The sequence below is a fragment of the Mesoplodon densirostris genome, chromosome 4, assembly GCF_025265405.1.
Source record: "Mesoplodon densirostris isolate mMesDen1 chromosome 4, mMesDen1 primary haplotype, whole genome shotgun sequence".
In the NCBI taxonomy this organism is placed as follows: Eukaryota; Metazoa; Chordata; class Mammalia; order Artiodactyla; family Ziphiidae; genus Mesoplodon; species Mesoplodon densirostris.
Window position 1 is genome coordinate 148,517,305 of NC_082664.1, and position 65,297 is coordinate 148,582,601.

At 49.8% G+C, this 65,297-nt stretch overlaps 1 protein-coding gene and 1 non-coding gene across 6 annotated transcripts; one reads left to right on the plus strand and one right to left on the minus strand.

Annotated features, from left to right (window-relative positions):
* Positions 1 to 17,805: 17,805 nt before the first annotated feature.
* AP3B2 (adaptor related protein complex 3 subunit beta 2) lies at positions 17,806 to 49,587 on the minus strand. 5 transcript variants are annotated; one of them, XM_060095341.1, is made up of 27 exons: positions 49,475 to 49,587; positions 40,709 to 40,784; positions 40,497 to 40,571; positions 40,105 to 40,200; positions 34,518 to 34,678; positions 34,185 to 34,251; positions 33,902 to 34,084; positions 33,510 to 33,793; positions 33,198 to 33,252; positions 32,804 to 32,875; positions 31,320 to 31,382; positions 30,837 to 30,969; positions 30,450 to 30,559; positions 29,653 to 29,829; positions 26,249 to 26,435; positions 24,635 to 24,753; positions 24,477 to 24,533; positions 24,048 to 24,156; positions 23,548 to 23,671; positions 22,987 to 23,170; positions 22,785 to 22,845; positions 22,346 to 22,452; positions 21,919 to 22,147; positions 21,420 to 21,504; positions 20,842 to 20,939; positions 18,057 to 18,195; positions 17,806 to 17,956 (listed from the first exon to the last, which is right to left on the minus strand). In XM_060095341.1, the coding sequence occupies exons 1-27, from the start codon at positions 49,585 to 49,587 to the stop codon at positions 17,806 to 17,808; spliced, it is 3,315 nt and encodes a 1,104-aa protein (XP_059951324.1). The 5 variants fall into 5 exon arrangements, with proteins under 5 accessions (XP_059951324.1, XP_059951325.1, XP_059951326.1 ...); XM_060095342.1 differs by lacking the exon at positions 24,477 to 24,533; XM_060095343.1 differs by lacking the exon at positions 24,477 to 24,533 and having other exon boundaries at positions 34,185 to 34,263.
* A 13,946-nt stretch (positions 49,588 to 63,533) lies between these two features.
* Positions 63,534 to 63,635, plus strand: LOC132489521 (U6 spliceosomal RNA). Its single transcript, XR_009531929.1, has one exon. It is a non-coding gene; the product is annotated as a U6 spliceosomal RNA (small nuclear RNA).
* Positions 63,636 to 65,297: the final 1,662 nt, after the last annotated feature.

Here is a 65,297-nt window from a genome sequence, read left to right on the forward strand (position 1 = left end):
GCTCTAAAGCCTAGAGCCCATGCTCCTCAGCAAGAGAAGCCACCGCAGTGAGAAGCCCGCACACCGCAACGAACAGTCCCCACTTGCCACAACTACAAAAAGCCCATGCGCAGCTACAAAGACCCAACACAGCCAAAAATAAAAAAAGACCCAAGGACCGTGGGCCTGAGGAATGTGTCTGGGAACAATAAGACCATTACTATGGCACAGCTCCACACAGAGCGGTAGGTGTTGAATAGGAGGAATAACTAAGGAGGAAGGTAGGAAAAGCAGACTGAAATATTCATCCAAGGGAGACCTGAACTAGTGGTAGCAATGGGAATGGAGAACGGATAAAAGGATACACAGGGGTTAAGGGAGACAAGAGTTAGATCACATCAAGGCTTTATCGTTACAGAAACTGGGGAGAGGTTTCCGAGCAAAAGCTACAAGTACGTATTTACCTAGCATCCATCTGTACTGGGGCCTTCAGGGTTAAAAAAAAATTAAAACAAAAAAACACCCAAACACAGTTCTTTCCCCCAAGAGGACACTAGACGCTAGTCAGAAGAAAACTGACTAGTTATCGGGTGGAAGGGATAGAATCAGATTAGCCCCAGAAGATGACAAAAAGAAAGAAATTGGTAGTTTTGAGATCTTCTAGGTTTAATATGCCTCAGACAGACACATTCATTCAGTAAGCTAATCAGAACTATGGTTCTTGAGAACAGTCAGGGCAAAAAGAGCTCAACCTAAAACTTGACCTGGTGCTATAGGAACACACAGGCCCTCTGTAAAAGAGAACAAAAATGAGCCAACAGAATGAGCCACGAGGAATGTGGCATCCACGGGGAGGAGGAGGAAGCCTGTGAGTGCCAGGACAAGAAAAGACCAGAGAAAAGAAGAAAAACTAGGAAGCCACAGAGTCTTATGAACCAAGTGGAAATTTTAAGTAAAATGAAAGATAATGAGAGATCAATATAACAAAGAGCAAGTTGCATGAATTCCAGAAATAACACTAGTCTGGAAATAAAGAGACCTGGGTTCCAGTTTTGGCTCTATCATCCTCTCACTGTATAAATAACCATTTTTCGTTCTAAGCTTAATTCTCCTCATCCGTGAACATACTGAGACACTATAATCCGGGCTTGGTGTCAACTCCAAGTTATACCTGGGAGGCAGACAGGTCTCCAACACCTCCTGAGCTTCAAAACAATTCCAAAATTACAGCTTAAAAAAGTCTCAGGAGAAAGGGCAGACTCAGGAGACAGATGGTGTCAGAGCCAGGAGCACAAAGCCAGAATGCAGAGAGCACAGGTGTTAAGTAGTAAGAGATTAAGTGTTCTGTCAAAACACACAAAGAAACCCAACCTGCCCTTCAAGGTAACTGCTCTCCTTCAACAAGAGGAGAGCTACTCCCACACCTTTATCAAAGAAAACTTCAGGCCACCCTGTTAGGATGGTATGTTTGTCAGCATATTATGCTGGCCAAGAATAAAGAAACCAGTCACACCATTGTAGTCAAGTTACTCCCAGAATCAGCAGCTACACGCAACTGTGACCCATTTTTAGCACACAAATCAATCTTTAGACCTGCCCTCTGGGAATTCTCCAATTACCTCAAGGAAAGTCATCACAAAATGCCTTAAAAATCAAAAGGGTACTCTAACCATACAGGAATATTGAGAAGTGAAGTAGAATTCAAAGGCTATCCATGCCTAAGTGTTCTTCTGCACGGCTGAAAGCAAAGCTCAACCCTATTTAATCAGGAATATTCCCCCCACCTGTGTTACTTAAAAACACATTATATATTGAGTAGACAAAATAGTTCCTAACATGAGTCTTTTTAAATCCCAGTAACAAAACTCTGAAAATTTTGTCTACAATGCAAATTTAACACTCTCAAATTTGGATACTGACTTCTTATGCAAAGTCAGGTAATTTCCCTATGAAAAATATGAAATATTATACATATTATGTATTCTTTAGTTCAATCTTTTCAGCCAGCTTACTGTAACTGAAAAATGCCTTGTCTTGGGGGGGAGGTCCTATCTTGAACATAAAAACTTTCAACATCTGGAATCTGTGTGCTTACAGAAGATGACAAGCTGTCATACACAGGTATAACTAAAATCAGGCTCCAACAATGGCAGGAAAGAAAAAGGGCATTTTCAAAGCTGCAGTATGTGGGGCAAAGGAGACGGGGTCAGCAGTATCCAAATACTGAAAGGGTGCAAGCAATGCGTCTTGGTTTTAACTCAAACAACAGGGAGAAGCAAAAATTCTTTATGTAACTTCCTCCACTCCAACCTCTTAAGTCCAACCCTCTTCCTATCCCTCATCCCCTACCCCCAGGCTTTCTGGAAAGTTCTCCCCAGAGTCAGTACAGCTTAGATCCTGCCTAGGAAAAGCAGATTTGCAGAACAGGATGGGATTAGTAGAGCTCTTCCATATGAGAGAAAATAATTTGCTATTTGATCCCATGATTCTTTTACTGCCTCCACCACTAGCTACTGAAGACAGCAGCCTAAACACTAATATCTGGGTTTGGTATGCATTTCTATCCCAAACTTCAAGCCAGAAGTACTACCCACTAATTAATCTGCCCTTTAAACAAACACCTAACAATTATAGGGAACATTTAGCTGAAAACAATGAATGAAAAACTTTGCACAGATATTACCTAGCATATAAACACTAAAATACCAGCAGAGAGCTACTTTAGTCATCTCAAGATTCCCCTTCACCAAATTCACAAACACTGTACTCGCAGCTGAGACCCTGGCCTGTAAAGGTAACTAAAGCAGCAGCTGGGGACAAGTAACATTTTAAAGTTTCCCTCTTTCCAAAAACTTCCCAGACCACAGGTAAAAAAAAAAGTTTTCTGGTGTGTATTTGAGTCTGCATTCTCACTGAAATATTCCTTTGACAACATCTCAGAATATGCTCTTCACTTCCTTATGCTTTAAATCCTTTGGAAATATGATACAGAAATAAAGGTACATATCCCTTTACATCTGCTAGCATGGATTATACACTGCTAAGATTCTAAGTGTTGCCCAGAATGAAACCCCAGCTCCTTAGTCCTGGTGCAGGGCTCTTTTATGCCCTGGGAGCTTATCCCAGATTTTACCACATACTGCTAAAACCCTTATTAATTCTGCCTGGAAATCTAAAAGACAGAATTATGGAAATTTTAGCTAAGAGAAGAAAGGTGAGATTTAATAAGCCCCATTCTACTTTCACAGGTCTTACAAAACCATAATTTCAAATATGCCTAGTCTCCGAAGGAAAATGTTGCTGAAATTTAACTGTCCTGAAAGAGGACAGTCTTTTGTGCAGAGGTTTGGGAGGGTCACCCCCACAGTGGGAGGAGCCTGACTTCTCCAGACCTCTGGCTCTCTCAGAATCAGCTAACTGCTCTGACACACATTATGGAATGATAGACACAGCACATTCCTCCTGACATCAACACTGCTGTGCTAACGCTCAGAAGACCCACACTGACTTCCACAGCAAACAGAGATTCCCTCCAATGCAGTTAAGGCTCACTTTGCCTATGAATGTGACCAGCCCATAGACCATTGCATTTCTATACAAGGCACACCACCAATAATCCCTTGACCCCTCTGACATACGGGAATACACATAATACCATAGGTTCAGCTATGGCACCAGAAAGACCTAGGTTCACACACTGGCTTCATCACTTGATAGCCTCCTGACTTGATTTCTAAGCCTGTTTCATCAACTGCAAAATAGGGAGGAAATCTAAAAGGGATGTTTTAAGACAAAGACCCCAAACTAGCCCTCAGGTTGAATCCAATCTTCAGAGACTTTGATCCATCCAGTGTTTTCAATTTTTTAATTGCTACATGTAAAAATAGAGATTGGCAGCTGAACTAGGAAAGAAGTCAAAGATCCATGAACTCTGGGCCCACACTTTTGCATGGCCAAGAACCAGCTACTGGCTCTCCTTTAAGCAAATTCTGTAGTTCAGTAGGCACTGCTCTTCTTTACTTTCTTTCCATTTACTCATTTATGTTACCTCAGGCCCCTGTAGGGATTTGGGTTTGTAACCCATTTTAAGGATTAAAAACAAAATAAATAGCTTGGTGACCCCTGAAAAAACTTACAAAGACAGCTATTATCATTAGCCTCTTAACAAGTTGGGTGTTGAGAGTGGAGTCGCACTACTTTTATCACCTTCCTCCACTTACTGACTCACAGACACTGGTACTGGTACCACAGGAAAGAAAGACAAGACCACAGAAACATTCATGCACCAAGTGCCTAAGGCTCAATCCAAACTGCTCATGTTTCCATGGTCACTCGCCACACGCATTCGCTCTCCAACCTCCTGCCAGCTGTAGAGGCCGGCACAGTTCCCTTTCCCCACAGGGGAGCCTGGGCCAGCGGGATGTTTGTAAGACAACGCTCGGGAGGCAGGATGGCAAATATTTCTATACTATAAAGACTGACTTTACAGGGTAGTCAACTTCCTAATCCTAGTTCTATAAACCGAGCACGTACTGCCAGACCACTCCTCAAGTTTAAATTACATCACTGTGGCAAAAGCCAAACTCTGCAGCAACGGGCTCTGGGAATACAGTACAGCTCAAAGCGAGCTCAACAAGCGCAACGAGGACGCTCCAAGACCCGCAGTCAGCCCTGAACTCTACTCTCCTGAGGGGCTCCGACAGCCCTGAGCTCCACGGAGCTCCAGAAGCAGAACTTCCGTCCACTTCCCTTCTACCTACAATAAAAACCAATCAACCAATCAGGAAAACCACCACCAGCCTGAGGTTTCCAAGGTTTCCTTCCGCCTGTTGCGATTTATTTTTGTTTTTAACCCAGCCTGTGTCCCTAAGCTCAAACAGAACCTGAGCCTAAGGGTGCAAACTATTCTCAGGAGACACACACATCCAGCTGGCACACGTCAGCACCGTCACCTGAGGGGCAGACCAGAGGCAGGCGGTACACCTGTGGATACCAGCAAACGCCCTCGCCCCTCGCCCAGCAGTTTACTCAGGTGCCAGCGAGAGAGCAAGGCAGCAGATCGGTAGCCAGGGAGACCAAAGGAGGCAGTTGCCAACGAAATGCAGCGCTAAGCAGAGCCGGGCCTGCGGGGTGGGGTGGGGTGGGGGAGGGGGTCACAGCCGGCACCCCCGGCTCTGAGCGCTGTCGTGGAGTCTTCGTGCTTCCCACTTGCTTCGCGAGCGCAATCCCAGCGCAGGACCGCTTGCACTGTGCAAAATGCCACCAAAAAATAACCCGTGCATGCGAGGACGTGCTCCAGAGCGCAAGTGTCCGCTCGGGCTTTCTCAGTCCTGTGGGCGGCGCTGGGCCACTTACAAGGACCCTGGCCTGCCCCGGGTCCTCTGGGAATGACGCAAAAAACTCAGGGTCGACTCTACTACAGACAACACCCACGCGAAGAAAAAAACGGGGAATGACGCCAAGTGGGACAACCAAAGGTGAGTAACCTTTTCTTGGTCTGAATACCCCCCACTCCCCGCCCCGGGGGCTCAGGGCAGACACAGGCCTTTCTAACCGGCGGGCTGACCAAGCAAAGCAACCAGGCTGTGCCCCCAGCCACTGCTCCGCCAAACCCGAGACCAGCGCTGGGCCCGCGCCAACCCCCCACCCGAGTCTGGGAACCTGGGCCGGTCTTGGGCTGAGAGAATGACAAAGCCAAGGCCACACGCACGCTTCTCCGCTATCAGAGAACTCGGGGTGGGGAAAACCGAAGCTGGCGCGGCTTAGGTCGGCTCCACGCCTGGGGCACCGGCCTGCAGGACCCCCGCCCATGCCCCCAGAACCCACCTCTGAGCCGCGGGGCTCCCCAGCGCGAAGCCGCTTTGCACGTGCCGGCCACCCTCCAGAGCCCGACCCTACCTAGCCAACCCCGCCCCAGAACTCCAGCTCCTGCGCCTAACAAACGTGTGAAGCCACGTGACCTCACGGGCCAAAGAAGCGCGCGCGGCCGGCACGAGGGGCCTAATCCCTCCGCCTTAAAGGAGACGCGCCCACTGCCGTCGTGGCGTTCTCCCTTGACCCGAGGCCCTGCGCAAGGGTCTACGCCGCCAGCAGCCCCGCCCCTCCCCGCCGCCCTCCCCCGCTGCCCACTGGGTACGAACGAGATTCGCGGGGGACGCTGCGAGGCGCATGAGCTCCCAGCGCCGGTGGCTTAGGCTCTCACGTGCGACGGCTGCGGGAGAAGGAAATGTTCCGGACGCGGAGGCGCCCTTCCGTCCGGTCTGCTCCTGTCTGGACAGACACTCGAGGCCAACGGGCGTCTGCAACGCAGCTCGGAGGGCCCACCGGCCGCCCCCGGAGGGCCGCGGCGCCTTTAAGCCCAAAGGCCCTGAGTCACGAGGAGGCTCCCTACCCCCCCTTCGCCACACACCCCTCCACGAGGCCCCACGCTCGCGGGCACGTGACCCGCGCCCCGCCCGGGGCTTGCGCGCACGGGTGGGGGCGGGAGAGGACGGTACCGCGGCCCGGCCGAGGTTGCGCGCGGACCGCGGCCCCGCCCAGCCCCGCCCGGGCGGGCGGCGAGCAGCTCTTACCAGCGGGAACGCCATGGGGCTGGCGTGGCCCAGCGGGACGGACGGACCGGCCGGCAGGCGGCTGACCGGCGGGGCGAGGGACGCGCAGACACGTGGGCACTATTTTTGCTGCAAGCCGCGCACAGCGTTGCACCCGGGGCCGCTTATAAAGCCCCGCGGAGCCGCCCCTTCCCCCCCCGCCGGCCTTATGCGAAGCACCTGTGTCGGCCCCGCCCGGGGCCCCGCCCTTCCAGCAGGCCGGGCGGAGGGCTCCACCGCCCACCCGGAGCCAGGCTCCCGAAAGGAGGCGGGCTCGGCGGCTGCAGCCATTGCGGGCCACGGCTTACACACACACCCCTACAGGAGGCCAGGGGCCCAAGTGAAGCATGCCACTCACCTAGTTAACCTGGTCAAGTCATTTACCTCTTTGGGGCCTCAGTTTAACCCTTATGAAATAGGACGCGATTCATAAGCCCCTGCGACGGGGCGGCCATGTGCTTTGTCAGTAAAGCCGTCTTTACAGCGTCCACGCTCCTTTTCTTCCAAGGACCACTCCAGGGCAAGAACCAACCCTACGCGCCCATGTCCGAGCCTTCACTCCCAGCCTCCAGCAGGCACGCTCACTCTAGATTGGCTGCTCCGTGTTCTCAACGGGGGGGGGGGGGGAGTGGGGTGCGCGGGCGTCTGGGGATTCCGGAAAGTTCCAAAGACACCAGGGGTCCTCTTTGCACCACAGTTACCTAGGGAAACCGCTTCCGACGCTCTTTCCAGCCTGCAATAGGAAACTTCTCGGAGAGGGGACAAGAGACAGCGGGGGTCACAGGGCGAGAGAGACCACCGTGGGTTGGGCTGTTGTCAGGAAAGGCGTCCTAGGGTAGCCGGAGCGGGAGCGGACCGGAAGCCCCAGTCAGACACAGAGGCGGAGGTGGTGTTCCAGGCAGAGAGATCAAGCAAAGACTGAGAAAGAGGACTGAACGGAGTGGCTCAGTCTGCCCAGGATGGAGGATAATGCGTGCCGATACCGCAGGAGGGAAGCTTGGGCCCACTTTGTGAAAGGCCTTTATTTTGCAGACAGCAGGGAACTATTAAGAATTGTAAACAGGGGAATGGCAGTATCAGGTCTCAAAATTTTGAGATGTTACTAGAGACGTAGTAGAGGTTTGACAGAAAAAAAGGGGAAACAAGGGATTGGGGTGGGGAGGAAAGGAATCAGCGTTTGTTGAGCATTACCAAGGGTTGTACATGTGTTACCTCATCATCATAATACTATTTTATAAAGCACTTACTATGCTTAAGGTTCTTCCTGGCAGTTGAGAGGACAAGTCTGCTGCCTTCCTGGCAGGCTGGTGAGGCTGGCCTGGATCTAATGGCTAAGGGGAGGGAGTGCAGAGGCAATGGAAGGAGAGGAAGGCAAGGTCTAGCCTACTATTGCAGGAGTATTACAGTAATGGGAGAAGGTGAGGGTAAGAACAGATGCTGGGGGGCTTCCCTGGTGGCGCAGTGGTTGAGAGTCCACCTGCCGATGCAGGGGACACGGGTTCGTGCCCCGGTCCGGGAAGATCCCACATGCTGCGGAGCGGCTGGGCCCGTGAGCCATGGCCGCTGAGCCTGCGCGTCCGGAGCCTGTGCTCCGCAACGGGAGAGGCCACAACAGTGAGAGGCCCGCGTACCGCAAAAAAAAAAAAAAAAAAAAAAAAAACAGCAGATGCTGGATTAGAAGTCCACAGAAAGACCCAGTGTTACAATGAGAGTTGGCCAATCTCCATCCATAGAATATCCCCATTCAGGAGCTTCCTTGGGTTGCTGAGGTCATGGGCAGAGAGGTGATGGCTGCAGGGGCAGAGCAAGACGGGGCCCCGGCACCCCCTACCCATTTGCCCTCCCTCCTCAAGATGGCCCATTTCAGCTGCCCAGGAAACCACACCTTCTGGTTTAGCTTCCCTGGAACCCTCCCACACCAAGCCCTACCTGGGGCTCTTCCTTCTCTAGGAGCAGCCCACCCACAAGTCTCACCCTGGCCCACAAACAGCAAAGGACAACTCATCGGAAGTAGTGTATCTTGCTTGTCCTCTCAGGGGGTGCCACACCCAAATACCTACAGCCCAGGAGCCAAGTGAGGGTGGATGACAGCACCAAGAAGGCCCAAGGCACATCTAAAAGGGCAGTTAGCTGATGGATACAGTGCAGGAATGATGTCCCAGCCCAGCCAGATCTTTCAAGACAAGCTGGAAATGAAGTTTTGTTTTGTTTTTTAATGCGAAATCTTCCTAATTTTAAATTTGGTCACTAATTCAAATTAAAAGCATCAAGCCCAGCATGTCCAGGGGCCTCATGCGGCTCATCCTTTCCATCCCTTTCTCTTCCTTGACCCAAAGCTGAGGAAGATAAGAATCCGAAACCTGGAATAGTGCCCAAGGGAACAGTATCTGGGAGCTCTTTCATATTTTAAAACTCCCAGCCAGAAGAAAATGAAGTGATCTTTCAGGTGACGTGGAACAGAAATTTCTGCTGCATAAAATCCCTCTTCCTAAACTTTCTGTTGCAGGTAATAGTAATAGCTGATCTTCACTGAGCACTTACTACGTGCTTGGCACAGTTCTAAGTGTTTTACCTATGTTAACCCATTTGCAGACAAGGAAACTGAAGCTCAGAGAAGTTAAGTAACTAGCTCAACAACTCCCAGCTAGAAGTGGAAGAGTGAGGACTCAAACCCAGGCAGTCTTCTGGCTTCAGAGCCTGAAGCCTTAACCAGTTAAGTACAAAATGTCCAGCACCCTTATATGTGCACTTCTTTCTGACTGACCCCAGCCCTCACTAGACAGTGAAGGAAGGGGTGGCTGAGTGCACATACAGTCATGTGTTTGGTCAGTCCTGTCTCCCTGCCCTGACTTGACCAGGCTTGCAGGTTATACAGGAAGAACAGTACCCCTGACTAGATGTCCATGATCCACAGGGAGGGGTGTGGAAAGGGGCAGAGGTGGAGGCATTAAATGACTTGGTCAGGTCCCCACAGCTGGTTACTGGCAGAAGTAGCAGGAATAAACAGGCAGCATTATCCATTCTCCCAGTCAACAAATACCCTTTGAGCCCAGCTATGCCTGGCACCATCTCTGCAGTCAAGCCCCAGATTTACAATACAAGTTTTAAGTGTAACTGTAATTGGCTGGACTAAATTTTAAATGCATGTACTAGGAGGCACCCTGTATTCTTTTATATGCTCAGGTGTTCAGTGCCTCCACAGCAGGCGGAGAGCTAAAAGAAGAAAAGAGACTGCAGGGAGAAAATAATTTTCCTGGTTGGAAAAGATCAGAAGGGAGATTCATTTAGGAACTCAAGACCACAAGGTAAAGTGAGCACATAGTGTCTACTCGGCTTTTGCCAAGCTCTGTGCAGAAGAAACCATGTTCTTTGTTCTTTTTCCTGCCCATTTAAGTGGGATAAAAGAAAGTAGCTCAGCGCCACCTTTCATCATACACAAATGTAAATTTTAAGTGGGTTAAAAATACAAATGTATACAGCATTACTTGGAAATTTTTTTAGAAAACAGCATTAGGAGAATATTTTTATTACCTCATAGTGCAGGCAAATTCTGTAAATATAGAACAACAAGCACAGAGTATAAAGGAAAATTGATAAATTTGATCACATTGGAATTTAAACCCTTGGTTTATCAAAAGATGTTTAAAACTTGAAAAGACAAGTCATACACTGGAAGAAGGTATATTTGCAATACATGATCTACAAAGGACTCATTTCCAAAATATATAAGAACTTTACAACGACGCAAATAGAAAAATGGGCAAAAGATGGGAATGGCTCACCAATAACCAGGGAAACATAGTAGGATACCATTTCACACCTCCTAGATAGGCAAAATGAAAAGTCTCACTATCCTAGTAGCAGGCTCACTGCCAGTGAGGGTGTAAACTGGTTCAGCCACTTTGGTTGTGGCTTCTGTTTTCTACATTTTTTAAATTGAGGGGTGACAACCCACATACAGAGAGTACACAGAGTGCACAATCTTAGGTATACAGCTTGATGTATTTTACCTACATACACACCCAGGTAACGACCACCCATGTCAAGGCATGGAATCCTTCCAGAAGCCCAAAGGGTTCCATCATACCTCCTCCCACTTCATCCACCTCTCCTTGAGACAACTAATATTCTAACTGCTTTCCTCACAGATTCATTCTGCCTGTTTTAGGACTTCATATAAACTTTTGGCTTCTTTCATTCAACATAGCATCTGTGAGATTCATCCATGTTGCTGCAGGTAGCAGTAGTTAAGTCCTTTTTATTGCTAAGTACTATTCCACTGTATGGATATACCATATTTGTTTCCCCATTCTCCTAGATTGGCAATGTGAATTGGACTATTAAGAATGAAGGTGCCGTGAACATTCTTGACTTGAAGTACAGCTACTCTGGTGAGCAATTTGGCAATGTTGTTAAGTTGCAGGTATGTATACTCTATGACCCAGGAATGCCAATCCCAGGGAAATGTGTTAGAGAAACTTTCACATGTGTTAAAAGAGGCAGGAATTTAAAATGCCGATAGGTGTGTTATTCAAAATTGCAAAAATAAAAAAATAATTTTTTTAATTGCAAAAATAAAATATTGTGTTGGCCAAAAGGTTCTTTCGGGTTTTTCCACAATATCTTACAGAAAAACCTGAACGAACTTTTTGGCCAACCCAATAAAATACCTTAAATGCCTACCGACAGGAGAGTGGATTGATAAATTGTGGTCTAGTCATACAATGGAATATACTGTATATAAGTAAAAGTAAATGAAATAAAGCTAATCATATCAACACGGATGACTCATAAACAACACTGAGTGAAAGTAGGATGTCAGAGAACACATACTCTACAATGCCATTTATATAAAATTTTAAAACATGCAGTACATTACTACCACAAAGGACAATATATTGTTTAGGAACACATCTGTATGTAGTAAAAGTACCAAAAAATGCATGGCCTTGATAAACATAAAATTCAGAATAGTGATTTATTTCACGTGGGGAGGGAAGAGCTTGTGAAATAGGGATACAGGGGGTGTCTGCTGAATTGATGAGAGCTTTAATTCTTAAAATGGGTGATCAGTACACAAGAGGTTGTTGTTTTATTCTTTAAACTTGAAATATATCATCATTGTTTAAAGAGATACAGGGATGGAGACAAGGGCAGTGGTGTGCTGATAAATGTTTGACAATTGGCTGCAAGAGAGAAGTCATTTGCAGTATTCACCTATTTCTGTGGCATAAATACTTCCGCCGTGGCTGATTTCACACCATCAGTATGATCCCAGTCGATGCTCACGAGCCAGTATGAGCCACCTCCAGCACGCCACTGACACTGAATGTGGGAGCAAACTTCTCTGAAGGCCAGAGCTGGGGGCCCAGGCTCCCTCTGAGGACTTTTTCAATACCCTAGGACATGGGTCGAGGGCTGGATTGTATTAATTTATGCTGTTAAGTTACCCCAAAACTAAGCAGGCTATAACAACAAATATTTATCCTCTCACACACTTTCTGAGAGTCAGGACTCCAAGATGGACTTAGTTGGGCAGTTCTGGCTCAGGCTCTCTCCTGAGGTTGCAGTCAAGCTCTCAGCCAGAACCGCAGTCACTTGAAGCTTTGCCTGGATCTGGATCTGCCTCCTAGCTCCACCTCGAGCTCACTCAGTTCCTTGTCACATGGACCTCTCCAGAGGGCTGCTGGCTTTCTCCAAAGAAAATGACCAGAGAGAGAGAGACTGAGATGGAGGTGCAGTGACTTTCATAAGCTAATCTCAGAAATGACATGCTCTCGTGTCTACAGTATCCTATTGTTTACATACACCAGCCCTGATAAGATGTAGGAGGGGATGACACCAGGGTGTGAATGCCAGGAAGCAGTGATCATTGGAGGTCGGCTACCTCACTGATGGCAGTTGAAGGCGAGTGCCGGTTGTCCTGAAATGCTTGTAAAGGCGTTAGAGGATGCCTAGGGTCTCAGCGCAAGGAGGGATGTGGGAGCCTGAGTGTCCCTCCCCTTTGTTTTGCAGCTGAGGAAGCTGAAGTTTAGGGATTTACTGGAGAGTATGCAGCCACTCTTGTCAGGAGCCCAGGGTCTCAGTCTTGCCTTGGTCCAAGTGAGAAGGACCACGCCTCACCCTCTCCCAGCCTCACCCTCTCCCAGCATCCTGCCTTTCCTCTGCAGGTGCAGATGCTGGGGATCTGGCACATCAAGACTTCGATCAAGGTCACCTTGCCCAAGCCCTTAAGAGTTCTTTCTTCCCCAGAGCTGTTTCCTCACATTTTCCTTCGGTCAAAACAAGAAAACAACCCCACTTATTTCCACACACCCTGCCCCTGCCACAGGGGTTGTTGGTAACACATCCCCAGTAGCCCCAGAGAGCAGCATATGCCACGGGGTTGGCATTGCCAGACACAAATCTGTGTTGGCCTTCTGGGATCCCACTGCCATTTGCAGACTGCTGTGGAACCATTTCAGAGCTCTGTGATCAATCTTTGAGTGAAATACAACACGGCCCCAAACGGGAAGGAGGTACGAGGGAGGTGTGCTATTGCACTGTTTCTTGACCTGGATGCTGTTTACACGGGTTGTTCAGGCTATGAAAACTCATCAGATTGCACACTTGTGATATGTACAATTTACTGTATGAATAGTACACTTAAAAGTTTTTTTTAAAAAACAGCCCCAAAGACAGGGACATATGTGTCTGGGAAGATCCCAGACAGAATTTTTCTGAGCTGTTGGCAACCTTTATTCTCCAGGCACCACTGGGAAGCTCCACTCAGGTGGACTCATGGGCGGAAGATCTGAAAAGGGGCTAAAGTTAGAGGGTCCTTGGCAGCAAGATAAGAAGTAACGTTCGGGGTGAAAGTGGCATTCAGACAAGAAGTAATCCCCAGCATTGCTTACCTTCCTCAGCACCTTCCCAAGCCTCAGTGACCCCAAAGCATCCTTAGCTGTAATGGGGCATTCAGGATGGGGGCCTGGTTCCTCATGGTCAGGATCAAACAGTGCAGCTCTAAGTGCTTTTTCTTAGTGGACAGGTCAGTGGGATGGGGGAGAGACAGTGTGGTAGGAGACAACGGGATCAGGCAGCACCATCAAGTAGAAGAACCAAGAAGGTGCTCACTGCTTTTCCTTTGGATGTGCCCCACTTTACCCCCTGTTCTCCAAACCCCATCCTGGGCTTCACCCTTTTAGGCACTGGTTCACCATCTTTCTCTTGACCCTGGGAGACAACAGTGATCAGGCCATCATAGACGGAAGACCCAGCTCACCTCCTTGAGGACCCAGGTCCATGCACACCCTCCCTCAGCAGCTCTCCTGCCCCACCCCTGAGCTGGGGCTTTCCCAATCCAGCAGGCTCTGCAGCCAGTTGCAGGCTGGTGGAATGAGACGGGACCTACTGGGCTGAGCAGTCCCTCCACGGTTCACACCCCAGTCCTGGTTGGTCATCAGCCCATAGCTTCTTTGCCACCACAGTGCCCAGCACTTGTTGGCTGCTCAAATGCTTGATGAGGAAGGAGGGGCCTAAGGCAGGCCTTTCCGCACCCCTACCCCCAGCATGTGGAGCCATGGTAGGAATTAAGAGTGACCGAGAGGGACGTGAATGTGCTGAGGAGGCAGGGAAGAAATTGGTGGTGAGGATCCTGGCTGTCCAGGAGCCAGGCCTCGGTGGGGGGGCAGGGGGAGGGTCCAGAACTTTCCTATTTTTCCTTCTTTGCCCAGTAAGGCTAGAGAAAATCCTGTCACAGCGAGTTACATACCCAACACCCATCCCTTTGATCTGCAGGCTATGCTGAGAGGTGACCTTCAAGATGCCCAGCAGAAGGTATTGAACTAGCCCAGGGGCTTGCCCTGGGGCTGACAGGCTGGGGGGTTCAGGCACAGGCACAGCTAATGCCCCCCACTCGGGGGCCTTGTAGTGGCTTTCTTAGTATCCCTAGATGGATCTGTTCCCCAGTCACTGCAGCTAGCCAGCTACAGCAACCTGGCCAAAAACTGAAGCCATTCCTTTTAGCCATTTGCCGGAGCACCACCTTGACACCATCCTGGACTGGGCTCCTGTTCTCAGCCCCTCTCTGTGTCCATTGTCCTCTGACCTGTCAAGGCCTGGGGTCAAGCTCAGACCACACTTGGACCTCCTGGGTCCTCACTAATGCTCTATCTGACCCTTGCTGGGGGCACATTCTGCCTCAGTGCCAGTCCCCGTGCTTCTGTCCATTTCTGGCCCCCTCCCCCGAACCCTCCCTGTGCACCAGCAGAGCCCTAAGAGCCCTTCCTAGTCTGCTCTGAGGTCCTGGGCCCCACATGAATCCCACAGCTCCATGGTTGCCCCTCAGTGCTCCTCATGGGACACATTAAGATCCAGGAGGCCTGTGACCACAGTGGCAGAGACTTGGATCAGTGAGAAAATACAGGCTATGATATGGGTTGGAAAGAAGAACGTTCTGGAGAGAAGTGAGGTCCCCCTCAGGTCCTGTATGTCTGATCTGTTTCCACCAGTGGGTCCCGGGCAGGCCCTGTCTTATCCCTGCAGAGACTCACTCAGGGATGCCGACGTGGCAGGGCTGTGGAAGGTTCGGCCATGGACCTAGAATCCAGGAAGATATGGGCTGGGCTGGGCTGAGGCGGGGGCAGCTACTCTCCCTTGCCCTTTGACTGAGGTTTTCTCCCCGCAGACCATTCCCTAGAAGAGAATGGGGTCCCTTCCCCGTCCTGGGTTGAAGATTGCTACTTCTGCCTGCTTCCGCAGTCCCAGCCTTCCCAGCTGGGCTCCTTCTCCCGACCAGCTGCTGACTCGGACTCTCCCTGCTTACACCTCGCTCTCCTGCCTCCTGCCTCTCCCCTGAGACAATCTCACGCACAAGAATGATTTTCTTAAGAAGGCTTGTTATTGCTAACCCCACAGCCTGGGACACGTTCCAGAGAAACCAATACAGGGCTGTGACTAAGGTTCCCGTGCTCTGGACTCTCACTCAGCGTTGGAGATCCTGGTGCCCTTTCCAAGAGGTTCTGGGAATCTGGGCTGTAAGCTCCTTGGAGGATGTTCGAGTTCAATGCCGTATATACTTCTGGTTCCTACAGAATCCACTCTGGAGCCTTTGCTGAAAAGTCCAGGTTGGTAAGGAATTCTCTGATGACGGATTTCCCTCGTGGCGCAGTGGTTAAGAATCTGCCTGCCAAAGCAGGAGACACAGGTTCGAGCCCTGGTCCGGGAAGTTCCCACATGCCACGGAGCAACTAAGCCCGTGTGCCACAACTACTGAGCCTGCGCTCTAGAGCCTGGGAGCCACAACTGATTAGCCTGCACGCCACAACTACTGAAGCTCGTGCGCCTAGAGCCCGTGCTCCGCAACAAGGGAAGCCACTGCAATGAGAAGCCCACGCACCACAACGAAGAGTAGCCCCCACTCGCCGCCACTAGAGAAAGCCCGTGCGCAGCAACTAAGACCCAACGCAGCCAAAACTAAATACATTTTTTAAAAAAAGAATTCTCTGATGGTCCTTGTTCTAATTTCTTAGAAAATCGCTCCCACCTTCTTTCTTCTGTTGCAGGCAGTGCTGGTTCAGAGACACAAGTGAGAACAAGTCCACCGTTCGAGTGACCCATGACTGGTGGATCAGTCCCATCTCAGAACCTGCAGCGACAAAAACAGTGATCCCAGGGAGACTTTAGGGCCCCAAGGCTCTCAGTGAAGCAGCGGCCCCAGCTGCTGTCTGGTGCCACGGAGCCCAGCAAGTCCCCGGAGTCGGAGGCAGGGCTGTCCCCTGGCACTGCCTTTGTTCTCCTTCCCTGAGAAGAGGGCCACACCTGCTTCACCCTGTCTTTCTCTAAACAGACTTGCTCAGTGACAGGGCTGTGGGGAGGTGTGGTCAAGGAACTAGAGTCTTGGTTATGGAGGATCAGGGCTGAGGCACCACGTCTCAAACTATCACTAGAGTGTGCATCCTGTAACACAGTCCATCAAGGTGTCCTGGGACAAAGGCATCCCAAGGTCAAAACCAAGTAGGGGTAACACTGTGAGCTGTAGCCCTTCCTAGAAGGAGTGGTGGGGTGGGGGTGGGGGGTCACAATGCACATTAACATAATAAAGGCTCTGAGAAGGCCTGTGGGAAATAAACTTCCTGTACGCCAATCCACAGTTCCTGAATTTACATGATTACAAACTTTTCTTTTTTCTTTTGGCACAACACATGCTAATGGAACACCTTTTACACCTTTAGGAACCACTGCTGCTCAGCCTCTTTCCTCACCAGGAAAGGTATCAGGGAGGGGCCCTGACCCTCACTGCTACTCCCAGAAGGCTTGTCCCAGGTGTGGAGGCTCTACATCCTCACCACTCAAGTGTGTCCATGGAGCAACAGCATCAGTTGCTGACACCTTGTTAGAAATGCAGAATCTCAGGCCCCACCTCAGACCTACCCATCTGAATCTGCATAACAAACCCCCAGGTGATCTGATGAAAAGCAGTTTGAGAAGCACGGGTCTGCATCTCCTGTTCTTCCTTCATCAAGATGACCAGGTGGGTCATCTCCCCAGCTAGGTGGGGCTCTAGGCCCCATATCTAGATGTAGTTGACATATTTTGAACCTTGCACCTACATTTGGAAATTCCCCACATTATGAGTTCTCCTTCCCAAGGGCCCATGAGGGGAACCAAAAGGGACTGCCAGATGTCAAAGAGGCATCTTTGCAGAGGCTCATGAAAAATGACCAGGGAGTTCTTCCAGCTTGACCTCCCCATCCCCGATCAGATGTCTCTTACACAGAGATGCCTGGAGACTTGAAGATGGTCATCTTGGGGGTCCAACCAGAGTCACCTCTTAGAGTCAGTCACAGCCTCCCCTAGAAGGTCAGTGGTGATCATTCACAAGGGTCAAACACAGTCACTCTTAGGAGCTCTCCCCCCGCCCCCCGCAACCCCCTTAGGCAGAACCCAGAAGAAAGGAAAGGTGAGCCAGCATCTAGGGAGAAGACACTTTATTGAGATTTTGCCACATAAATAGCTACACAAAGCTGGGAGGACTGAATGGAGCCCTGCCATCTCCCTCTGCACAGGTCACTAAGGAACCCATGGGGAGGAGAATTGGGAGGGAGCCTGGTCATGACCAGAGAGAGGACCCCCGGATGCTATCTGGAATGAGGAGTCTGATATGAGAGAGAGAAAGAAAGAGAGAGAGAGGCTAACAGCCTAGATGTCATGAGGGAGGGACAAGTGACGGTCAAAGAGGTCACAGCACTTAGGGTCACTGGGTCAGAGCCTGTACCACGTCCTTCACCAGCATGGTACCGATCACCATCTTCTCACTGTTGACTGTCAGCTGGGCAGCTCCAGTGGGCTGGGCGTCCAGGGTCAGCAGGACCAGGCTCCCGCTGGTCAGCGTCCTCCCTGCAAACCTGAGGTGGGGGTAGAGGAATGAGCTCAACCCTGAGGCAGGGGCCCCTCCTTCAAATCAGGACCGAGAGCCCATCTCGTCCCCCTGCCGGTGGTCAGTACCTATACTCATCAGATGTCCCACAAGGGACACGACCCAGGTTGGCAGTGGCAGTCACTTTCTGCACCACAACGTGGTCACTCCGACAGGTGTCTGGCAGTGTGAGCTTCTCTGTGATCTCATTCATGCCCGTCAGCTTTCCTGGGGGCAGAGGTTATGATGAGGGCAAAGGCCACGGTGGGTACCGCTGGGTCTGCCCACTGAGCACCCTCACCAGGTTCTACTCAGGCGGGGCAGGTCTGAATCTCCCTCACCAGTCTTGAGGAGGGGCTACGTCCCTCTCGGACCTGGCCCTCCCTCAGGGAGCCTTGGTCAGCCTCCCACCCCACCCAGGGCTCTATCCATACTGCTGAGCAGAAACTGACTGGGTGTTTCCCCACTGTCAGACATCTGGGCCACCAGCCCCTTGGGAGTGGCCAGTGGACTTGGTGGCCAGTCAGTACTTAGAGGTTTCCTCCACCTTTCAGTCTTTCCTGGCTGGCCCTCCAACCCAAGTGCAACTCTCTCCCAGCTCCTGGAGGCCGAGTCCTCACAAAGAGATCACTGGTGGCTGCTGCTGGTCCTCACCCGACAGGCCAGAGTCCAGTTGTCATATGCAGCCCTCACAGGTGGACCCCTAATTTCACATGTGGCAACAGCTCCAAACCTGTCCAGGACTCGTCGCGTCCCCAGGCACTCACAGCATCCCAAGTAACCCTCACTCTACGGGTCTGACCTCTCCTCTCCACTCACACGCTCTACCCAGCCACGCGAGCTCCTCCGTCTGCCCTCCTGCCCACCTTCTCCTCAGCCTCTCTCTCCTCCTTCTCCTACTTCCGCCATTCTTCTCCTCCTTTTGAGAACAGACATCCCTCTCCTGTCGCTTTCATACCCTCCGCTCCTAACTAGTGACATTTTCTTGTCCCTGTACCTTTAGCCTCTCCATATCAAGTCTCCTCGTTCCTAGGAAGTCCTCTCTAGAAACAAGACACATCATCATGCTAGTGCTGTGTCTCCCTCCCCAATGACCGCCAAGGTCCTCCAAAGAGGACTCCATTTCCCCAAGCCCTGGTCTCCCTCAACCCATTGCAATTGGCCTCTGCCCCCCTTTTGCAATGACCCGCTCTCTCTGATGTTGGCAGCAGCTTCCTATCTGCTGGATCTGAAGGTCTTTGGTCATCTTGGCCTGCAGACCATCCAAGGCACTCTTCAACCTCCTCATCTGTCGTGGTTCTCCTCCCACCTCTCACTGTTCCTTCTCCTTTCCCTCCCCTCCTTTTTCTCCTGAAGAAGGCAGGTTTTCCTCAAGAAAGGTCTTTGACCTTCTTATCTTCCCACCCATCTCTCCCCCAGGGCGATCTCACTCATATTCACAGCTTCAATTATCACCTCTATGCTCCTGATTCCAGCCTAGAAGTGTTTCCTGGGCACAGACCCACATTTTCAGTTGCATATTAAACACCTCTTCCTGAATTTCCCAAATGTATTTCAAAAGCAGCCTCTCCAAAACTGTCCAAGATCATCCCCGCTTTCCCTTGCCCAATCCATTCTTTTTTCTTCCAGATCAGGGGCTTGGCAAATTACAGCCTGAAGGCCAAATACAACCTACCACCTGCGTGGCCCACAATGGTTTTTTTTTTTTAATATTTTTTAAGTGCTGGGGGAAAAATCAAAGACAGATATTTCATGACACATGAAGATTATATGAAATTCAAATCTGTGTCCATAAATAGAATTGTATTGGAATGCAACCACATTCATTCATTTATGTATTATCCGTGGCTGTTCTTGGGTTACAACGGCAAATTGCAGCAGAGATCACATGACCCAGAAAGCCTGAAACATTTGCTTTACGACCCATTACAGAAAAAGGTAGCCAACCCCTGGTCTAGGTGAATGGCACTGCCATTCTCCCTACTATCTAAGCCAGACATTCTAAAGCCAGCTTATATGTCTCCCTCTCCACTTTCTTAGGGCAAATTCCCATGGCTTCCCTCTCCCCCACCTCAGCCTTTCATTCTTTTTGCTCTGATTCTAATCCTGGTCCTCACCATCTCTCATCAGATCTATTGCAATAGCCTTATAACTAGGCACAGAATTTAGTCCAAGGTCACATACCAAGCAAGTGGCAGGTTCAGAACTTAAAGCCAGGACTCATGAAGCCCCATGTTGCCTCCCACTTATGCTGTTCTGCCTCTTTTTCCTGCTGCAGATTCTCTCAATTCCAGTCCTAGCTGGAAATGTTGCCAGATTTCTCCTTCTGAAGCAGAAGTCTGAACCTGGCCCCGTCTTTGCTCAAGAACTTCAATGACTCCTCTACTGCTAGGAAAACGAAGTCTACAGTCCTTACCTCTCTAACGATGGAGTTGGACCCAATAACCTCTGTGACCCCTTCCAGCTCTAAAATTTGAGGACCGAAATCCTTTAGCATCGCGTTCATGGCTTCCAGAAACGACCGAACATATTTTCAGCTTTGTTTTCACTACTCACCATTGCTAAGGACTCCTATGCCCTAAAGCAAACTGCTCCCCTCCTTTCTTCCTGTAAATTTTCACTAACACCTACTCATAATGTTTCCCCCAGCTGGAATTCTGGCCTAGAATTTTCTGCCTGGCTGAGTTGAGACTGTCTCCAAAGCCTCACTGAAGTGTCCCAGGCTCCGTGAGGTCTTTGCTGGAGCCACAAGCTGTGAGGCCTCCCTCCATCTGCAGGAGCTGAGGCTCCCTCAGCATGACTGTATGGTGGAGGTGAATGAGCCCCAGTGGATGGTCCTGAGCACCCTCCCGCCCACCTCCAGGGAACACTCACCCTGTTCCTTCTTGAACTCATTTTCGCTCATGAACACAGGGGCCATAAGCTCCCCAACAGGTGGCTGAATGGAGACGTAGAACTGTCGGGTTTGGGTGCTGGGAAGGGTAGGAGGAGACAGAGGGAGAGGGAGTGAGGCCAGCATCTCTCCCCTCATCTCGCACTGTGTCTGAAGGGAGGGCTTGGAGGCAGCAGGAGAGGGAGGTAAGAGACCTGAGGTCTTCGGATGCCTTCCAGACACACCAGATCATGATGTAGCCCCACCTAACACCACCTCCAGCTCCAGTTTATTTTTTAATTTTTTTAATTTTTATTTGTTTGCGGTACGCGGGCCTCTCACTGTTGTGGCCTCTCCCGTTGCGGCGCACAGGCTCCCTACGCGCAGGCTCAGCGGCCACGGCTCACGCGCCCAGCCGCTCCGTGGCACGTGGGATCCTCCCGGACCGGGGCACGAACCCGTGTCCCCTGCATCGGCAGGCGGACTCTCAACCACTGCGCCACCAGGGAAGCCCTCCAGTGTATTTTGACCCCACCTCTCCCTAGCCATCCTCTTACTCCTCCATGAGTTGGAAACATACCACAGCTGGAAGTTGGCCGCCTGGGTCGAGTCACAGAAATTAAAGCCCATGACAGCAGTGGCAGATTCTCCGGGTGCCAGGGACTCTGCAGCAGCGTGAGGCAGGGAAAGGGGGGGAAAGACAGCGTCACCTGATAGGTCTGGAGCCCTGACCCCTTCTCCCCTCCACTTGCAGAGCTGACCACTCCTCTATGGAACCCTGGCCTTCTGAGCCCCTGGGGAGATTGTTCCTGAGTTTCTCCTGAAATGTAAACACCCTTCCCCCACTCATCCTCACCCCCTTTAAGTCAGTGCTGAAACAACCAAGGCTCAAGCACCTCTTGCCCTTATATGGACTTGCTCACTTCCTAGTCTGTCTGGTCCATGGATTATGTTAGATGCCATCTCCATACCCCCATAGCCTAGACCTGGCCTGGCACAGAGGGGGGCTTCGGAAACCACAGAAAGACCAACTCCACCCAGGAGCCTCCTTCTCCACCACGTCCAAGGCCCTTCCGCACCGATTTCAGGAAATTCCTGGATGCTGATGCCAGCGGGCAGTTTGGGGGTGCCCACATGTAGGCCCTTGATGGGGGTATCAGAGCTGTTGGAGAAGTGGATGTGCACAGACACCATGTGGGGGTCCCCAGAGAAAGGTTGGCGGCTGAAGGTATAGTCCACAGCCAGCCCCTCGCCAGCTACTCGGTGCAGCAGCTCCTGTCTCCCGACACCCAACACTGGACTCAGCAGCTGGAGGGGAGGAGGATGAGGGGAAGTATGGAAATGAACAAGGCGAGAGCCCGTCCCAGCCTTGTCCCTACTTGTGGTCACAGCAACGGAGGCTCAAAGCCATCCCTCCATCACACCCCCTTCACACAAATCCATACCGTAGGATGCAGCACAGAGATGTGTCCCTGCCCCAGCCCTGTCCCTCCCCATCCCACTCACCGAGGGCACCAGGGGGGAGTCTGTGAGCGTCAGGCCCTCCAGATCAGCAGCCAGGCTGGTGGACACAACCGTGGGGGGAGACACAGGCTGGACACTGGGAGGGGTGACTGTGGGAGTATATGAGAAACATTAGGACGAGGGAGAGGCAAAGTGGAATTGGCTTGGATCGAGCAGGAGCCCAAGGCTTAGGGAGGAGATGGCTCAGCACCACGGACAGTGAGGCACGCGGCAGCCTGGTGGCTCCACGGAGATATCCATCCTTGACCCCAACCCCACACCTGGAGAGGTTGACCTGCTGCCCTCTCAGGCCCAAAGATGGATTCTGTCTGCTCCTCCCACCCCAAACCCCCGAGGAACCTAGCCCAGAGCGCCCATGGCCCTTCCTAAGTCATACTCCCCAGGCCTCCTTCCCCCTGTGACTTCTACCACCCAAACTCACAGTCCTCTAGATCAAGCAGGGAGATCTCCTTGGCTGCAGGGGCACTTTTGCTGCTGGGAGGCTGGAAGAGAAAGCAGGATTGAGTGTGGAAGGGGAGTACCCTGGCCCGGGCTGGGTTATGGGGAGATGGCTGGGCCTGGCCCAGAGGGTGGGGAGGGTCCTGGTCCATACGCCCATCCCCTTTCTGCCCCAAGGCGCTCACTGTTTTTTTTCTCCAGGAGGCAGGTTCCACCTGCTCCTCCTCTGTCTCTGATGTCATCTCAGACTCTGACGAGCTGCTGCTGGAATCACTGCCCTCATCTGAGGACGAGCCGCCTTCTTGTCCCTCTGGCACCTTCTTCCTCTTCTTCATCTTCCTCTTCTTACCTTCCTCCTCACTATGTTCACTGGAGGAAAGGGGGCAAACAGGGCTTGGGCCCAGCCTGGATGACCCCTTCTTGCCTCACAGAAGAGCAGGGAAAGCCTTGAACATTGTGGGTGAGGGTGGGGAGCCTGGGCCAGTGGACTCCACACCTGAGCTCCTATGCCTGGGTCGCAGTGAGAGCTTTAGACCGGCCTGTGCCAGCTCGGGCCCCTTCCCTGATGGCTTCTTCATGCTGTGCCCCATGCAGAGATCTCCTGCGGCCATCATGTGAGCAGACCAGGGGGTCTGTAGGCCCCACCAGCTCATGAGGAGGCTCAGGGACTCTTAGGAGACTGGCTAAGGCTGAGGGTTAGCCCTTCATTTCCAAGGGAGAGCCCTGAAGCCGCCCAGTCATCTTACCTCTCACTGCTCCTCCCTTTCTCCTCGTCCTCATCCTGGTCTTTGTTGTCGGACTCACTGCTGGACTCCCCAGAGCCGCTCTCACTGCTGCTCTTACTGTCCGATTCACTCTCGGACTCAGGGTCTGTGGAAGGACTGTCTCAGGCTTCCCTCCCTCGTGTGCAGGCCTCCTGGGGAGCCCTGGGCACCCAGCTTCAGACTCTGCACTGAAGCAGCAAACTCACCTCTTCTCCCCACAACCCCCCGACCTGCTCCCGGCCCCAGACGCCAACCAGACCAACTGGAACACAGACGGACCCGTACGGATAGAGACCTACACAAGCACACACACATCTGGGACGTGCAACCCTCAAGTGCATAAACAGGTGCACACAAGGAGGTGCACACCCCCTTGGACACGTGACCATCTAATACGGGAGCACACGCGCGCGCCAGATAGTCAGCCACAAGGCGCACACACAGGCAGGAGCACAGGGCCCCGGCTCTGCCCATCTCCTCACCGCTGTCTGCGGACTCTGTGGGCCCTGACTCTCCCTCAGAGTCTGAGTAGAAGGGTTTCTCCTTCTCCTTCCTCTTCTCCCTGTTTGAGCACTTGGTCCATTCAGGTACCTGGAGATTGTGGGGTGGAGGGCGGGGAGCCATTAAATCATGGATGGGAGGGGGAAGGAAAGCACAAGCCCCTCTTACCTTTCACCCTAGCTCTTCTCAGGGCCCCACCCGGTCCTGTCCCCAAGAGGGAATAATGGGGGGAGGGAAGGGACCCTGTCCACGCAGGGGAGGCACTCACAGAGCGGCACTGCCAGCAGGAAGGAACAGAGTGTGGGGAAGGCACAGGGGTGCAGCATACAAAGGGGAGGGAGGGGCAGCACAGGCTGGGAGAGAGCACTGCACACGGAGCAGAGGGCACACAGCACACAGGGCGGGGGGACCTTGGTGTATTCGCCCAACAGGCCCACATGGGTCTCAATAAGGGAGAGATCTTCTTCCTGCGTGTGGGGAGGGTGTCAGGAGGGCCGGGCTGGCACTCCCAGGGCTCCCTGCTGTCTGTCCTTCCCCACACACAGCTCCACCCTCCACCCCTGCTGACCTCCACGTTGCGCACAGATGGGTCCGGGGCTTCCTCTGGCCAGTCTGGGAGCTCCTGGTAGCCCGTGGCCTTGGCATTGAGCAGGTGGGACAGTGAGCCCAGCTGGAAGTGGTCCCGGTCTGGGGACAGGGTGAGAGGTCAAGTCAGTAGTGGCAATGAGGAAATGCCCTGGGAGTTGTTTCCTAGGTGGGGCCGGGTGGCAATTCCGGGGGGAACTCCCTAGCTAGACAGAAGAGAGGGGCGGACGTGTCCCTAATGGCTCTTCTGCCCTGACTGAATCTCCAGGCCCACATGCTGGAAAAAAAATTGTATGGCTGACTAGAGCAGGGGCTGAGGGGTGGGGGGAGCTGGGACCACCGAGGAGGGCAGGAGGGGCTTCTGGGCCCAGAGTTACTGCTGCCTGTCTGCCCTGGTGGAAGCAGAGATGCAGGTGTGGCTTCTCTCCCAGGGCAACGGGGGTGGTGCTGCTGCATAGCCAGGCTCAGGAAGGAGGCCTGCTTGGAGTGAGGGTAACAACTATGAGTAAGAGGCTGGCCAGGCTGGGTCAAAAGGCAGGGAGGTGTGTCTGGTCAGGCTGGAGACTCCGTGGGGAGGGGTGAATCCAAATGGGAGCAGGAGGGAGTCAGAGCCAGAGGAGGGCAACCCAGAGACTTGTAAGTGGGGATGGTGTTAGGGAGGAGAAAGGGACCGTTCCCCTTCTTCCTGGGAGGTTTTCACATCTCCCCCATCCCTCAGAATCTCCTTGCTCCTGTGGTCCAGGGAAACATAAAGCAGAAAAAAAAGGTACGCAGGAGAACCGAGCTTTGTGAAGGAAGTTCCCCTCCTGAGTAGGTTCCTGGGTCCAGAGAGTAATCTGGAGGACCCTCCCCTTCCCGCCTCTCTCAGAGCCCTTGTCACGGGAGACCAGACCGAGAGAAGAGGCAAGGCAGGGGCCTGGGGCTGGGGGTTTAGGCTGACCTCCAGTGACAGCCCAGTGAGTGCTGGCAGCCACTTTCTCAGGATACTTACAAACATACACCTCTCACTTGTTTTTGCTTTTTTAAGATTTTTTTGACGTGGACCATTTTTAAAGTCTTTATTGAATTTGTTACAACATTGCTTGTTTTATGTTTTGGTTTTTTGGCTGTGAGGCATGTGGGACCTTAGCTCTCCAACCAGGGATCGAACCTGCACCCCCTGCATTGGAAGGCAAAGTCTTAACCATTGGATCACCAGGCAAGTCCCTACAGCTCTCCTTTGTATGGAGTTCTACTTCCTGCCTTCCTGAGCCCTTGGTAGGTAAAATCTTGATACATATAGTGCCTGCTCAGGGAGTAGGATGGAAAGGGGAGCCCAAGAGGAGAGAAACCAGAGGCCCATCCTGCCTGGGAGGGCAGAGACTCAGGTGAGTTGATGCTGGTGGTGGTTGTGAGCGGGTGAAAGAGCAAGCCCTGGATGCTGCAGGATGGGCAAAGGGTTGGGCCAGGGGCACAGGACCGGCGTTTCTCCAGAAGTCCTGCCCACCGAAGGCTGGTACCTGGCTGAGACTGAGACCTCAGGGGGAAGGGCTGGGACCCGGTTGCTGGCCAATCCTCCCCTTCCCCCAGGAAGGTTACTCTGGATTTCAGCTCCCACCTTTGAAGGATGACTCCAAGACTGGAGCTGGTTTGGGTGCCAGGAAGAGCTTCTTGGCGTGACGGCTGAGGGCCCCACCCTGCTCCGAAGGGACGATGAGCTGCCGGGTGAAGCGTGCTCGGTCTCGGATATCGTAATTCTGGTCATACTTGGCCAGACTCAGCACATACTGGGTCAGCAGCTTGGTCTGGGGGACAAGAAGTGGGTCAGCAGCCATCACAGAGGGTGGGGACACAGGTGGTCTCTGAACCAGATACTTTTTTTTGTTTTTTTTGAGCCATGCCCCGTGGCTTGTGGGATCTTGGTTCCCCGACCAGGGATCGAACCTGTGTCCCCTGCAGTGGAAGTGCGGGGTCTTAACCACTGGACGGCCAGGGAAGTCCATGAACCAGATTCTTTTGGCCAACAGCTCCAGGCACTGCTGCCTCCACCTGACTTTCCCTCCCAACCTGCCATTGTGCCAGACCCTGCATTTTCTCCCACCTCCCCAGCCCTGACTCCCAGCGCCAACTCTGACAACTGACTTGGCCAGCAAAAGAGCTTGCCCTTTTGGAAACCTCCCTCTTGGCCCTGGGTGCCATTCTTCCTCAGGTTTGTGGTCCCCACTGCCCTAGGCCCACTCCTACCCCACCTAGTCCAGGCTGGGCCAATCTCTCCACCTTGAGGTGCCAGAGTGAGTGAAGGTCTAGAACATTCTGCTAGACCTCACAGTTTCTAGGCTCCATCACCTGGGGGGAACTAGGTGACAAAAAGAGAAAGGGGGAACACATAGGAACCCCCTGGCGGGGGCTGCCCTCACACCCCATTGACCCACATAGTAGATTCTGAGCAGCCCAGGGGTCTCAGAGGCCATGATCCTCCCTGGAAGGTCCTAATGAGATCAGAGCAAACTGCAGCTGCCTATGGGTTTGCTGAAGTCATATGGGGTTCACAGTCTGCAGTCAAGGTAGCCATATCCCAGGACCGCAAATCTCAGTTTCTGCCCTGATCCTGACCTAGTCTAACCGGTCACAAAATGACACTGGTAGCCACCATTTATGGAGTGCCTTCTAGTGTCAAATACTGTGCTAGGTGCTTCACTACCTCATGTAATCTCCATAACCCTTCTGAGAGGTGGTCGCTACTGCCCCCTTTTACAGAGGAGAATCAGAATCATTAAGTGACTTTTCCCAGGTTAAGGAGCCAGTCAGTGCTGCATCCAGGCCTGGACTCTCATCTCCTTGGCCTCAGCCTGGGCCGGAATCTGGCATGCAATGGATGGCTCAGCAGGTGGGAAGGATGGCTGGGATTGTTGTGGCCTTGTGGCAGGTCCAGAATGTCACCCTTGGTACTGGGATGGGGGAAGTATCATTGCTGTTTTGCCAGGACAGACATGGACACATCCAGACCACCTCTCTCCTAGTGTGCCAAGAATTCCCCTTCCTCCACCACTCCCAGAACAGGCTGAGAAGAAAGAAGAGAGAAAGATAGGGAGGGTAGGAAAGAGGAAAGCTCTCATTATTGAGTCAAAGAACCATTCTAAGGGGCCTATGCCTGGAAGGACTGGCCTTAGGGTAAAGGGTGCCTGGAGGTTCCACTTGCCTGAACAGCCTACTCTGGGTGGCCTGATGGGGGCTGGGACCCCCATGTCCTGCCTAGGAGAGGCGTTCAGCTATATATATATATACCCACAGCTCTCTGTGCCAACCCTGACTCCAGCCCTTATTGCTCTGCATTTTGTGCTGTTTCCTCTACTTGGCTATGAGCACTTGCAGGCCAGTAAACATGTCTCGCTCATTGTCATCACCCCAGGACATAGCTCAGTGCCAGGCATAGTGGGTACTCGGGAAATGCGTGTTAAATAAATTCATGAATAAATGTGCATGTAGCTAACAGTGACAACTTGGGGAAATGCCACGTGAGCACACCCAGGCTAATGAAAACATGCCAACAGCACCACTCTGGCTCAGTCCTGAGCCTTTCAGATGCCCCCTCTTACCCGGGCGCTACCCACCCAGGCTGCTTCATCTATTCAAACGTTCCTCCCACCTGCTCCTTCCTCCCACTTGAATAAAGGAGGCACACAAATATTTGTTTGAAGGCTTCCAGTGGTATTCCCTCTAACTTCTCTGTCTCCAATCTGCTTCTCCCACAATACTGACACCCACAGATCCAGCCCCTCATTGCTTCTACACAACTGCTGTCCTTTCCAGCTCCTGACAAGAGTCCCAGCATGTGATGGCCCTGCCTCCCCAGCTTGTGTCCCTGGGGCCCACTCTAGCCACCGTGGATCAAAGGAGCCACAGAAGACGCCCAAGTGCCACCATCCAAAGACTCCACGGGATGGCAAAGAGGCCACCTTCAGGCCAGCAGGGATGTCACAAGCTACAGGGTATGGCCCAGATGCTTTGCTCCAAGGGTTGGCAAGCTCTATCTATAAAGGGCGCGAGTAACTATTTCAGGCTTTGCAGGCCACATGGACTCTATTGCAGCGACAACATCCATGGACAATAAACAAATGAATGAACGTGGCTGCGCCCCAATAAAATTTTATCTACAACAACAGGCAGCAGGCCAGACTTGGCCCATGGGCGGTAGTGTGCCAACCCCTGCCTCACTTGACTGAGTATGGGAACTCTCAGGGTGCTTGGTGTCCCCAGTACCTTGAGAAGCTCTGCACGTTACACTTTGTTTTTAGCAGAATCTCCTAGGACCATCTCAGAGGATGCTGGACACTCAAGAGGTTTTTAATACCCTGATATTCCAGCTCAGTTGAGCCATGTCCTTGGCTATGGTGCCCCTCATAACCTTTCACCTTAGGAATGACAACGGCTGCCAATACCACCCAAGCCTGAGCAGAGACTTGCCCTCTCGTCCCCGGCATAGACTGGAGAAGCATCACCAAGCTTTGGGAGGAAGCAGAGACCACATCTCCTGGGACACATATTCTCCCATCAGTGCCTATCACTGCTGGGCCCTCCCCCTGGCCCCAGTGTTCCAAAGGCAGCAGGTAGGGACACACCCACTGCCAGACTGGAAGTCACAGCCCCATAGAAGAGCCTCTTCAACAGTGGTCACCATCCCTACTAGGCCCTTGGGGGCCCTGGAGTAGCTGTGGACACTGGGGGAACACTGGTCACCTGGGCAGACCAGACACCTGTCCTGAACTCCCTCTTCAGAAAGAGGTGCTGATATATGTATAACTGAATCACTTTGCTGTACAGAAGAAACTAACACAACATTGTAAATCAACTATACTGCAATCAAAATTAATAGAAATAAAATAAAATATGAAAAAGAAAAAAAAGTGACAAAAGAAAGAAAGAGGTGCTAAAGTTCATGCCTACCTGGTTAGGGCCCACAGAATACTGCCTGGGCTGTTTCTGGGGCCCAGAGTGTTTTAGGAGGCATCTCCCAATCTGTACCTGCTTAGAGTTGGTCAGGTAGAGCTTGGCTGCCAGATTGATGACCTGCAGCTTGACGATGTCCTCCTCGGCCGTGAAGGACTTGGCCATTTTTCTCAGGACGTCGGGTGCAATCCTGGGGACGTGCTCACAGTACTCGCCAATGAGCCACAGGATGCTGGCTCGGGCCATGGGCACCTGTGGGTGTGGGAGAGGAGTCAGGTCTGGGGTAAACGTGGGAATGTGGGTGGGCACCTGGTTTGCCAAGGAATCAGCACTCCTCCCATCTGTGCTGGCCTGTTGTATCGTGGGCTTCTCTGGAAATGGGAGTGGGAGGTGATGGGAGAGAGATTAAAGGCTGGGCATTTCCTGGGCAGCATCTCCCCTCTTCCCTAGGGTTTCATTAGCATGGACAGAGACTTCAAGCCCCAAATTCAGTCACAGTTTAGTATAAAAGACTGATTTTCTGGATCCATTGTACCCTCAATGCTTTACTGCCTTGTTATTCTCCCTGAATCTTCAGGAATGCCTTTGCTTGAACGTTTCAACTTGGACTAGTCAATTGGCCACCCTCGGCCAGAACTTTAGAGAAAACCTGAGTGGTGGTACAGGCTGATTCAGCTCAGCAAGGGATCCCCAAAGGGAATGCGAACCAGGGTCACATGGTCTCATCTTTCCCCTCCTCCCACCTGAAGACCTTTCGAGCCAGTAGGGAAGGTTTGGAAGTTGATTTTTTATTAAGGCTAGTGTTTAATTATAGCGTCTTAAATCATGGGGAGGACATTGGGTTGGGAAAGGAAACGGGGTCACTCCCTGACCTGGATGTTGTCTGTGAGCTTTGCCAAGTGTTTGATGATCTCTCCGTGCTGTGCTGGCTGCATCTGCAGCAGCTTCTTAATGACGACCACTGACTCTGCGACCACAAGCTCTGTAGGACAGGAAATGAGCCCGGGACAGTCAGATGACTACACACATGAACAGGCACACCTGCAATGCCCCCAGCCCCTTGGCTGTGTTCCTCAACCCCCTGTACTTCTCCAGTGGCCCTCAGAGACGTGGGAGCACTTGGATACTAATTGAGGCAGACAGACAGATGAACACACATTGTTCCTGAACAGACAGGTGGATACCCACTGGCCATCAGAGTCAGACATGCAGGCAGCACCCACTAGTCATCAAAGTTGGACATGCAGACAAACACTGACCATCACGGTTGGACAGCAGCTGCACCAGGCCGTTGAGGCAGGTGTCACGGACTCGGCCTATGTTAGTTGCACAGCGCCCAATGGCCTGGATCGTGGCTGCCACAAAGTCCTTGTCCATGCTGCGAATGTAGGTCTGTGGACACCACAACAGAGTGACCCCCGGAAGGCAGTGATCCCTCAGACTTGACTTGGCAGTGACTCTGCAGGCTTGAGGGTGACCTTCCAGAAAGCTGTTACCCCTCATTCAATGACTCATCATGTCAGAGACTAAACTCTGGGAAAAGGAATGACAGCCTCACCCGTCACCCAGTGATTCCCTAACCCAAAGCCAGTAGAATGCATTGAGAGGGGATGTAAAATAACAGTTTCTCCACTTTGGGCTTTTAAGAGAAGGTTTGCCCCACCAGGCCGATTCTCACGAAGCACAAGGAGCTGCAGGACAACTCTCGTGGGCCTGACTATAAGCCGGCCCCTGGTCCGTACCTGGAATTCCCGTAGGACAGTAGGGATGTTGGTCTCATTGGCGAGGTTAGTCAACACTTCCAGCTGCAGAGAGTCAGAAAATGGGCAGGGTGGCTTTCTGTGCTTTCATAAACCTTCACTCCAAACACACACATCACCAACAAGAAAACATTCCTCAGGCAGGACAGCCCTGCATCATCCTTAGATTGATGAGAGAACTGACAGATCATGAAACTTATCCAAAATGCAGGAGGACCAGTTTGCTTCTTAAATGAACTCCCTGACAGAGTATGCTTGCAGTATGATCATGTCACCTCTCTACCTTCAAGGAAAAGTTAAAGCCTCCAGTTGCTTTTAGGATAAAGACCAAAATCCTTTCCATGGTCTGTAAGTCCTTGATCTCCCACCATTCTCCCCCTTATCCTCTATGCCCAGTCACACAGGCCTTTAGTCACAACCCTCCTGTTGGCCTTTGCATATGCTCTTTCCTCTGTGTGGAGCACCTCTTCCCATTCTTGTCCCTGCATTTACCTAGAGAATTCATGTTCATGTCTCAGTCCTCAGCTCAAGCCTCCCCTCCTGAAGGAAAACTTCCCTGACACCAGACTAGATCAGGTCCACCTATTTATGCTCGTACAGCTCTCTGCACTTTCCTTTTACATCCTATTTCACAAATGGATTTTTACCTGTGCTGTGTGATTAGCTGCCCAATGTCTCCTCCTCACCCCAGCGAGACTGTAAGCTCCACAAGGGCAGGGTGCCTGATTGGTTTGTTCTGTTGTACCCCGAGATCCCCCTAGATCTAGCCGTGAGATACACAATAGGTGCTCAGAAGGGTTAGGAGGATTAACTGTTGCTGAAGGAAGTTACTCGATAAGGAGGCAGATCAGGGACGGACCGTGGGTGTGGGCTCCTGCCGCCTGTTCTGTGGGGCTATGTCTGCACGACAGCCTGAGGGCGTAGGTGTGTGAGGGTAATTACACTGGGGGTAGAAGACAGAGACTGCAGCGGGGAAAGTATGAATTCTTTTTTTTTTTTTGCCTGCACCACGCAGCATGTGGGATCTTAGTCCCCCGACCAGAGATTGAACCCTAGCCCCCTGCATTGAAAGCGCGGCGTCTTAACCACTGGACCGCCAAGGAAGTCCCAGGGGAAAGTATGAATTGGGAGTCAGCAGACCTGACCTTCGGTAGTTACCTCACCTCCCTAAGTCTATATTTTTATAAAATAGAGATAACGTACACTTCCTGAGGTGATTATGAAAATCGAATTACTTCATATGTGAAAAGTGGCAGGTGTATAACAGGTACTGGGCAAAGGGCAGCTCCGTTCACCCTGTCCCCCCACTCTCATTAGCCTGGCTTCCTGAGCAAACACTTCTGGCTGGAGCAACGGTGGGCTCAGCCCCTGAAACAGGCAGGCACCAAGGTGGCTACTGTGGATATTCAAGTGGGTCATGGGGGTGGGGGACAGAAAGTCCACAGGCACGTCTGTCCATCACTCACCTTCAGGATCTTGATCTGGGTGGGGTCGGTGGACCTGATGTAGAAGCTCTTCAGGTACGGCTCAAACATACCCTGGCACAAGAGAGGCAGCCCCAAGGAGCTCCACCCCTCCTCCTCTCCTGACCCAGGACCCAGCATCCTTCCTGCCCCTCACTGTCCTCTAGTCCTCGATTCTTCCCTCCTCCTCAGATCTAAGCCGGTCTTTCTTCATCAGGCTTTCCTCCCTCAGCGGCCCTCGGGATCCAGGGCCTGCTTCTCCACCTGCATTTGGGGTCTCTCCTTCCCACACTCCGCACAGCCAGGGAATTCCCCCCATCCTGCCTTTCCCCAGAACCCCTAAACCCACAGGAGCCACTCCTCAGACTGCGAGGGCCGGCCTTGGTCACTTGCTCACCCGGCGCTTGATGGACATGGTGGCCACGTTCTGGAGCACCACGTACTGCACCTCGCTGTGGAGAGGAGGGGTCAGAGGTACCTGGGCCCCTCGGCTGGGGCAGCAGGTCGGGAGAAGGGAGGTGGGCAGAATAGGAGGGAGGAGACGACCGGTGTGGGGAGGGCACCAGCGGGAGGCGGGCAGGACTGGGGTCTGGGCGGGGAGCAGGTGGGCTGGGGCGGAGGGCGTCAGGCGCTCTGGGTCGGGGGTGGGGGGAGGAGCGGGGCGAGCCGGCCCCCGGGCGTGGGCGGGGCGGGCGCGGCGGGCGCGCACCTGTGGCTGCGCAGCAGGCGCACGAGGGCCTTGGCGATGACGCCCACCTCCGCCTTAGGCGCCAGGTGGAAGTAGAGCTGCGCCACCGCCATGACCACGGCGGCGCTGCGGCTCTGCAGCAGCGGCTTTGTGTTGCGCAGCAGCAGCCGGTGGTCGGGGTCCATGACGTAGGGCTTTCGGGCCGACATCGCCGTGGAGGCCGCCGCCTCCGACCCCGGGCCCTTGGCCTCGTCCTCCTCGGAGCCGTAGAAGGCTTTCTCGGGGTTCTCCTCCAGCAGAGACTCCTGGAGCGGGAGAGAGGCGGGACAGTGGGCACCTCCTCCCGGAGACCCGCCTACCCACTCTGCTAGGGCGAGGGTTGGGGTCCCGCCTGGGGGGTCTGGGCCACTCACGTTCTGGGTAGGGCTCAGGAACTGCGTGCGGGCGTAGCGGGTGAGCATGCTGATGATGACCACCTGGCCCCACTCCTCCACGTCGATGAGCAGGTTACAGAGTTTCCGGTAGTTCTTGTGGATCAGGTCGATGCGCTCTGGGCACACCTCCTCGAAGGCCATCACCACGCTGCCCGCCACCAGCTGGGGAACCGACAGAGGCAAGAGCACATGAACAGGAAGGACAGAGGGGCCTCTGCCTGGCTCCTTTTCACCACCCGTCCCTGTGTGTCCACATACGCACCGTGGTCTTGTCTGCCAGAAGCTTCTCAATGACCTCTATCAGCTGGTCCTTCTGGTCAGAATCCAGACTGAGAGAGAAACTGTTGAAAGGGATTGCCCCTCCCCCGTCTCCAGCCTTCCCAACATCCGCCCGAGCTGTGCTCACCTCCCTCACCCCAACCCTATTCATAAAGAGGTGTGAGCCACTGCCTTCAGTGTTCTCCATCTCTGTCAGTTCCCCAAACTGCCTTAAACCATCTGAAGAGAAAAACAAAACTAAAAAACCAGAAGCAAAACCAAAAGCAGCCTGCAAGACTTGGGAGAGGCCAGGGGTGGGCGGGGGCTTGGGGTATACCTGTAGAGCTTGGGGATGGCGTGGGCAGCTGTCTTCCGCACATAGGGTGACATGTCCGAGGCAGCTTCCTTAATGGCTAGCATCATGATGGGCACGATGATGGGCACACGGATGCTAGACAGGACGCGGAGGGCGCTGGCACGAATCAGCTGGTTGGGGTCCTAAGAGCAGAGGTGGAGGCAGAGCCATGAGAGAGCAGCAGGTGGCCTGAGGGCAGAGGCCACACCTGTGGAACTGTCCCTAGTCACCACCAGCTCTTGCTTCCCTGCCTCCTCTCTTGAGCTTGGATGATGTGCTAGTGCTGGGTACCTGGTGGGGAGCTGCCTGAAGGCGCGGACTCTTGGCCCTGCTGCAGAAATCTGACACCTGAACATACGTGGCATTGGCTGCTTCACTCTCAGGAACAGTGGCAAACTTTCAGAACACCTAAAGCTCTTGTTATTTAGGGGAGTGTGTGGAAGGGGAGGGTGTCTTTGTGTTTATGCTGGAGGGGACTGCCAGCAAATGCAACCTGGTCTCCCTTTCCGAGAGTTCATCCTTACAGTCCTCTCTCCCAGCAACCTCTCAAACCTGCTCTTCTTCCTCTTCCTCCACAGTGTTTAAAAGAGAATAGGTGTGGGGCTTCCCTGGTGGCGCTGTGGTTAAGAATCCGCCTGCCAATGAAGGGGACACGGGTTCGAGCCTTGGTCCGGGAAGATCTCCCACATGCCGTGGAGCAACTAAGCCCGTGCACCACAATTACTGAGCCTGCGCTCTAGAGCCCGTGAGCCACAACTACTGAAGCCCACGCGCCTAGAGCCCGTGCTCCGCAACAAGAGAAGCCACCGCAGTGAGAAGCCCACACACCACAACGAGGAGTAGCCCCTGCTCGCCACAACTAGAGAAAGCCCACACACAGCAACGAAGACCCAATGCAGCCAAAAATAAATAAGAAACAAAAATGGTATTACACCATTGTTAATTGCTTTAAAAAAGAGAGAATAGGTGTGTAAGCCCCTCCTCTTTGCTCTTATTGCATCCTATGGACACCTGAGAAGAGCCTTAGACACAGTGTATTGTGATCAGGAGATTACAAGAGCAGCAGTAGCTGTAAATTACCGTTAATCTTGGAGGACTGTGGACAGTGGGAGAGGTGCTGGGACACTAAAGGGTAGATGCTACCCTGATTTTCTAAAATGGAGAAACAGCCACAAAATTACAAGTGAAAATTATGGTAACCCCTGTTAAAATTCTGGAATTAATTTTTAAACAGATGGTTTCAAAGCACTTATGTTAAAAGCAGGAGTCTGTGAGTCAAATCATATCACATCCACTGCTAAAACCTATTTTCCTTTTTTATTTAACATTTTATTTGGAAATGATTATGGATTCACAGGAAGTTATCCCCCAAAATCCCTTTTCCTTTTTGCTAGGGTAACTAGGCTGGTAGCTATTTAACAGTATGTATCTTGATTTCAGCAAAGCATTTGTGAGAGTCTCTCATGGTATTTCCTGGATTGCCATTTTTGATGTAGGCCTTTTGTTTCATTTAATACGTAAGCATTTTTTTTTTCTTTTTTTTTTTTTGCGGTATGCGGGCCTCTCACTGTTGTGGCCTCCCCCGTCGCGGAGCACAGGCTCCGGACGCGCAGGCTCCGGACGCGCAGGCTCAGCGGCCATGGCTCACGGGCCCAGCCGCTCCGCGGCATATGGGATCCTCCCAGACCGGGGCACGAACCCGTATCCCCTGCATCGGCAGGCGGACTCTCAACCACTTGCGCCACCAGGGAGGCCCAATACGTAAGCATTTTAAGAGCAGAATTCATGTCTATTTTATCTCTGGATAACCACAGCCCTTTGCACAAGAAAGGTGTTAAGAAATTTTCTTGCTGTTAAAATCCTTCCTAACAAGATGGGAAAATACCAGCTGATTGCAGTTAGGTGGTCCACAATTTGGTAAAATGCGGTACTTGGGGAAGATTTACTAACAGATGAGTGTCATCCTGGAAGCACGATATATGGGACTCATAGTCTGTTGCCCTGGTCTGAATAGCTTATCAGCATCTTGGAGGAAGACACAAAATCAGGAGGACAAAATTAAGATTCAGAATCACCCTGGCTTGGATCCTGTGCTAAACTTATAAAATGAAATATAGTAGGGTTTCATAGGAGATTCAAGGAACCAATTGCATAAAGACAGGATATATGGAGACCTAGATTATCTGCTTGCCAACTGGAGGTTTGTCTGAATTGAGCCAACATTAGTGGGCTGCAAAGCAAACACAGCCTCAGCCTGGGCTGACAGAAAAGGCTGGTTCTAATGTGCAGGAAAGCCCCCGCTAACAGTAGTAAAAACACAAAGAAAGTGAGTTTTAGAGGAACACATATAAGATACTGCTTACAAAACAATATTATACATTATTTAGGAATGCATAAATAAGTAATAAAAGAATAAATACATGTATATGAATAATAAGCAGGAGAAGATACATAGGGGACTTCGGCTGTTTGATAAATCTTTCATTTCTTATGCTGGGTATATATTCATTATATTATTCCTTATGCCTTCTGTGAGCCTGAAATAAATTTTTAAAAATTATGGCGATGGGGCTTCCCTGGTGGCGCAGTGGTTGAGAGTCCGCCTGCCGATGCAGGGGACACAGGTTCATGCCCCGGTCCGGGAAGATCCCACATGCCGCGGAGCGGCTGGGCCCGTGAGCCATGGCCGCTGAGCCTGTGCGTCCGGAGCCTGTGCTCCGCAACGGGAGTGGCCACAACAGTGAGAGGCCCACGTACCGCAAAAAAAAAAAAAAAAAAAAACTATGGCGATGGAGGTTTCAACACAATATAATGGTTTAAAAAAAGCTGTAATCACTCCACACCTGTCAGAATGCCTATCATCAAAAAGACAACAAATAAATGCTGGAGAGGGTGTGGAGAAAAGGGAGCCCTCATGCACTGCTGGTGGGAATGTACATGGGTACAGCCACTACGGAGAACCGTATGCGGGTTCCTCAAAACTTTTTAAATATAACTTTCATATGATCCAGCAATGCCACTCCTGGGTATTTATCCTGCGTATGCTTTCATTTACATGTGGAATCTAAAACATAAAACAAACGAATGAGTACGACAGAACAGAAACAGCTCATAGATACAGAGAACAAACTAGTCATTACCGGCGGGGGGTGGTGGAGAGAATCAAGAGGGGGTAGGGGATTAAGAGGTACAAACTACTAAGTATAAACTAAATAAGCTAAAAGGATATATTGTACAGCCCAGGGAATATAGCTAATATTTTATAATAACTTTAAATGGAGTATAATCCACAAAAATATTGAATATGTTGTACACCTGAAACTAATATAACATTGTAAATCAACTATACTTCAATAAAAACAAAAAAAAAGTTGTAGTTGTTTTAAGACGCAGCAAGTTGCCTTATGAAGGAGTGAGGTCTGTATCACTGGAGATGACCTGTCAGAGATGTTCTAGAGCAAATGTTGGCACACTACAGTCCCCAGGCCAAATCTGTCTTCTGCCCTCTTTATAAATAAAAATGTACACAAACCCAGCCATGCCCACTCATTTATGGCTGTTTTCATACTACAAGGGCAAAATCGAGCAGTTGCATGGTTGAGACTGGATGGCTTGCACAGCCTAGACTACTATCACCTGGCAGTATACAGAAAAGTTTGCTGACCACTGTTCTAGAGAAATCATTGCATTGAGGTGGACTAAATGAGCTCTGGTTTTCCAAAAAGGGAAAAGGGGCAGACTGTAGAAACTCAGGTCAATGTAAAAATCTGTGCAAAATTTCCAGAATGTTTCTTATAAAATGATTTAACCCCGAGTCAAGCCACTCTGAGAGATAGATTGTATGGTTTTGACTTCTTTTTGGCCATGCCACGTGGCATGTGGGATCTTCCCCAACCAGGGATCGAACCTGTGCCCCCTACACTGGGAGCGTGGTGAAGTCTTAACCACTGGGCCACCAGGGAAGTCCTGGTTTTGACTTTTAAAAATAACCTAGCACAGTGTTTGGCATAGAAGTACCCAAGTGTTTGCTGAATGAAAGAATGGTATATGCAAGTGCCCATGCTTTCTGCCCCACCTCAGAGAAGCAGACTCTGTCATCCCCTCCTGCTGGCCAGAGCAGATTGAACCAGGGGCACGCGTGCTCCGGGTTTTGGCAGTCAACTCTCAGTCTGCTGAACAGCCTACAGCATCAGCTGAACATGAAAAGATGAGCTGGACTTTTCAGAGTCCCTCTCACAAGAATTTGAACTAAACATGTGGAAAGACTAGAGGAGTTAATGGCTGTAATCAGAGCTGAAGAGTCTGATTGGAGACAATAGAACAGCAGTGATGCTGCCTTCTTTACCCAGAAGAAATCTTATCCTAACCAGAAAACCACCCAGTGGAGACTATCATGCCTGCATTTAATATACAAAATCAAAAGTGAGAATATTCAGTTTAAATAGTGTGGGGAGATTCAGCCTCCACTGCATTATTTTTTTAATTAATTAATTAATGGCTGCGTTGGGTCTTCACTGCTGCACGCGGACTTTCTCTAGTTGCAGCGAGCGGGGGCTACTCTTCCTTGTGGTGCGCGGGCTTCTCATTGCGGTGGCTTCTCTTGTTGTGGAGCATGGGCTCTAGGCATGCCAGCTTCAGTAGTTGTGGCACGTGGGCTCAGTAGTTGTGGTGCACAGGCTTAGTTGCTCCACGGCGTGTGGGATCCTCCTGGACTAGGGATCGAACCTGTGTCCCCTGTCACTGTCCACTGTCAGGTGGATTCTTAACCACTGCGCCACCAGGGAAGTCCCTCCACTGAATTCTAAGGGACTTGAATCTTCCCACTGTCCCTTCCCTTGGGTGATTTCAATTTCTGCCTGCCTCAAAGAACATTTCACCACAACACATGTGATCCAGGTCTTTAAAGGTGGATATTTTACATACACTGGGGCATCTGAGACAAGTCAACTACTTCTTCTGGTGCTAAACAGAATAATCAATTTGTTCCAACTCTCAAGGAATCACTGGCTGTATTGTACTTATTGAAAATGGAATGGTCTTATCTTTATGTTCTCTGTGCTGACCGTGGAACCCAGTCTCCACATCTGAGGCTGCTCTCCTGCTTGGTCAACTTTGTGGTTTTCCTCTCCATGGAGCTCATTTGTTTTCAATAAACCCTTTTGTCCTCCTTACCCAGTTCCAGGTGAAAAGGTTCCAAAGCCATTGTTCTCCACAGACAGATACCCAGACCAGGTGAACCTGCCAGTGCCAAGGCTCCGACACCCAGAGGTGAGGAATCCAGGTCAGCAGCTCCCCGCACACAACCCTGTCCTAAGAAGGCAGACTTCTGCCTGGCTGTGGGCCTCAATCCCTTTATATCAATGGGGGTGAGGGCCAATGTCAGGGGCTCAAGTGGTTCACATTTGAGGCAGCCATCATCACAGCCTCCTCTGACTCTCCCAACTTTAGGCAGGTTAGGAAAAGGACTCCAGAGCCTGTCCCCCCATGCTCAGACCTCTCCCTGGGTTTACTCCTCCAATACAGCACCCACAAGGCCCAGACCCCAGGGAGGCAAACGGAGACCTCTGACCTTTAGGCCACGTTGGAAGGTGGAGATAGACAGCAGGGCTAGGTCTTGCTGCTCCTCAGCGTAGCGCACCAGGTACACGTAGACAAGCTTCTTCACCTGGGGGGGGGGGAGTGGGCTTCTCAGCAGGGACTGGTGCCCCCACCCCGTGAGATGTCATCACCCCAGCTGGCTGTGGTCCATGGGGAAAGCATCCTGGGTGTACCCTGACTCCTTTGCTCTGATCCACATCTAGTTCAGGGACATCTAGATGGTGTCTTTTCCTGGACCAGGAACATTCTGAGCAGATTGCCCACCACCCAAGGACTGGATTGTTCCCTTCCTCACCCCCAACCAGCTCCAGTTTATTCCTGGTGGAGGTGGTCATGAGAGACCCCTCACCGGGTAGTACTCACCTCTATGTTCTTACAGGCCACGTTCTTCACCACGGCAGGAAACAGGTCTGAGGCATTCTTTCCCCGGGCGATCATCTGGGTGGTGGGGGTCAAGGTAGGGGGAGAAGAAGGATGCCAGCTCTCATTAGGAGAAGGTCCACAAGGACCCAAGGAGAGCTGCTCTTTGATCCCCAGTCCCCTCGCCCAAGGGAGGCCCCTCCCTCCCCCCTCACCGCCACAATCCTCTTCATGGCCTCCAGCTTGAGGGAATCCTTGTTGGTGTCCAGCATCTCCTTCAGGTCATCATGCCTGGTGGCAGAAACAAGAGGTCAGCTGAGGGCACAGCAGTGGGGGTGGGGCTATCAATCAGTAGGCTCCAGGCAGAAAGAAGGGACCTGGGCAGGGAAAGCAGGACTCGACCAGAAGGGAAGGTGGTAAAATACACATCAGGGGACTTAGGGGCGGGAGGAGCATGTGGGCCAGCCAGTGCTATGGGCTGAGTTGTGTTCCCCTCATAAAAGATATGTTGAAGTCCTAACCCCAAGTACCCAGAATGTGACCTAATTTGGAAATAGAATTGTTTCAGCTGTAATTAGGATGGGGTAATACTGGAATAGGGTTGGTCCCTAATTCAATACGTCTGGTGTTCTTTAAGAAGATGGCCTTGTGAAGAGAGAGATGCAGGGAGAACGCCTTGTGAAGACAGAGGTTGGAGTGATCCATCTACAAGTCAGTGAACATCAACAATTGCCAAACTATCAGAAGCTAGAAAGGGGCAAGGAAGGATTCCCCTACAGGTTTCAGATGGAGCAAGGCCCTGTTGACACCTTGGTTTTGGACTTCTAGCTTCCAGAACTGTGAGATAATAAATTTCTATTAAGTTACCCAGTTTGTGGTTACAGCAGCCCTGGGAAACTAACACAGCCAGGAGGTGACAGGATGGATTTGGGGTGGGAAAGGTAGGGACCCTTCCCAGGAAATGGCCAGTTGGATAGATGAGAAGGACCTGGAGCAAGTGGAAAGGAGGTGGGTGTCAAAACAAGAGCAAGATGCCCTTGTCCCGCCCTGAGTGTGGTCCCAGGCCCTGACCCCACAGACTGAGCTGATTCCAAGGACTGGATGGGTCCCAGAGTCTCCAGAGTCTGTTCAGGTGGTCTTACCACAAAGGCCAGACCTGTCACATTCAACAGTCATTCAAGAAAGTTATAAAACCCTAATGGGAGAGGTAAATGATGATTTAAATAAATAACCCCTTGCACATGATGGAGGGGAATAAAGGTAGTCTCCAAGCCAATATACAAATTTCATACAATGGCCATTGAAAGTTCAATGGAGGCCTTTTGTCAAACCTCCTGAAGTGACTGCAGAATTCATCCAGAAACAAAAATCAATTGGTAAGAACGCCAGAGAATTTTGGGGGGAGAACAAGAGAACAATGGAACAATGACAGACAACTCCCCCTACCAGAATTCAAAACACAAAACAACATGACAATGATTAAAGCCCTATGGTACCAGGTTAAAAGTAGAAAGTCAAGAGTCATAGGGGGGAAATTTCACAAATGAATCTAAGTTGATACATTAGGAACAAATAACTCACCAGTGGGAGAAAGAAATTTTCCTCCCCTGAAATAAATGCTGTTGGGACAACTGCTATGTAGCAAAGAATTTAACTTGTACATATATTTCACACCAAAATTAATTCCACATTTGTTTAATAGTTAAATTATTTCAATATATGGAAGGGGGGAAATTTTAATTTTCAAGGTCATAAAATTTTCAGTAATAATAATTTTTTATTATTATTACTAGGTTTATTTTTTTTTAACTTTTGTATGTAAACTAAATTTAAGAAAAAAAAAAAACCAAGGCAACTGTATTTGTTTGCTAGGGCTGCCTTAACAGTAACACAGACTGGGTGGCTTAACAACCTAAACTTATTTGCTCGCAATTCTGGAGGCTAGAAGTCTGAGAGAAAGGTGTCAGCAGGTTGGTTTCTTCTGAGGCCTCTTTTCTTGGCTTGTAGATGGCTGTCTTCCTATATCTTTACACGGTCTTCCCTCTGTGGGTCTCTGTGTCCACATTTCCTCTTCTTATAACAGGTGAATTATATTCGATTAGGGCCCACCCTAATGACCTCATTCTAACTTAATTATATCTTTAAAGGCCCTATCTACAAACACAGTCACATTCTGAGGTATTGGGAGTTAGGACTTCAACATATGAATTTGAGGGGGACACAATTCAGCCCATAATAGCAACAGAAAGGAAAATATCTGGGATATGGTGAATAAAAGTTTAATATTCAAAATGGATAAAGTACTGATATAAATTTAGGGTCTATATTCAGTATTCACTGTCAGGGCTGCTGCAAGCCCTTCTGCCATCCGCTTGCCCCGCCAGGTAGACACAGCCCTGTGCTGCTGCTCCCCATTCAGTGAGTGGAGCATTGTCTAGTATTCCTTGGCCATGTGCCCTTGAGCAGTGAACAACCTGCCCAACCATACTCAGAGGTCCAGGGGCTGGTGGTCAAAGAAGTGAACAGAGAAGTGTGAATAACCCCATGGAAAAATGTGTCTGCACACAGCTGACAGAGCAGTGGGACCACTGATGCACTCATATATTGCCCAGGCAATTCCAAAATGTGATGAGCAGTTGTGTATGGAGAACTGTACATTCTCTAATCTCCCAGATGATACTCAGATAATCCGTAGCTTTGACCCAGGCATGAGAACCCAGCCGGGAGAGGTATCACCAATGGTAGGAATTAAAAAGCAGTGTGCGTGGGCTTCCCTGGTGGCGCAGTAGTTGAGAGTCCACCTGCCGATGCAGAGGACACAGGTTCGTGCCCCGGTCTGGGAAGATCCCACATGCCGTGGAGCGGCTGGGCCTGTGAGCCATGGCCGCCGAGCCTGCGTGTCCGGAGCCTGTGCTCCGCAATGGGAGAGGCTACAACAGTGAGAGGCCCGCGAACCGCAAAAAAAAAAAAAAAAAAAAATGCAGTGTGCGCAAAGTTAGTCACAGAAGTGAAACATTTAAAAGCAATAGAAAAATCAGAAATTGGAGGTAGCAATATTAGGAGGGGGAAGAGCATGATAATAGTCATAAAGAGGCAAGTGTGACTGATGCTGAGAAATGAGTAAGTGATAAATGCTAAGAGGAAGAAAAGAACCTGACATAACATGCACCTAGTCATAGGGCTGCATTTTGCAGAAATGTGTGAGTGCTTAACAGAACACAGAGGACTTGATAGCTGTCAGATGAGGGCAGGAGAAGATGTCCAGCCCCACTCAAGTTGACCTAAAACTCCTCCATTCAGGAATACTACTCAGCCATAAAAAAGAACGAAATAATGCCATTTGCAGCAACATGGATGAACCTACAGATTATAATACTAAGTGAAGTAAGTCAGACAGAGAAAGACAAATACCATATGATATCACTTATATGTGGAATCTATAATATGACACAAATGAACTTATTTACAAATCAGAAACAGACTCACAGACATAGAAAACAAATTTATGGTTACCAAAGGGGAAAGGGTGTGGAGGAGGGATAAATTAGGCATATGGGATTAGCAGATATAAACTATTATATATAAAATAGATAGACAACAAGGTCCTACTATATCCTGTCACAAACCATAATGGAAAAGAATATGAAAATTATATATATATATATATATATATATATATATATATATATATATATATATAACTGAATCACTTTGCTGTACATCAGAAACTAATACAACATTGTAAATCAACTATACTTCAATTAAAAAAAAACCAAAACTCCTCCATTCAGGAAGATGTCCCCCCACACCAGAGGACATTTTCTACTCCCTATGGCCAAGCCAGGGTCAGAAGACAACCACCTTGTCACCCTCCTAAACACAAACCAGGTGGTCAATTTCTAGGTGTGTTGAACTCAGGACACATGGCTGTAGACAGAGACACAGACCATTCACCTGGGCCTGGGCAGCACTGAGGGTGTGGAAACAATAACAGAGCTGGGTGCCACCTTCCCCAATATACGCACACCACTGCACCCCCATACATACCCCCGCACAGCCAACTCACCCTCACAGACACCTACACACCCAAACATCCCCACCAAACACTGGTACCAGCGATACCCTCCCACATCTCCCCGCAGACATACCTGTACCCCATACACATACCCAGACCCCCCAAAACACACCTACAACCCCCAGACACATACAATCTATACATAAACCCACACACACCCACAAAAACCCCTGCAGACACACACCCACAATCCCCACAGAAATACACACAGTCACAGACACATATACCACACATACAGACACTTCCCACAAAAACACACTCTCAACACATAAATCCACACACCTATGGACGAACACACCTCACCTACAAATCCCTACAGACGCCCACAGACACATATCCATCACGGCTCCCCCCACCCCCTGATCCAGACGTGCACATACCCCACACGCGTCCCTCCACAGACACACACACACCACACACACCACATACACATACACCTTTTTGACAAGACTGAGTTACTCCAGTCTCGTTGGCCAAAATGGCCTGTGGGCTCCCATTTGAGATTCTTGATGATATATACAGGCTTTTAAGATCAAATACTCCAGCCTCACAGATCCTCTGATCTCCTTCTGAGGGGTCAGGTGGGCATCCTCACTGGCCAGCCTGGGGTGACTTCACTGGGACCTGTCAGAGTTTGCCCAGCCCCTTTAACTCTGGGAGTTCTCTAAAGCAGGCTTCCTCGCACCCGGGTGTCCTCACCACCCCGACAGATGCCACAGGCCTGTGTCCAATGCACACACCCAGAGCGTGTGCTGTGGCACCCACAGTTCTCCCACCCACCCAGCCTAGCACACACCCTCCAGTCTCCTGAAGGCTCTAGGGCCCTAGGTGAGGGGAATCGAGGGAGCGGAGGGACTTGGGGGACATAGCGGACATAGCACAGGAAGGATTGTCAGCTGCCCCCTGACAGACAGCAGCTCCCTCCTAGGGTGTAACCACCCCGGGTCCCTCATCTTCACCCCCACCAGCTTATGTTCCCAAGAGGGAGAAGAAGGGAGAGATACACAGCAACACTCTAAGGCCATGAAACTTTAATCTCCTGTAGTCCGATCCCCTTATACTGCTCTCACTGTGACCTGACCCCTGGCCTGGCCTGAGGGACTCTCTGGGGCAAGGGGCACTGGAGCCAGCTGGTGGGTAAAACATGGCATTTGAGGCCAGACATACTCATCTCGCCTGATATCCACTTTCCTCCCTCCCCTCACAACCCAAGTTCCAACCCACTAGACAGGAGAGGGTGGCCAAACGCTTTATCCTGTCTCCAAACCTCACCCAGAACCCACTCTAGCTAGGACCTGGGGGGAGGAAAAGGTCAAATATTTTACTCCACCCTCAAATATTTTACTCCACCCTCAAATATTTTACTATCCTCTTCCCCTCAGAGCTTCCAGGGAGTTAGGCTTATCTCCCCCAACTCAAACTCTCAGTCCCCCATACAGTACCCCTGACGCCCCCCCTTCCCACCTAGACCCTAAATGCCGGCCCAGTCCTCCTGCGGAGGAGGTGGGACTTAAATGGGTCCTGGCTGAGAGTGGCAGCTTCCCACCCCTTGCCTTCCTGGCTGTCTGGGTGAGGGTGTCTGGGAGCCCCTCTGTACCGTAGTGGCTGCCTCTGGCTGTGGCCTTGGCCAGGGTCTAGGCAAGGTCCTTCCAGGGACGCTTCTGGGGTCGTGTCTTCCTCTGGCGCCTGAAGCCACCGGAGCTCCTCCGGCTGCAGGGCCTGGTACCAGGGTGGGGGCCCACCTTCAGGGGCCAGCACAGGGCTGGCAGCCTCCTGATCAGCTCCACAAGCCCCTCTGCCCCCTGGCCTCACCACGGCCCCTGGGAGCTGCAGGAATCGCTGCATTGGGCACCAGGTCCTGCTCCGAAATGGGACTGAGCTGACCAGGGAGCTGGGGATGCCTGTCACTGTCACCAGACGGCCCGCCCTGAAACTCAGAAACTGGATACTGGTGGGGAGGGAGGCTCTGGTTTCCTCTTCACTGCTCAGAGACAAGGACTCACGAGGGGGAGGAGGGCAGGGACTGGGGACAGGACCAACCCCCAATCTCCAGGCAGGGGACTAGGGGGCAGGAGAGCTGATCCAGACAGAGGTGGGGCATCCCTCTCCTCCACTCTCATGCCACAACTGGACCTCTGCCTCCTCAGAACAGCTCTTCCTCCGAAATCTTGTACACCCTTCTCACTCTGACCCTAACCATCTTGATCCTCACCTGTCTTTCCAGGGCCATTTCCTTGATTTTTTCCTTCCTATCAGCACTCTCTTATCTCTACTTCCTCCATACTTGGCCTAGGCCCCCCCAGGTCCACCCCTCCAATCTGCTTCTTACTCACATCCTTGGCCCTCTTGTCCCCTCGGCCCCTGCCCTGCCAGGAGTGGTTAGTTTATTTGCTGTATTTCAAACCCCCTTGATGCTCCTCAAATTCCCACCCACAGCCTTGCCTTTGCAGCTTCACTACCGGCTTCTCACAGAAAATAAAGGCTTTAGATCAAATCCCCCGCAGCTCCCAAGCATCTGCATCTACTCTCTCCTCTCCTGTCCTCCTCCCTCTGGGCAGAGCTGGTCCTCCTTGAGGCCAGGCCCATCCTCCCACCCAGCTCTGTAAGCCTCCCCTCCCCTCTCCTTCAATTCCTTTCAGCCTCTCCCACACGGCTGGCTCCTTCCCATCAGCAGTTAAACTTGCTCTGGGCTCTCCCATCCTAATAATAAACAAACAAAAATAACAACAAAAATAAAATAAACAAACCTTCTTGAACTGATGTTCTCCTCTGGCAACTCTTTCCCTCTCTCCCCCTTACAGTCACACTTCTTGAAAGCAAAATTCCCATCCACTGTGTTTTATTTATTTACCTCCTCTTCACTCCTCTATTCACTTTAATCTGGCTTCCCATGCTGATTAGAATTTAGGGCTGAGGCGCCATGATGTCTACAAATTATATGGCTCAGCCAAAAATACAGACAGATGGTTAGATAAGGCAAATATGGCAGAATGTCATCAATGGTTGAATCTAGGGGGAGGGCATACATTCACTGTATTATTCACTCAACTTTTCTGTATGTTTAAAATTGTTCATCATAGAATGTTGGGGAAAAATAATCTAGCCCCTCCTCTTCTGACTTTGCCAGAACTATTCTCCCAGGGCAGAAGGTGGGGAGTAAAGCAGGAAGGGGTTGACCTGCTCTTTGTCAACCAATGGTCATGATTGCTTTCCTTGTTTGAGTTGACCTCAGTGAGGATTGACACTGCTGATTGCTTCCTTCTTGAAACTACATTTTATTTTTCCTCCTTCCCTTGGCTTACTTTTTCTCAGTTACTTTGAAACACTTTCCTCCTGCTCTCTGGTCACTCTTAATTCCATGTCTTCAGCGTTCCTACCTGTGCCCTGTCTGAACTCATTTTATATTACATGCTCCCTAGGTTCTCTTGGCATCCTTTTGTGGCTTTGACGGATATATATAATAATCTCCTGGACTCCAAATCCTAACATCCAGCTATCTACTAGACTTGAATGTATTATACCTCAGAGTTTATAATCTCAGCATGTCAAAAGCCATTATTTTCCACAAATTTGCTTGTAATATATTTATTTCCAATTACCCTGTATGGCACCACCATCTATCCAGTTACAAGAACTAGTAACCTGAGATTATCCTTATCTTCTCCCAGCCCCTTCCTCTTACCTTTCCCCCCAGTTAATCATCAGGTCTGTGGCTTCTACCACCTAAAATAGCCCTCAAGTCCTGTGCCTCGCCCATAGTCTAGGCCACCATCATGTCCTCCCCCCCAACTTCAACCCCCTTCACTTGTCTCCTGCTGAATCCAGCACCCCTCCAATCTCTTCTCCACAATCCAGCCTGGGATCCTTCTAAAATGCAAATCTGCTATTGCCTGCTTAGAACCCTTCAGTGCCCGCCCCCACCCCCGACCTTGGCATCTCCCCACCTTCATTTCTGGTCATTCCGGTGGCTTGCACAGAGATTCTGCCCTCACCGTATTAGCACCTACAAAACCTGTGATCTGGCTCTCCTTCACGCCCACACCTTGCTAAAAGCTCTTTCCTCTGCCTGAAACATCCCTGGCTCTCCCCTGTCCCGTCTCTCCGGGCACAGGGACCAGCTCCTCTCACCGCTCTGACAGCCCCCGCTACACTGAACTGTCACTGACAGCTTCTTCCCTGTGCCCCCCTCTAGAGCAACTTGAGGACAAGGACTGTCTCATGTTTATGGCTGCATTCACAGAGACTCGATACAGTAGGCCCTTAAAAAGCCTTGTTTCAAAATTTACGAATAAACGAACGAATGAGCCAAAGGCGGAAGGGAAGAGTGGGAAGTTAAGGTAGGGCTGAACTATAGGGGCAACGTGGGGAGCAGGAGTGTGAGCGTCAGATGGGAGATGGGGATGAGAACATGGGGACCAGAATGAGGGAAAATGGATTTGTAGGAGGGGCCAGGCCTGGGAGGTTCTGGGTCTATTCCAGGACGGGCCTTCCTGGACAGGCCCCAGGCTCAAGCTCGCCGGTTCTGACCCCTCCCCCACGTTATTTTGGAGTCAATTCGCCACACGCGAAAAAAGGCGGAGAACGTGTAATCCAAACCTACTAACAGGAGAAACACCTGGGGCGGGAGGATTGGTCCTCCAGAAAGAGAGACGGCTGGCCCATCCCCCACCAGCCTCCGACCCCCTTCCCAGGTCCCAGGCCGGCCCCTCACGGCGGGATGCTGGCGTGGGGGACGGGCGTCGCGAGGGCCCGTGACCGCGGCGGGAGGGGGCTGGGCAGGCTTCCGGTGCGCGCCGCCGAGGCCCGGCCTGGGTGCTGCCGACTGGCCTGGGCGCTGTCCATGGTACCGGAGCGCATGTTTCCAGGCCGGCCCGGGCACAGCCACCCTCTCGGCTGGCTCCCTCACCGCTTGTAGTCGGAGGAGAAAATGCCGCCGCTCGCCGGGTCGTGGCCGTACTCGGGCTCCCCGGGGCCAGCAGAGCTGCCCTTGTCTTCGCTGTAGGCGGGGGCGGCCGACATGGGGCGGCAGGGGAGGTCGCGGGCTTCGCTGGGGAGGTCGCGGCGCCTTCGGGATGCGGCAGGGACCGAGGAAGGGAACGCAGGCCGGACAGGCGAGGTCGGCTGCGCGGCCTGGGCTCCGCAGAGGCCGCAACCTGCAGTGGCTGAGGCAGCGCGCGGATTTATCAATCAGGGATGCTCGCGTGAAGATTCTTAAAGGTACCGGCGCCTGCGGAGCGGAGCGCGTGTCCGCGGAGAGAGCAGGAGGGGAGGAGGATCTGGCCCCGCCCCAATCCCTCGGAAATCCCTCCACCCCCCAGTAAAGAAGGTTCCTGCCCTTTAAAGGGACTGATGCAGCTCCAGGTCTGGGGGTGGGTGGAGGTTGCTGGACTGATTATTGGACAGCCTTCTGGGGATGCAGAACGTCTTTACCTACCACCGACCACCGGGTGTCGGTGGAACGGCCTCTAGGGGCTCCACTCATCCCAGATACTAGCGCGGATGCTCACTCACGCTGTGGAAGGAAAGGGCGGGGGTGGGGGAGGGGTAAGAGAAAGCTGTGCACAAGGGTTTCCTGGAGATGTTGGAATTTAAGGAAGGTTGGTCCAAGAGCGCCAAGGAGCCTACAGCATGCTGCTGTAGATGTAGATGCAGATGTAGAGAGATGGGGACCGAATAGAGGGGAATGCGAACCCCGAATTCAGCTTTGGAAAATAGTTTAATAACCATTTCTGAAGCCCTCATGCCCACCCAGGAGTGCCTGAGGTCATGGCTAGTCCATGGTCAAGTCCACATCCACCGAAACCTAGGAAAGAAGGGGAAGGGAAGAGGGTGGGTTAGGGTCTTGTGTGACTGCCAAGACTCTTGGATCATGTGAGGCCTTCAGCTCCTCCCCCAAGGCCCAAGGTACCCCAAGGAAAGACCTGGATCCAGAGGGAAAGTGGTGACTGGGTTGGGGGAAGGGGTGGGTTCTAGTTGACTTTGGGGCATCAGGTTGAATAGCTGGGGTCTTTTGGCTGGACTTCAGAGAGAAGCCCTGGATATGGAGTGTGGAAGAGTCCATAGGGCTGAGTCTTGATCTATAGACTAGGATACAGGTGTCTCCAGAACCAGAATTGGTAGGCCTGGGTGGAAATGGGCGGGGCCGGAAATGTAGAATTTGTCTCCGTAGGTGGGTTCCATTGGAAAATGGGAATAGGGACTGACCAGGACCACGGCAGCACCTGGCTGAAGTAGGCTGAAGTAAATAGATGTGCCCAGTATCTGTGAGCTGGGATCTTCCTGGAGTGGGCCCAAAAGGGTTTCAGAGGAGTAGAACCTTGATGAGTTAGCAGGCCTAGTTTGCTTCTGGGGGCTTTGGGTCTGCCAGAGGAAAGTGGATCTTGAGTTTGAAGAACGTGGCCTGGGTGGGGAGGGAGGGCCTGAATTTTCCAGGAACGCATTGGTTAGCTGCATTTGTTAACTGGCTCTGGAGGTGACGTGGGGTCCTGCGTGGGTAGCTGGGCTGTGCGCACTGAACTAATGGGACTCCGGGCTATTTGTAGGGGGTCCAGGTTGGGCTCTAGGCCGAGCAGTGCAGTGCAGAGTGCACGCAGTTGCTGCCCGTGGGGTGATAGGGAGGTGGGTCAGCGTCCATGGCTTTGCATATGCGGTGCTCCAGCCGCCCTGTCTACGCAGCACCCTCCAAAGCGAGCCGGAGCACAGCAGCAGTCGCTGCCGTTGTTTGGACACAAATGCCTTCGCAGGAGCCGAGAAACATGAGCGGCCCGTGGCCACAAGGATTCTTGCATGCAAGGATCAACAGACAAGTGCAGATCAGAGCCAGGTCAGGTCCTGTGACTCCAGCCCCAAGATCCAGCCTGCACCCCTATCTCCCAGGATCCCACAGCCCTGAGCCCCATACCCTGGGTGCCCAAGTGCCTGTCTTCAGAGACTCACACCATGAGCTCGGGACCTGCAGTCTTCATCCCTGTGAGGCCCACCCACTGGTGGAGCTGGGCTTGATGGGCAGCGTCTGTTCGAAGACTAAGGTCTGTATTCCAGATGAGATACTCACCCTCAAAGTGGATGCTCTCTCTGTGGCTGCAGTACACGCCCACGTGGGCCCCGCACCAGCATCCAGTGGGTGACATCAACCTGACCAGGAAGAGGTCTCCTGGCTCAGATGCTCCACGGCCTCTAAGTGTTGACCCAGGAAAGCCTCAGACAGGAAGAACTTAATGGTGCTGACTGCCCCAGTCAGGGCCTGGGAGGAGAAATGGACCAGACCACCGGGTGTTTGCAGGCTGGGATGAGGAGAAGCCACTGATCATTGGGTCAGATGGGCCACCCAGGGCTCAGGAGACTTGGCTTGGGGCTAAGCCTGAGGTGAATGTCTTCGCTACCCCACACATGCCTCCCTGTGCTGAGGAACTTCAGAGGCCTGGATATCATGGGTAAATTCTGCCATGAGCCACCCTTCAATTTCCAGCAGTTGAGACCTCCTCCTTATGCAACGTTTTCTTCTCATCTCAAATTCCAGCCTCACCATTCCCCTCCCCTCCTCCTCCTTTAGGACCCCCTTTCCCAGTCATCTCCCATCTTGCCATTCCCTGGAGGCAACACCAGGGGCATGTGAACCTGAGATGAGCAGAAGTCCTGAAGAAACAGAAACCTGGGGGACTTCCCTGGTGGTCCAGTGGTAAAGAATCTGCCTTCCAATGCAGGGGACACGGGTTCGATCCCTGGTTGGGGAACTAAGATCCCACATGCCATGGGGCAGCTAAGCTCACGCGCCACAACTACTGAGCTCACACGCCTCAACTACAGAGTCCACATGCTCTGGAGCCCACATGCCACAACTAGAGAGAAGCCCGTGTGCCACAATGTGTGCCACAATGAAGAGCCCTTGCCACAATGAAAGATCCCACATGCTGCAACTAAGACCTGACGCAGCCAAAAAATAAATAAAAATAAAATAAATAAAATAAAATAAATATTTTTTTAAAAAGAAAGAAACAGAAACCTGGGTGAGATCTAGACCCAAGACAGGCATCTCCTGCCAAGTCTGAGAGGAGAAAGACCCTCCCACAATCTCAGCCACCAACATCTATTAAGCTGCTGCTCATTGATGCTTAATACAATTCCACAAGACGGGTACATATCTGCATTTTCAGGATAAAGAAACAGGCTTCCAAAAGCTACACGTTGCTGGAGTGCACACAGCTTAATGTATGTCTGCATGACTCTTTCGTGTGCCCTTTGACCTAAACATCAGTCACCTCCCTTACCTCCTTTTCCTCTATAAGGAAGTGAGAAATACATTTAGTTCAGGTTTCTCCTATCTTTACTGGGAACAAAGGGCTTTTGGGACCTGGGAGGATGGCCTGCATGGTTGTGCCTGAGCTTTGGTCTCAGAGAGAGCCTGGGAAAGGGAGTGAAACTAGGTCCTGCCCCCCTGTCCCTGACCCTTCCCTTCCCTCCTGGCCCCAGTCCATAGTATCCTCTACATGTTCCAGAGTGAATCTCAATTTTCCCAAACTGGGTGCTGTGGAAGACTCAGGGGACCGACCACCTCATCCCAGTTTGCCTGGGGCTTTCCAGGTTTTAAAATAAAAAACCCTACATCCCAAGAACCCAGGAAAACTTGGACAGTTGGTTACCTTAGGCTCAGGTCTCCCCTCTCCCATCTCTCTTGACCTCAAGAGACCACAGGGAGGACCCAGTCATGTGAACAGCCCTTTGGACTTTGGTCACACTCTCCTGAAATCCACCAGCAGCATCTCTTGCTTCCCACTCCCCCCATACCCACTGGGCCAAGCAGAGGTCACAGCTGTGGAAGAGAGTGGACTGTCCTGGCCCCTACTGGGGCAGCAGGAACCCCACCTGGAGAAAAGATAAGCTGAGGATTTCTGCTCCAGTTACCTGGGATGTGAAGCTTATCTAGGGAGGGGAAAAAACCCAAACAGCTGTCACCACCTGGCTCCTGAGGAGTGAGGGTCCAAACCACTGCCCCTCTGGCCTCTCCCCACTCAGGCTATGCACGGTGCATGTGGGACTGTCTGTCTGTGTGTCAGTGTGTGGCTATGCATTTGGCATGCCCATGAATCTGTTGCAATACTGGATACAGGACTGGGAGACCAAGTCTGGGCTGTGCCACTTCTCTGTATGGGACATCAAATAAGCCATTACTTCCCTCTGGGCCTCAACTTCCTCATCTGTGAATTGGGGATAATAAGCCTGGAAGGCTGGGCATCACAGGACCATTGGGAGGCACTGAGAGCTCTTTGTGAGCAAGACAAGGAGAGGTGGGCAGCGTTTGTTTATCTTTGGCCTGCACCTGAGCATGCAGAGCTGGGCGTCAAGGGAGGAGGGGTGGGGACAAAGTGTCTTTCTCATCTCACAGGAGAAAAACAATGGGCCCTCAGAAACTGGCTGCCTCTTTGTGAGCCCTGCCCCAGAGCTCTTAGGAAATCACGCAGCTGGAAAGGCTCTGGAGAGCAGGGCCCCACCCCTGACTCTCCCTCTGAAAAGTTCCCCAGTGGTGAATACTTTGGCCACCATCAGCTGGGCCCCTGGACTTTGAGTCAGGGTCTGGATGAGGAGGTAACCCTTCAGATAGGGGATCTAGGCCTACGTGTGGGGCTCCATCCATAATGATAATATTTATTGCCAGAAACTGTACTAAAACCCCACTTAGCCCTAACAGTAATGTCATGAAATAGATACTGTTGTTATCCATCCAATTTAACAGAAAGGGAAACAGGCTTGGAGAGGTTGCCAAGGTTACAAACTAGTAAGTGGGGGAACCAGGATTCAAGCCCAGGCAGTCTGGTTCCAGTGCCCATGACCTTAACCACTGTATAGTACTGCCTCCCTCATGCTGCTGGCACACGAGCACCCCGTTCCCCAGACCCCACCACCAGGAATTACTGACCCCCTGTATGCTTCCTGACCTTCCCCTTGGCTTTCATTGAGCCAAGCTGCCATTTTCTTTGTAAGAAAGGAGAAGGAGCAAGGTCCCGGAGCTGTGAGCAGGAGCCCAGGGGACAGAGCATCCCATTCTCTGGGCACCTGGCCTGAAATGCTGCCCATCCCACTGGGGGTCCTCACTGGGGGCCTGATCTCTTTCTCCTTTCACTCTGATGGAGAATTTCAGAGGAACAGCGGTGAGGGTGGCCCTGCAACTGGGTGTGGGGTGACAGGCAGTCTCCTTGGGGCCCTGGGCCCTGCCCTTCCCCCAGAGATCCCTGAAGGACCTCACCCAGTAGGTTCCTACCACTGAGCACAGGGCTTGTGGGGTCACTGTGGTGGCCCTTGGTGGTGTGGCTATGGCCTAGCCCCTCCTGTCCCCCTTCAGTCTAGCCCTGGACAAAGGGTTCTTCTGTGGGAAGCAAGGTTTTGGGGTCACTGCCCTCAGCCAGCCATCTCCAGCCAGAACAAGGGTTGGGGCTCCCCACTGGGGCAGAGCAGACCCTTCCTTTGAGCCCCCAGCACACCCTGGGCTGGCCCTTCCTTCCCTTACAAAACCTTTGGTCCCCACCCCCCCCACCCTCGGCCCAGTGATCCCACCTGCATCCTAGCCCCGAGCCCAAGCAGCTCACCTTGCCGTCGTCACCTCCGTACCTTGCTAGGTGCTCTCCTCCTGTGGCCAGAGCAGGGAAGACTAGCTGTCTGCCCCTGAGGCAGACAAAGGAGCCAAGCAGGAAGCCCAGGGGCCCTGTTCCAAGCATCACCACCTGGGCCATTCTGATTGTAGCACTCCCTCCTCCTGGCAGCTCTGGGGACAGGTGGCAGCCAGAGACCGTAAGGCTGGGGCCTGGGGTAGGTAACTGGTGCCCTCACCCAGCTCTCTCCCCTCCTCCTGGTGTTCAGCCCCTACCCCATATCCACTTGTGCCTGCAATCTGAAACTACCTTTCTCCCCTTACTGGCCTCCAGGGTACACCGATGCCCCATCTTCACCTTATTGTGGTCAGAGAGCAAACTTCGTATGATTTCAGTTCCTTTTAATTTGTTGAGACTTATTTTATTGACTAACCTATGGTCTATATTAGTGAATATACTATGTGCACTTGAAAATGTTCGTTTTGCACGTTTAGGGTGCAGTATTCTACAAATATTAGTTAGATCAAGGTGGTTGATTAATGTTGCTCAGGTCATCTATGTCTTTACTGATTTCTTGTGTAGTTTTTCAATGAATTAATAGAGGGATTAATTGTCCATTTCTCCCTTCAATTCTGTCAAATTTTGCCTTGTGGATTTTGAAATTCTATTATTAGATACATAAACATTTGATTATTGTTATGTCTTTCTGATGAATTGAACCTTTATGGTTATGGATGTCACTCCTCATCTCTGCTAATAATTTTTGCTTTGAAGTCTATTTTATCTGATATTATGCTCACTATTTGTAGCTATATCTTTTACCATTCATTTACTTTTGACCTATCTGTGTCTTTATATTTAAAGTGCATCTCTTGTAGACAGATATAGTTGAGTCTTGCTTTTTTATTCATTTTGGCAATATCTGCCTTTAAATTGAACCATTTGTTGTTCCATAGATATTTAATGTAATAATTGATATGGTTGGATTTTGAGCTACTATTTTTTTCCCTTCTGACTTTTGTTCCTTTCTTCTCCTTTCCTGTCTTCTTTGGGCGTATTCAATTTTTTTTTTAAGAATTTCACCCAATTAAAAAAAAAAAAGAATTTCATTTTACATATTGACAGTTAGCTGTACCTCTTTGTATATATTTTAGTAGTTTCTCTAGTACTGCAATGTAACTATGTACTTAAGTTTTCACAATCTACTTAGTGATGATGTTGTACGATGTCACATAAAATGTAGAAGTCTCGTAACCAAATAGGTCCATTTACTACAATCCTTGCCCCATCCTTTATGCTTTGTTATACGTATCATATCTACACACATTAGAAACTCCACAAGATGATGTCATAATTTTTGCTTTAAACTGTCCTGCATTTTAAATAAAGTAGGAAGAAAAGAGTCTTTCATATTTACCCAGATATTTACCATTTCTGATCCCTTCATTCATTCATGCAGGTCTAAGATTTTCCCTGATATCATTCCCCTTTAGCCTGAAGAATTTCTTTCAGCATTTCTTGTGGTGCAGATCTGCTGGTGGATGAATTCTTTTATCTGAAAATAACTTTATTTCAACTTCATTCATCCTATTGGATGTAGAATTCTGTATTAACAATCTTTTTCTTTCAGCAGTTTAAAGATTTTCCTCCACTGTCATCTGACCTTCATAGTTCCAGGTGAAAAATAAAAGATAACTCAAATTATCGTTCTCCAGTATGTCATGTATTGTTTATCTTCACTATTCAGATTTTATATTTGTTTTCAGCAGTTTGACTATGACATACCTAGGAGCAGTTGTCTTCATGTATATCTCATTGTGGTGCCCTGAGAATTTTGAATATATACATTTTTGTCTACCAAATTCGGGGATTTTTGCCATTATTTCTTCACATTTTTCTGCCTTGGTTTCTCTCTCCTCTCATTCTCTAACTCCAGTTAATACCATCACCTTAATATTGTTTGATATGTCATTTTTTTTTCAGTCTTTATTCTCAGTCTTTGGACTGAGATATGTCCTGGTATTTCTTTACTTTCACTGACCCTTTCTTCTGACAACTTCTACTTGCTGTTAAAATCAGTCATTTTTTAAAATATTTATTTATTTATTTATTTATTTATTTATTTATTTTTGGCTGCGTTGGGTCTTTGTTGCTGTGCGCAGGCTTTCTCTAGTTGCGGTGAGTGGGGGCTACTCTTCGTTGTGGTGTGCGGGCTTCTCATTGCAGTGGCTTTTCTTGTTGCCGAGCACAGGCTCTAGGCGCACGGGCTTCAGTAGCTGTGGCACGCGGGCTCAGTAGTTGTGGCTTGCAGGCTCTAGAGTGCAGGCTTAGCTGTGGCGCACGGGCTCAGTTGCTCCGCAGCATGTGGGATCTTCCCGGACCAGGGCTCAAACCCATGTCCCCTGCATTGGCAGGTGGATTCTTAACCACTGTGCCACCAGGGAAGTCCCAAAATCAGTCATTTATTTGTTTACTTATTTTAAGTTTTAGAATTTCTATTTTTAAATATAATTTTCTTTTCTTAAGATTCGCCATCTATTTATTTGTTATGACTATCTTTTGCATAAAGTTTTTTGTAGATATTTATAATAAATGCTTAAAGGTTTTTTTCTACCCCCAGCACTTGGGTGGTGTAGGTATCTACTGTCATTGTCTGACTTTTCTAATGATTTTGAGCTACATTTTCCTTTTTTGCATGTCTAGGATTTTAAAAATTTGTATAATGGACATTGGAGATGATACATTGTACAGATTATGGATTCTTTTATTTCTCCTGAAGAACATTGATTTTTGTATTAGCAAGCAGTCAAATTAATAGCTTGAACTTGACCTGAAGCTTGTGGAGTTATGGTTCAACCCTTTGTTATGGTGAGTCTGTTTAAGTTTCACCATTATTATTAGGGTGAATTCCTTAGTCCTGCCTCATAGTCTTCTAAGGCATAGCCCCTACGGAATTTCAGTGGGCAGTCTAAAGGCATTTACCAAGACCCTTTAAATTTGTGGAAATCAAACTACAAATTTTGTCTCCCTTGCAGTACACAGCAGCAGAAATATCTCCCCTTCAGCTGTTGTTTTCCACTAGGCTCCTTGGAGTCTCACCCAGTGGATGTGCAGTAAGGAGTTATCCAAGGGTTTGTGGGATTTTTTAAAAATAAATTTATTTATTTTATTTATTTATTTTTCGCTGTGTTGGGTCTTCGTTGCTGTGTGCAGGCTTTCTCTAGTTGTGGTGAGCGGGGGCTACTCTGTTGTGGTGCGCATGCTTCTCACTGCGGTGGCTTCTCTTGTTGCAGAACATGGGCTCTAGGCACACGGGCTTCAGTAGTTGTGGCACAAGGGCTCAGTAGTTGTGGCACACAGGCTTAGTTGCTCCGTGGCATGTGGGATTTTCCTGGATCAGGGATCAAACCCATGTCCCCTGCATTGGCTGGTGGATTCTTAACCACTGTGCCACCAGGGAAGTCTCTTGTTGGAATTTTATGTGCAGATTTAGGGGATCCCCTCTCTGTAGATACCTCCTTTCTGGGGTATTCCCCCCTCAGTTTCCAGCTGCTCCACCCTGAAATTTATCCACTGATGTCTTAAGCCAAGAAGTTGTGTGGCTTTCTGCATGAGGTTTAGCCACACCACACTGTACAGATGGGGGAGGGCCCTAAGGGGAAAGCTTTGGAAAGACAGAGCTCATTCAGTGTGGTTCTCTTCACTCCAGGGTCAAATCGCCAGGTTCTGTTGGCTCTAGATTGCTCCAAATAATTTTTTTGTTGTTGTTGTTTTTGTTTTTGGCGGTATGTGGGCCTCTCACTGTTGTGGCCTCTCCCATTGCGGAGCACAGGCTCTGGATGCACAGGCTAAGCAGCCATGGCTCACGGGCCCAGCTGCTCCGCGGCATGTGGGATCCTCCCGGACCGGGGCACGAACCCGTGTCCCCTGCATCGGCAGGCAGACTTCCAACCACTGCACCACCAGGGAAGCCCCCAAATAATTTTTAATTTTTTCTTTAAAATTAACATTTAGGGACTTCCCTGGTGGTGCAGTGGTTAAGAATCTGCCTGACAATGCAGGGGACATGAGTTTGATCCCTGGTCCGGGAAGATCCCACATGCCGCAGAGCAACCAAGCCCATGTGCCACAACTACTGAGCCTGCACTCTAGAGCCCGCGAGCCACAACTACTGAAGCCCGTGTACCTAGAGCCCATGCTGCACAACAAGAGAAGCCACCGCAGTGAGAAGCCTGCACACCACAACAAAGAGTAGCCCCGCTCGCCACAACTAGAGAAAGCCCGTGTGCAGCAATGAAACCCAATGCAGCCAAAAATAAATAAATAAATAGATAAATTTATTTTTTTTTAAATTAACATTTAGGGGCTTCCCTGGTGGCTCAGTGGTTGAGAGTCCGCCTGCAGATGCAGGGGACACGGGTTCGTGCCCCGCTCGGGAGGATCCCACATGCCGCGGAGCGGCTGGGCCCGTGAGCCATGGCCACTGAGCCTGCGCATCCGGAGCCTGTGCTCTGCAACGGGAGAGGCCACAACAGTGAGAGGCCCGCGTACCACAAAAAAAAAAAAAAAATTAACATTTAGTAGAATTGGCGGGCTTCCCTGGTGGCGCAGTGCTTAAGAATCCGCCTGCCAGGGCTTCCCTGGTGGCGCAGTGGTTGAGAGTCCGCCTGCCGATGCAGGGGACACGGGTTCGTGCCCCGGTCCGGGAAGATCCCACATGCCACGGAGCTGCTAGGCCCGTGAGTCATGGCCGCTGAGCCTGCGCGTCCGGAGCCTGTGCTCTGCAATGGGAGAGGCCACAATAGTGAGAGGTCCGCGTACGGCAAAAAAAAAAAAAAAAAAAAAAAAAAAGAATCTGCCTGCCGATGCAGGGGACACAGGTTTGATCCCTGGTCCGGGAAGATCCCATATGCTGCGGAGCAACTAAGCCCATGGGCCACAACTACTAGAGCCCACGCAACTAGAGCCCATGCTCCGCAACAAGAGAAGCCACCACAATGGGAAGCCTGCGTACCACAACGAAGAGTAGCCCCCGCTCTCTGCAACTAGAGAAAGACTGCAAGCAGCAACGAAGACCCAATGCAGCCAAAAATAAATAAATAAATAAATAAGAATTGGCTATTTTTGTTGTACATTTATATGAATTTTAACACACTAGTAGATTCATCACAATCAACATAGAACAGTTACACCATCCCAAAAAACTAACCCTTTTAACATCTCATATTAGTATGATCCACATGGAACAATTAATGAGCCAATATTGATACATTATTATTAACCAGAGTCCATCCTTTATTCAGATTTCCTTACTTTTTTTTGCTGAGGTCCTTTTTCTGTTCCAGGATTCCGTGCTAGATGCCATATTACATACATACATCCTAAATACCAAATTACACATTACCAATTACATATACATATATATAATATCTCCATGGGCTTCTCTGGTCACAATAGTTTTAATTTGCATTTCCTTAATATGTTGAACATATTTTCATGTGCTTACTTGTTTTCTGTATAATCCCTCTGGTGAAGTGTTTGTTCAAGTCTCGTACCTTTTTTATTGAGATAGAATTCACATAGAGTACAATTCACCATTTAAAAGTGTACAGTTAAATGGTTTTTAGTATGTTCATAAGTTTGTGCAACCATCACCACTATCTAATTCCAGAACATTTTCACCACCCCCCAAAAACATCCCATATCCACCGAGCAGTCACTCCTCATTCTCCTCTCTACCTTCCCCCAGCTCCTAGTAACCACTAATCTTTTTGTCTCTGGATTTGCCTAGCCTGGACATTTCATATAAATGGAATTATATATTCTGTGGCCTTTTGTGTCTGGCTTCTTTCACTTAGCATAATGTTTTCAAGATTCATCCATATTGTAGTATATATCAGTACTTCATTTATTTTTATGGTCAAATAATATTCCATTGTTTGAATATACCATGTTTCGTTTATCCATTCATCAGTTGATGGACATTTGGGTTGTTTCCACTGTTTGAATATTATGAATAATGCTTCTATAAACATTCATGTACTGGTTTTTATTTGAACTTATGTTTTCACTACTATTGAGTATATACCTAGGAGTGTACTTGCTGGGTCATATGGTAAATCCATGTTTAACTTTTTGAAGAACTATCCAGCTGCTTTCCAAAGCAAATGCACCATTTTATATTGCTATCAGCACTGTTCCAGTTTCTCCACATTCTTCCCAACACTTGTTGTCTTTTTGATTAAAGTCATCCTAATAGGTGTAAAGTGGTATCTCATTGTGGTTTTGATCTGCATTTCTCTAATGACTAATGATGGTGGCATTTTTCATGTGCTTATTGGCCATTTGTATATCTTCTTTGGACAAATGTCTTCAATACCTTTGTGCATTTTTAATTAGGTTGTGTTTTTATTATTAAGTTGTAAGAATTCTTTGTATATTATGGACACTAGACCTTTATCAAATATATGGTTTACAAATATTTTCTCCCATTCTGTGGATTGTCTTTTCACTCTTTTGATAGTATCCATTGACACACACGTTTTTTGCTTTGATGTAGTTCATCTATTTTTTCTTTTGTTGCTTGTGTTTTTGGTGTCTTATCTAAGAAACTATTGCCTAATACAAGGTCACAAAGATTTATATCTATGTATTCTTCTAAGAGTTTTTAGTTTTAGCTTTTGCATTTAGGCCTCTTATTCACTTTGTGCTAATTCTTGTTTATGGTATGAGGTAGAGGTCCAAACGCATTCTTTTGCATGTGGATATCTAGTCATCCTAGCACCATTTGTGAAAATAAGTCTTTTTCCCACTGAATGATCTTAGACTCCTATTGAAAATCAATTGACCATAGCTGTATGGTTTGATTTCTGGATTCTCAATTCTATTTCATTGATCTATATCTTATGCTAGTACCACATTGTCTTAAATGTTGTAGATTTATAGTAGGTTTGAAACTGGGAAATGTGAATCCTTCAATTTTATTCTTGTTATATAAGATTGTTTTGGCTATTTAAGGTCCTTTACAATTCCATATGAATATTAGGATCAGCTTTTCTGTTTCTTTTTTAAAAGGTAGTTGGGATTTTGATAGGGATTGTGTTGAACTTGTAGATCAGTTTAGGGAGAACTACCATCTTAATATTAAATTTTCCAATCCACGAACATTGGATATCTTTCCAGTTATTTAATTCTTAATTTCTTTCAACAATGTTTTGTGGTTTTCAGTATACAATTCTTGCACTTCCCTGTATAAAATGAATCCTATGTATTATTTTTGATACTACTGTAAATTGAATTGTTTCTTGAATTTCATTCTAAGATTGTTCATTGTTAACGTATAGAAATACAACTGATTTTTGTGTATTGATCTTGTATCCTGCGACTTTGCTGAACTTGTTTATTAGCTCTATTTAGTTTTTTGTGGATATTCTTTAGTATTTTCTAAATATAAGATCACATTACCTTTAAATGGGACAGTTTTACTTTTTCTTTTCCAATCTAGATGCTTTTTATTTATTTTTCTTTCCTAACTGCCCTGGCCTGAACCTCCAGTACTATGTTAAATATAGTTGGCAAGATCATACATCCTTGTCCTGTTCCTGATCTTAGAGAGATTTTAGTCTTTCATCATTAAGTATGATGTTAGCTGTGGGTTTGGTTTTGTGTGTATGTGTGTGGGGGGGGTAAATTATACATAATGTAACATTTACCACTTTAACCACTTTTAAGTGTATAGTTCTGTGTCATTTAGTATATTCACACTGTTGTGCGACAATTATCACCATCCATCTCCAGAACTTTATCATCCCAAACTGAAACAACTAGTAATATCTGCCAGAGTCCCCACTTCATTTTATGAGGCTATTGTAACAATATATAAAGCAGACAAAGACAGTACCAGAAAACAAACAAAACCTTATGGGTCAATCTTTCCTATGAACATAGATGTGAAAAGCTATCTTCTAAAACATTAGCAAACTGAATCAAGAAATGGATTAAAAATTATAACCAAGTTGGGTTTATTCTCAAAATTCAGGCATGGGTTAATATTAGGAAATCTATCAGTATAAATCATTGCATTACTAGATTAAAGAATAAAAGCCATATATTAAATCTTGTTAATTATGTAAAAACATTGAACAAAATTTAACATCTGCTTACGATAAAAACCTTTAGCAAATTGGGAATGGAAGAGAACTTACTTAATAAAGGTTATCATGGCAAATATATTTAATGGTAAAATGTTAGAGCTTCTGTTATAGGTTGAATTGTGTCCCACAAAAATTCATATGATGAAGTCCTAACCAGTATTTCAGAATGTGACCTTATTTAAAGAGGGTCATTGCAGATGTAATTACTTAAATTAATAATAGGTCATCAGTGCTCGCTTCGGCAGCACATATACTAAAATTGGAACTATACAGATTAGCATGGCCCCTGCGTAAGGATGACATGCAAATTCGTGAAGCGTTCCATATTTTAAAAAAATAAAAATAAAAAAAATAGGTCATCAGGGTGAGTCCTAATCCAATATAACTGGTGTCCTTATAAAAAGAGGAAATTTGGACACAGAGGCAGATACAGACACAGAAAGAACACTCTCTGAACATGAAGGCAGAGACTAAGGTGATGTGTCTACAATGCTAGGAACACCAAGATTGCCAGTAAACCACCAGAAGCTAGGGAAGAGGCATGGGACAGATTTCCCCTCACAGTCTCAGAAAGAACCAACCCTGCTGATGCCTTGATCTGACTTCCAGCCTCCAAAACTGTGTGGCAATAAATTTCTATTGTTTAAGCCACCCAGTTTGTGGTACTTTGTTATAGCAGCCTTCAGAAATTAATACAGCTGGCTTTCAAAATTAGAACAAGACAAAGACGTCTGCTATTACTGTTTCTATTCAACATTGTACTGAAGGTATTAGCTAGTATAAGGGAGGAAAAAATTCTCTACCCTTTTAGGGTCCCTGGCTGGGCCTAAGAATTAAACGGACATAGGACAGATTAACAGGAGAAAAGTGTGCACATTTTATTAAATCTTCACATGTACATGGGAGCCTTCACAAGAGAATGAAAACCCAAAGAAGTGACTAGAGCAGGAAGCTTTTATACCTTTTAGACAAAGAAACAATAAATTTGTGAAAAATTGATAAGACAAAGAGGTTTGAGCTCAGGATAGTAAATGGTGAAGAAGTCTGATATAATAGTAAATACATAAATTGATCTCCGCCCCTGGTTCCTGGCACAGAACTCCTAAAACCCTTGTAATTTCCTATGTGATAATAGCACTAGGAGCATCTTTTGTTCTAATATTTGGTCTTTGGCTCCAGTTCCTAAATGTCTTGGGATTTCTTGGGTGCTGGCAGTGTCTTTTGCTCTGAGGTGACTCTGGGTGGGCTCCTGGATGGAGGCTGGTTACCAGAAAGATCAAGCCATGGTTAGAAGCTTGAAATTTTCAGCCTCACTTCCCATTCTCCAGAGCGGGGAGAGGGGCTGGAAATGGAGTTAATGATACATCATACCTACATGATGAAGCCTACCTAAAAATCCTCAAAGTATACAGTTCAGAGAGCTTACAGGTTGGTGAACACATGGAGGTGTTGAGAGAGTGGCATGCCCAGAGATGGCATGGAAGCTCCGAACCCCTTCCCATATACCTTGCCCTATGCATCTTTTTCATCTGGATGTTCATCTGTATCTTTTATCATATCCTTTTATAACAAACGGTGTTGACTTGAAACAAATAGACTGACAGATATTTCTCAGGCAAAGATGGGTTTATTTAGGATCTGCAGAGAACTTCAATTCAAGGTCTGCAATCCTGGGAGAGCCACATGCATGTTCTCAAAAGGCAAGGGAAGGAGGATGCTTTTATTGGGAGGGAGGAAAAGGAAGTTGGGAAGGCTATAGTAAACAGAGTCCATGGCTTTTCATTGGCTGAGTCCTTGCCAGGAAAGAAGAGTCAGCTTTCTTCCTGTTGGGCTCAGCTACCATTACAGGGCATGAGAGCTCCCCCTTCTGTTTATTAATTTTTTACAGTAGTAAGTAAACTGTTTTCCTGAGTTTTATGAGCCATCCTAAAAATTAAATGAACCCAAGGTGGAGACAGGGGAGATCGTGGGAAGCTCCAATTTATAGCCAAGT

What these genes read in the sequence shown, in the direction of transcription:
- AP3B2 (XM_060095341.1), bottom strand. Translation starts at nt 49,587, where the DNA reads ATGTCGGCCGCCCCCGCCTACAGCGAAGACAAGGGCAGCTCTGCTGGC. An exon ending in AAAGGGAGGAGCAGTGAGAG is followed by an intron (nt 23,171 to 23,547) that starts GTAAGATGACTG and finishes CCTTTCCTCCAG; the next exon opens with TGAACATAGTGAGGAGGAAG. An exon ending in CCTGCTTGATCTAGAGGACT is followed by an intron (nt 22,453 to 22,784) that starts GTGAGTTTGGGT and finishes ATACTCCCACAG; the next exon opens with TCACCCCTCCCAGTGTCCAG.